This window comes from Muscardinus avellanarius (genome assembly GCF_963383645.1).
Source record: "Muscardinus avellanarius genome assembly, chromosome: 14".
NCBI classification, from domain to species: domain Eukaryota; kingdom Metazoa; phylum Chordata; class Mammalia; order Rodentia; family Gliridae; genus Muscardinus; species Muscardinus avellanarius.
In genome coordinates this window covers 69,412,610-69,484,698 of record NC_137800.1, presented here as the reverse complement: position 1 = coordinate 69,484,698, position 72,089 = coordinate 69,412,610, and positions in this window count along the sequence as shown.

Sequence of the window (72,089 nt, the reverse complement as noted above, 5' to 3'; positions counted from 1 at the left end):
AGATATCTTGGGGTTATTTCTCTAAAAGTCTGGTTACCATGACTTTCATTTTGGAAGAAAGTCCACTAGACATACTCTAAGCCAAACCACACCAGCACTCCCTGTTCACTTTCCATTTCTCAGTTACCGTAGCATGAAATTTCACAGTCAAGATTTCTGCATCAGCTTCAGAAGGCAGGAAGCCCACATTCCTCTTTCTGGTGTTATAAAACAAGTCTACTTTCATGTGTTGCTTTTCCTCCATGCACCTGCTTGCCCTTCTGCTTCCCACAATGAGCTATGGGGCCCTCGACAGATGCCTGCACCATCCTCTCAGACCTTGAAGCTTCCAGCACTGTGGGCCAACTAGCCCTCTTTCCTTTATACATTACCCAGCCTCAATAATTCTGTTGCAACAACTGCAAACAGAATGAGACAGTAGTGCAGCTCTCATTTTGCTGTTTCTTCTCTGTGAAACTCTTGCAGATTTCTAGAATCTGTTGCCGTGGTATTTTGGAATGGAATGATGTGTTGACTGTTGTTGTCCCAAAACACTTTTTCAAAACTGCCTCACCAGAGTAGACACTCCATCTCAACAATGCTTGAACATTATTGGGGGGAAAAAAGAGAATTGGGGGGATTTTGTCAACTTCATGCTCATTCAAATGTGTGTTTTCATTCAATGTAGATTTTAAAGTAAACTTTGTTTTTATTTTATTCAGTTTAGGGTTATCTTTATTTATTTTTGATATTATGGATTGAGCCCAGAGGCATTCTACTTCTGAGCTACATTCCAAGCTCTTTTAAATTTTTTTGAAACAGGGTCTCACTAAGTAGTTAAGCATCTCACTAAGTTGCTGAAGCTGGTCTCAATCCTGTAATCCTCCTTGTTTTAGCCTCCCAAATACTGGGATTACAGGCATGCATCACCTTTTTTAGTGAGTATCTTCATCTTCATCTTTACTTATTTTGCATTGGAGTTTTGAGTACTTCTGTTTCCCATTTATTTATAAATAAATGTAAAAAGTCAAATCTACACTAATATTTTGGAGATTTTAACACCATCCCCTTGGCAATTAATAAAAGAAAAATATATGAATAACACTATTGATCTTTTTACCTAATTAACATTTATGGAACACTACACAACAATTGAAGAATAAGCATCTTTTCCAAGTATACAGGTAATATAAGTATCATCGTTTTTTTCTGTTTGAATTCTTAAGGGGTTTCAAAATAGATAAGATAGAAAAGTAACACAATTAAAGGGAAATGGACAAATCCATAATGATAGATATTTTAACACCATTCTCATCTATTGATAGAATAGAAAAAAGTTCTGAATACTACTATCAACCTTCTTTATTTAAACTGACCTTTATAGGACACTACACTCAACAAGTGCAGAATAAATATTCTATTCAAGTGCATGGGTAATGTTTACCAAGACAAAACACATGATGGGCCATAAACTAGTCTCAATACACTTACAACAATTAAAATAAATATAGATTATATTTTGTAGTAACAATGAAATTAAATGATCACCCAAGAGCAGTGGTACATCTAGGGGAGATAAATTCTACATGCTTGTCAATAATCCATGTATCAAAGAAAAATCACAAAACACATTAGGAAGCACTTTGAAATTAATGGTAGCGAAAATGATAGTGAAAACCTAACATCAAATTTATGAAATAAGGCTAAAGTAGAAGAGAACTTTTTATGGCATGGGGATTGAACTCAGGGGCATTCTGCCTCTGAGGTACACCCCCAGCTGATTATATTTCTTATTTGGAAACAAGGTCTCACTAAGTTGGGAGGGCCTACCTAAATTACTGAGGCTAGCTTTGAACCTGCAATCCTCCTGTCTTAGCTTCCCAAGTACTGAGATTACAAGGGTGCACCACCATGCCCAGAGGAAAGAAAATTTTATAGCTTTAAGCTAGGGAGAAAAAGGGTATTAGGAGAGACTCTAGATGAAGGAGAAACTATAGATGAGCAAATAAGGGTACCTAACTGAGGGGATGGAGGGAGAGGAAAATTCTCTAATGTACATGATGTACATTCACAAACATATCCATCACTAAGCCAAACATGAGAAGGAGGCAGGAAGAAGGGAATGGGGTGAGGATTGAGGAAGGGCTAAATGAGTGATGTGTACCTGTATGTCTCTACCATCTTGTATTCCATTAAGATATATGACTGCAATGCACCAATAAAAGATGTTCATTTAGTAAAGAAGCAAGATATACAATCAGTAACTTGGGTTTCCACAATAAGACTTAGAGAAAGAAGAGCAAAGTAAATCTAAAGTAGAAGTAAGAAAATAAAAAAAATCAATGAAATAGAAAACAAAAGTGATAGAGAACACTTACATATATAAAAAATTTAAGGTTTTTAAAAATATAATGATAATAAACCCTACCTAGACTAATCAAGAAAAAATGAGAAAAAAATAAATATCAAGAGTAAATATATGACTATATTACAGAACCAACAGATATTGTGAACAGCTTTATGCTAACAAATTCAAAACATAGATGGAAAGGACACATTTCCTGAACAACATACCTTACCCCAAACTGTTAGAAGATGAAATGAAAAATTGGTTCGTCCTTAGCTGCAAAAGGAATTGGACTTTTTCTCAAAACCTTCCCTCAGAACTTCAGACTCAGATGGTTTCATTGGTAAAATGTGTTAGCTAGCTAGATAAGAAAAGATAACAATTCACAAATATATCAAGATCAATCATAAAACCAAACACGAGAAGGAGGGAAGGGGAAGGGAATGGGGTGGGAATTGGGGAAAGGTTAAATGAGTAATGTGTGTATGTATGCCTCTACCACTTTGTACCCTAGTAAGATGCATGACTACAATGAAACAGGGTCTCGCTAAGTTGCAGAGGGCCTCACTAAGTAGCTGAGGCTGTTCCCAAACCACAATCCTCCTGTCTCAGCCTCTCAAATGCTGGGATTACAAGCGTGCACCGCCACACCTGGCTGCATTTCAAATTTTCTATACTAAAATAACATTCAGTTTGATGTTTAATATACTCTTTAAGCAATGCTTCCTCCAGAGGATACACTTGGACGCCTGGTTGTCATCAGAGTAATATATCATACTGGGACTAAGTTCTGTCAGAAATGTCTCAGCCTCTAAAGGAACCTCGGATGTTACCACCCTCACTTCTCATGCTGGACACTTCATCCACCCGCTCTCTTTTCTCTGTCACTGTGCCGACTCCAGCTATCCCTCCTCCTCCTACTATGCGCTGATTTGTTGGCTTCCGCTTGACATCTGGAGCTGTTCTGGATCCAGGTCTTCCTTGACTCTGGTCTTACATCATCTAAATGGGAGTGGTATGCACTTGTGCTTATGAGCTTTCTTGCGCTGGCTGCTTAACTGAGCCTCATTCTCACTTAAAGGACCTTCTGTTTTGGTTTCCCGGTGTTCTTTGCTTTCACATTACTTCTCTTTTCAACTTTCTCTTCTTTTTCTTTTCTAGTTGATGGTTTTTTATTTCCTTGGCTGCTGACGCTCTGAGATCCAGTGTTCACTAATTCACCGGGTGTTGGCCAATTTGCCATATTGCTGAAACCATAGGCCTTGTTAGATGTCTTTGTCTTGAGTTTTTCTGCTTTTGTCATTTTTTGGGAACTGAGCTCTGCCTAAAAATTCCTTTTTAATGGATTTTGGCTTTTTAGTTATACTACTGCCTGTTGTTTATGTGGTTGCTATAGGGATTACAATACACATCCTTAATTTCTTACAATCACCTTAGATTTAATACTGACTGAACTGCAGAATATACAGATCTATTTACCTCTTCCTTTGTTTGTCATGTGTACTTTACCTAAAAATGTCATCAACACCACAATACAATGTGAGGATTAAAGTGAATTTTTGCATTTTTTTTCCTACTGCAGACCTACTGGAAAAAAGTTATTTTAATTTATTTTTCTGATGATGACTATTTTGCCTTTTTCCTCAAATGTTATTTTCACCATATTGAACTGAGATTTTTTCCTCCTCCTTTCTCCATTTTAGAAATACTATTCCACTGTCTTCCTGTGTCATTGTTTCTGAGAAGAAATCATTAATTTGTCTCATTACCTTTAATCTATCGCTTATCCGTAATTGCTTTCAAAAGTTCTTTTGGTAGAGTTGCAGAAGTCTGACCCTGATGCGCCTAGATGTGATTTCCTTTGTGCCCCCATGCTTGGGGGTCACTGGACTTGTTATATCTGTAAATGTATGCCTTTCACCAAACTTGGGTGAAGTTTCAACATTATTTCCTCAATTTTTTTCTCTTTCCTCCCTTTTCCTGATTCTAGAATTATCTACGTGTTAAAACATTCTCCACTGTCCCCAGAGCTCACTGAGATGCTTTCTTTTCTCACTTCTCTTTTTTTAGATTGAATGCTTTTGTTTGGACTATCTTCAATTTTATAGACTTCTGTTCACATTTCATTTTGCTGTAAAAGGCATCTTGTGAGTTTATAAATTTCAAATACTATATTGTTTCATTTTTTCAGATCTTAATTTCATTCTTTTTATATGTTTGATTCCTTCACTTATATTTTCTGTTTTCTTACTCATTATGAGCAGAAATCCCGGAGATGGTTATCATAGCTATCTAATTCCAACAATGGGGGGAAATCAGGATCATTCTCCACTTATTTCCCTTTTGAATGGAGTATAGGTAGAATTTTCCTGTTTCTTTATAAGAAATTAATTTTGGATCACTTGTACATTGTGAATGATACAGGGTAGGGATGTGAGATTTTGTTTTATCCCTCTGAAGAACATCATTCCTTTGTTTATTTGCTTTTGTTTGAAAACAGATAGTTAATTTGACTTCAATCAAACTCCAACTCTGCTTTTTCTATAGTAGAAGAGAGAACAACTCAATCAATTCTTTGAGACCTGGTTGACCTGTCTGGAGCTCTTACCTTGCATACCCAGTACAGGAATCAGAGATCCTGAGCAGATTTCTATACAGTCCTGCTCTTCCCACCCTGACCAGGGCTCTCACCTTTCCAGGGTTTCTCTCCTTATTTTTTATTGCCATGGTCTCCCATACTCTGTCCTATAGTTCTCAAAGCCTAAAAGATGATGGATTTATTTTGTGTGTGTGTGTGTGTGTGTGTGTGTGTGTGTGTGTGTGTGTGTTGAGGGTGGAACCCAGGGGCCTTCTACCTCTGGGCTATACTCCCAGACCTATTTTATACTTTATTTGGAAACAGAATCTCACTAAGTTGTTGAACGTCTCACTAAGTAGCTGAGGCTGGCTTCCAACCTGTGTGATCCTCCTATCTCAGCCTCTCAAGTGCTGAGATTACAAGCATACACCACCATGCCCGGCTAGATTATTGTCTTTTATATTTTTATTTTTTATTGAATTTATATTTGTTATATGAGTGTAGGTTGACAAAAGTCACTTCTCCATTCCTGGAAACCTGTTTGCAATAACTTATTGTTTACCAAGAATTTGGTGTAAAAAAAACACAATTGCAGCATTTACAGGAAAATGGATGGAACTGGAGGACATTATGCTAAGCGAGATTAGTTAGTCTCAAAAAGTAAGGAATCAGATGCTTTCCCTAATATGTGAAAGCTAAGGTGAAAGGGGTCATAGGAGGAACTTCAGGTGAAAAAGATCATATAGAGGAGCAAAAAAGGCAACCTAACTGTGGGGATGGGTGGGGGGAAGAAGAAAACTCTTTAAAGCGCACGATGTACTTATTCATATCTTAGTCAACTACTAAGCCAAACATGGAGGGGAGGGATGGGGAGGGAGTGGGGTGGGGACTGGGTGGGGGCTGGCTGGGTGATGTGTGCATTTATGTCTATACAAGTTTTTTACCCCATTATGATGTATAAATACAATGCACCAATAAAAATAAGAATTTGGTGCTTACTATTTTCCCAAGTAAATGGTTGCTTGATATTTATAGTAAGTAAAATTTTCCATATTCTACTACCAAAAAATGTATGTATATATCTATTTATTCACCACATATTTCTAAGAATCCTCTATGTTCTAGGCATCAGATACATAAAAAGGCACAAGAAATAGTTAATCTTTGCCCTCTCTGAGCTCAGAGTCTAGTACTACCTTGTGTATAATAGTAGTTGCTAGCCACGTGTGGCTATTTAAAATTAAAATTACATTAAGTTAAAATGGAATGTAAAACTTAGTTCCCCAGGCACACTAGCCACATTTCAAGTGCTCAGTGAACATGTGACTACTGGCTGCTCCTGGAGATCCCACACATAAAGCATTCCCATCATTCAATAAGTTCTAATGGATTGTGTTGGTTGGGGGAAGAGATAAGCATGAAAATCTATCATTAAAATATAGTATAATAACATATAAAATAGAGTAATATGCAGGGCACATAGCACCTAAACAGAAGTTACACTATTGATATTACAAAGGTCCAAAAGGGAAACTTGCTCAGTGATAATATGGGGTTAAGTAGCATGTCAATAATTTATGAAGACTTAAAATGTATTTGGGACGGCACGTGGCGGACGTGGTGGCCCACGCTTGTAATCCCCACGCTTGGGATGCAGAGACAGGAGGATCACGCAGGTTCGAAGCCAGCTGCACTGGCTTAAGAGACCCTGTTTCCAACAATAAAAAAAAGTATAAAATAGGTCTGGGAGTGTAGCCCAGAGGTAGAGGGCTTCCAGAAACCCCAGTACCACCAATTAAAAAAAAAAATGTATTAGGAACTACAACCTCTCTCCTCAACTCTCATATTTCTGTTTTTAGGCAGCTGGATGAACAGCTGAGTCATTCACTGGTTTGGGATCACAGATGGAGCAACACCTTACAGGGCAGTGATGAGTTTGGTTAGGGCCATATAGAACTTGAGATGCCTGACGGACACTTGAGGACGCTTGGTGTACAGTTTGAGCTCAGCGAAAGTTGAGCTGAAAATGCAGATTTGGTCACATAATATAATTTAGGTGGTCATAAAATGTGTTAGCTTGTTTGAGAAGCCCCAGAGAAGCAAACAGATCTAGCATATCTTAATTATTTGATGTATGCTTGTTAATTAATAAATAATTATTTATGTATGTTTGGTAAAAAATGCAACTCGTATTGCACCTCCACACTGAAGACACCTGGATTGGATTCTTGCTCTACTACTTGACTTAGCAAGTCACTCAGTTTCTCTAAACTTGAGCTTTCTCAACTTTCAAAAGGAGAATAATAGGCCTACTTCATGGGGTTTTGTGAGAATTAAATTTAAAAAGTTTGAGCGCTTAGCATTAGGTAAGTCCCCAATAAAAGCAATCTATTCAATATTATTGTTATCACTAATATTAATGCTACCTTATATAGCCTTTATAATAAACTTATGGTTCTTCATATTACTGAAAGTATTTTGACTTGCCTGAGGCTTCAAGTTGACAAATAGATGATTCAGAGGCCCCAGGTGTTCCGATTTCTTTCCAGAGCTCCTTTAATAAAGCTGCTCTGTAGTAGTTTCTTACATGAATTTAAAACGTGTACCTAGTTAATCATATTCAAAAGAATATATGTATTCTTTGTTGATGTTGTTAGTTAAATATAAACCAAGCAAATCTAGACATGACTTCAAAAGCAATTGTGCAATCAAATTTCAATACATGTAGCTTCTCCCTTTGCAAGATATCTAGCAGTGTAGACGTACTATCTGTCTGTCAACAGGTTTGATTACCTGCTGCTTTTAGACAACTGAAAATAATAAATCTCAGATGTTAAAATATCAACCAGGAACTCCAAAAGTATTCTCCATTAACTTTGGACAAGAAACCTATATTTACTTGTAAATGTCCTGTTAAAACTGAAGGTCTTAATATATAAATATAGTGGAAATAAATTTTACCACCCACAGATTTCAAAGGCCACCTGATAAGTGGTTAAAGGAGCTTTATGTTTCTGTGAAGAGTTATAGGAACATAATGATGCATTAGCATTCCAACTGCTGCCTTCTGCTTCCTTTCATGTCTTGACAGTCCTTGTCAAAATCCCCATAGCTGGTGACTTTGTAGAAGCAGTAGGCAAAACTTTGCTTTAAAAATCACACAGCTCTTTTATTTAAAACTGAAGGCAGTTTGTTTTGATGGGATTTCATTTATGCGGGTCCTGCCTCTTTAGCAAAAGATGTTATGAAATTCAGTAGTCAGATTCATGCTGCAATATCCCCTCCAAAAGCAAAAGTTAGCTATTGTATCTTAAAACCCCTATCTCAAAGAAGAAAACACGGTGCCTAGGAGGCCTCCTTGAGTTCCGGAGGCAAGTCATGCTATTTCTAAGAATATTATTCCAGGACAGAAATTTGGCAACATGCTGGCTGTCAACTTCAAATGACACCCAAAGCACAAAAGGGCTTTGTAGGATACGCAGGCCACAAAGCAAGTCTGTCACCCATGAAAGGTGAGGGGGAAGGAGGAAAGGTAATTAGGAAGAAACTCAAACCTAAATGGTACCTTACAAAAGTTTCAGCCAGTCCAAAGAAGCTCCAGAATATGAAGAACAGAAATGGTCAGGTCCTAGAACCCCCGCTGTGCTCATTCACTGATAAGAGGAGGGGCCTAGGAAAATCATGGGCTTATTGGTTGGATAACCAGAGGAAACGGAACCAAGGTTGTAACCTAATTACGCCACTCATAGTTGATCCGCAAGCTCCTCCTTGAAGGGAGATCTGAATAGATATCATATTCACCCTTTGGAAAAAATTCCTTACACTGCCACAAAGTTGGCTCCTATGCATGCCCCTGTGTGCTTGTGGCAAGGCTTATTTAACTTATGAATGCAGGAACCAACGTGAAAACAGTGATAGTTAAAAGAGGGAAGGAAGAATGACTGTACACAGTCAATGGACCGAAGAAATGCTAAAATAAGATTGCAGGTTAGATTCAAACTGGTTAGCGTGCCCGTAAGGCCTGGAGACATTTTTGACTGATACAATGAAGGGACAAAGGGGTGTGCCATAGTTTGAATTCTGAATGTCCCTAAAAGACAAATGTGTTGAAAGCTTGGTCCCCAAACTATAGCACGGTCAGGAGGTGGTAGAATCCTTATGAGGTGGAGCCTAGTAGAAGGAGGTTAGATCATTGAGAATGTACCCTGGAAGGGGACTTTAGGATCCTGGACCCACATTCTTTTGCTTCCCACAGTTATAAGGTGCACAGGCCTCCTCTGCCACATATTCCCACTGTGATGTCCTCTGCCACCACAGGCCCAAAGCAGCAGGGCAAGTTAGCCATGGGCTGAAACCATGAGCCAAGATAAAACACTCCCTTCATAAGTTGATTTTTTGTCTCAGTGACTAAACACAGGGTGCTACTGGAGCCTAATGGGTAGAAGCTAGGGGTGCTGCTAATAATTTATAACACAGAGGTAGCCACTCACAACAAAGACTTGCCCACCCCAGAATGTCAGTAATGCCAAGACTGAAGGCCTTGCATAGATGGCGCTTTAGGTACTTATTAGACGACACTCTAATATGATATTGAGAGAGCATGGGTAAAAGATTATTTAATGTCTCTTGACCTCAGTTTTGTAAATGAATATTTAGGATAGTGATAGTAGAAGCCTCCTATATATGGAGGGGAATCAGATAAAACCATTGTGGTTGATTTTATTTTTATGAAGACAGCCACACAAACATATATCCCATGCCACATCTTCCTTCCACGTCACTGGCACTTCTGGGTGGAGGGGCGGGGGTTACGTTCCCTTTTCGTGACCTTGGGTGGACCTTTGTAACTGCCTCTGTCAGTAAAACACAGCAGAAATGAAACTTCATGACGTTTGAGGCCGAGTTGCAAAGAGCAATATAGATGGCTCTTGGCTTTCTTTCTTGTCCCAAGAAAGACCGCACATTGGATGAAAGTCAGCTGGAGAAATCAGGCTTCACTGGAGAAATCTTACAGAGGGATTCATAGCAGCAAGAGGGGCTGGATGTTCCTGCCCCAGCTCATCCAGCATCACTAGCTCAGCTACCTGGCTGAGGGGGCAAACAAGACTTGGAGGTGACCCCAGGCCCTGTCTGACTGCAACCTCATGAGAAAGAAACCTCTAACCAGAACCTTCACCTGAACTGATAGAAGGCCCCAGCCCATGGGCGCCATGAGAGATAACAAATTATTATCATTTTTCTAAGCCCCTGCATTTTATAATGACTAAATAATAGCACATACAGCCCTTAGAAAAATGTTTGGCAAATACCTTCATTAGTCTCTTCTGGGGCATGGTTTTAGTAATTTTTGTATTTTGAATCAGTGTTTTAATTTAAAATTTTATCTCTTAAACTTAGTAATTTAATTGGCAGTTAGTATTCTATTAGTATTTTTACTGTGTTTAGGTGCACAAGAGAACAAACTATCCACAGAGAGCAATCCATCAACTGTACATGGAGGTGTAGTTTTCTATTGAAAACACCAGGTGGAGCCAGCCCCTAATTTATCTCTGTCCCTTTCTTGTAGAAGGCGAGCTTGACAAAAGAGAAAAGAGGCTTCAGAACTGCATGCTAGCATATATAAGGATAATGTGTCAGAAACGCTCCAATGAATTCTAAAACACAAAAGGCTTATTTTGATGAATAGCTCTGTTTTAAGCTTGGTGTGCAGACAAAAGACAAGAAAATCCTTTTTTTTTTTTAAATTTTACATGCAGCAGAGCAGGTTATGTTTTCTTTAATCCTTGAAAAGGGAGGAGGAATCTACAAGCCTATAATTTATAAACAATGCTGCACCTAATCTTTGCCCCATCTAGAAGCATGACAAGTATGGTCTGTGTTGTAGCTGGCTTCTGACAGCCAGATGATATCTCTAGATATTCATATTAGATTATATTTTTATTATGCATTATATTTACATATTACATATTATATTGAGATCGACAGGATCCCAAATAACATTTGCAGCACCACAATTTTAGCTTAGGAGTTTGTAAGTTTCCATGTTTTCTAGTTCTTTGTTTTGTATACACAGGGATCTCATGGTCCAGTGATTGTGCAAATGGGCTGTGATTCCGATTGCAGGAAATCTGGTAGCCAAGATCGCTTATAATGAATTAATTGCATGAACCAAACACATTGTAAGTCTCCTGCTTTTCTGACAAATTCAATGCAAACTTTACCCATAATCGTGCACAGGAGCCCGAGAGGGCTGGCAATCTGCACTTAGAATGACAGTCGGCCAGCTTCTATGCGACTGTTGAAGGCTGCCACTTCTGCTCTGGGATGGCTCAAGGAGAGTGGAGCCTCAACCTGCCCACATGCTCGAGAAGAAAGAAGGCTTTGTGGCCAGCTTATCTGATTGGAGGGGTACACTATGAGATCAGCACTTTTCAGCCTGGTAGGGTATAAATCAAAAGTGGGGCAGGGGCTGGGGGAGGCTGGAACTCTGAAGAGCTGATTCTTTGAGGACATCCTACAACTTGACTCTCCCCTGACCCTGGCTGACCTTCTGTCTTACTGATGAGCCACAGGGCAAACGGAGGGAGAACTTATCAGCTCAAATCCTATTCTTCCTATCCCAGTAAAACAAAACACAGCCAAGCACAAAGGTATGGTAAGTCAGTGGTTTCAGGCTCCCGTCTAACAAGTGGTTTAAGCAATGAAGTTGATCTCCAAGTTCAACTCACAGCCACGTACCATCACTTTATGCTTACGACGTTTATGTATGACATATTTTTCTATGACACGCTAGTCACAGCAAAGGCTGTCCCCTGTGGCTTGGCCACAAATTGTAGACTACGAGTGCCTTGGAACATCTCCGATCCCTCCCAGCTAGTTCTGGAAATTCCCAGGGAGTATCATATACATGCTCCTGAGAAGCCCTACTGGCTTCCAGAAATGGAGTTGGGGATTTGAAGTAGCCGTGGTAATGAGCTTTATGCTCCTTGGGGGCTTGATAACTGGGTCCCCCAGGTCACTGATAATGGCAGACAGATTTTCAGTTCACTGCTCCTCCTTCCTGCACTCCTGGTAGCCTGTCAGCACAATGACAGTATGTGGCTGAGGCAGGGGAAGCATCCTGCATCCCAGTAGCTATTACTCTACAGCCCTAAGCTTCCTTCCATGGACCCACATTTAAGGGTTCTTTCTCAAGTCTATGAGGGGCTTCTCATAAGCAGCCACTCAGACCTGCAAGGCTCTCCAAAAATGTCAGAGGACCATGAATAGAAATCTGCACTTCTTTACCCGGGGATGACTTCTTTTATCTAAGGCATTCATATCTCTGGCAAATAAGGCCATACAGTGAGCCAACCCTACTGGACTCTCCCTTCCCCTAGTCATGCCTCAACACAACCAACTACTATGACCTAGGACTTTGGCTCCTTGGTTTCATAGCTGAGTGACTTTGAACAACTACCTTTACTGTAATATTTTTTATCTGGAGCAGATTAAGACCGGATTTAGAGTCTTTAAGCAGGCTAGTGCTTTTTCAAACAGGCACATTTCCAAAGAATGAGGTTGCTGGATGGAGTCTTTCAGCCTTTGTGGTAGGAGCAGCTTGCTGAGTCCGAGCAGTATGGACAAAGCAGAAGGTCAAGGCTCTGGCTCTTTCTAAAACAAAGTAGCATATTGCAAGTCCTTCTGCTGCTACCTGCAGATGTTAGAAATCCTCAGAGGCAGGCCAAACTTATCTCTTTCTGCTCATCTAGACTTTCATTTAGTCCCTGGAGCTATGCCCTTTTCCTTTAATTTTGCAGAGAGGGGACTTGCAAAATTATTTCATCATATACAGATATCTTTTTACATGAAGAGGCTGCTAAGGAACTGGGTCAGATGTTGACCACCTGGAAGCAGACAGTTCACCCAAGAATGGCGCAATCGTCTTTTCCTTGCCAGACCCCTTCTTTCACATTCTTTTCCTCTTCACTTTAAATCCCCAAATGAACTTTGCTTCACTGTGGCTTGATAAAGTGGGGCACGTGTCAATTACTTCTTCATTAAACCTGACAGAACGGTCCTGTTCCAACTCTAATGATGTGAGGAGAGGCTCTCGTAGGGGAGTATCCATTTGGTATGTCTTCCCTGCTGTTTGGAAATTCAAATGCTCTGACAACAAGAGGGAGAGGAGGAAAAGCTAAACATGGTGGCATTTGCCAGAAGAATCTGTCCTCTGTGGTTGTAATTATGAGGAGAAACTGGAGGAGGTTTTGCTAGACCATATGTGGATGCTGACCAAGCACTAAAGTAGTCATATCAAACACAAAGAACTCAAGTGACCTTTAGAACCAGACAGGATACCTGTCTGTGTCATATGCTATTCCAAAGGAGCCATTTCTCTGTGTGTGTGTGTGTGTGTGTGTGTGTGTGTGTGTGTGTGTGTATGTTATTAGGAATTGAACACAAGGGCATTCTATCTCCAAGCTACACCCACAGCCCTATTTTTTACTTGAACCAGGGTCCCAATAGGTTGCTTAGGGCCTAAGTTGCTTGGGCCAGCCTTGTACCTGTACTGCGATTACAGGTGTGCGCCACCACACCTGGTGGCTGCATTTCTACTTCTTTATAGAACAATGGGCTAACAAAAGGAATAGAACGGAACAAAAGATTATACCCACTCCCACATCTCTTCCCACTGCCTCCTGGTAATTTATACCTTTTAATCCTTACCATCTGGAGAAAAGGTTCTTTCCTTGGTTGCAAAACAGTTGGAATTTCAGACAGGAATTCTATAGTGGTATAACAAAGGCATTTGGAAATAGAGTAGAAGTAGAGTCAAATTGTTCTAGGGAGGCCATTCTCACTCTTCCTATATTTTGTGCTACACTATTCCCAGTTTTACTTCACAATTTTGCAAGAAATATCTATTAAAAATCACGCTTCATACCCAAGCAATCTCTTTCTACATCGCCTGCCCTCTCAAACCTGGGGCCCACTCTAGTTTCCAAACCAATCTTGGATTGCTTCTGAAAACCCCAAACTCACAAGTGTGGTGTGTATCTCAGGATTTGATTAGTGAGCAAGACCCTACTGATGCTGTGTTAAGTCTCAAAGCGTCATTATTGCCATTAGACAAGGATGAGATTTCTCTGAGCTGTCCACTGAGATCCTGCATCCATAAGAACAGCTCCCATCTACTGAGCACATTGAAGGGTGATCCTTCAGTCCCTACAACAGACACTCTTATCAGTTTTATCTTAAAGATGAAGGCCTGCGGTAGGTTGTATAACTTCCCAAAGTGAGCGTCTCTCTAGAGAACTGAAAGACAGGCATTCCAGAATTACACTCTATAGACTATGATTTGGCCTCAGGGATTATGCTTGGTGCCACAATCTGGGCTTCAGTCTTGATACCTGTTTGGAGCTTCTACCTCATTAACCATATGGATCCACCTACTCCAGGCTGTGTGTGTGTGTGTGTGTGTGTGTGTGTGTGTGTATACATACATGTATGTGCACACCCCTAGACTCCTTAAAAATTTTTGAATTAAGGTCTCCCAAAATTATTGCACACTGGCCTTAAGCCTGTGGTTCTTTTATCTCAGCCTCTCAAGCACTGGGATTCCATGTGTGCTTCTGGCTCTTTGGAAACTGAATGGGCTCCGTGGCCAGAACCTTATATACCAGACTCATCTTGCCTGTGCTTCTATGCACTGTTCACTGGAGTTACTACAGATATAGCCCCTTCTGTTGGGACACCTGACTGCTTATGGGGGGGGCCCTAACCACACCCTTGGAAGATTCATTTGGATAAAGAAGAGAACATCTCATGTTATTTCTTGTTTTCTTCCTGAAACCTGAGCTGTCAGCTAGCCCTGCCCCTGACTGTGTCCTGCCCTCCTGGGGAAGTCCAGGGATAATTTCTGGCCTTGTTTTACATTATCTTTTTTGACTCTAATGATTGAGTCACAGGCTTTGATCATTTGAGAAGCTGCTGTCAAAATGTCACAATTTGGGTAGGAGTTAAACTGCAGTATAAGAAGAGGGAGGCTTGAGTCATTCTTAATTAAGTACACAGTCTGCAGAGATGACAAATGACAGTGGGAGGTCGGGCCAGATAGCATGTTTGGTAAGGACACTCTTTTGGCTACAAGGCATGTGCTTCAAGGGGTGCAATGAGGACAGCTGACATGGGAGCTCTGCTCTCTCTGCAGCTCACTGTTTGTGAGAGTCAGAAAGAGGCCACAGGCATGGGTGGCTTTTATGGTACTAGCCCTGCCATCCCCATGTCAGCATAGTGGGGTGGGCAGCTGCCCTCTGCCACACTGGGAGGGGGGATGCAACATGTACCTTTGATGACTCTCAGCAACACACACATGTACACATACATCCAGACACACCAAACATATGTGCACACACATATATACATATCAATCCATATACCATCTGTATATACCAAACACAAACATACCATGCACACATCATATGTGCAAACATATACTGTACATTTGCACACACACATACAGGTCACATACACACAATCACACATACACATGCACACACATATACATACCACTTGCACACCATACACATACATACTCTACACAACCCCATGCCACATACACAACCAAACCCATATACACCACGCTCACACACTTTCATTCTTGTTTAAAACACTGCTCCCTCACCTTCCTGTCTCATGCAGATAATTGAATAATTGTAGAAATATCAAAATATGGCTCCTCTAGGGCTACTGTAGATGCACTGTCAAGGTTAGCAGCAAGGGCAGCAGAAGATGTTCCACTGGGTGCAACCAGGGAAGCTTCTGAAGCAATCCCAGAGCTCTTGAATAGTCTCGATGAGCAATTTCATACTTGTACAATATCTGGTCTATAAGTCTGAATGTCAAAGCCCATAGAAAATTTTAGGTAGGTCTATTCAGTGATTTTTCTGTATTGACATGGAATGATTTCATGCATTCAAATCATTCGGTTCTTCTCTACTACCTAATATCCATGGGATAATGTATTGATTCATTAAACAACTATTGATTGACTTTCACTGTTAGGTCACTGAGGAAGACACACAAATGACTCAGTCCTTGGGGACCTGACTTCTGGTTTGCTGGGTGCTGGAGAAGATGCAGTTGGTGGCCTGCTTGTGGCATCCCAGCACCCCCTGCTGTACAGAAAGGCTTCTTGCTGTGAGTACCTGCAACTCTCTGCTACAGGGATTTCTTTTTTCTAGCCAAGTGTGTTTGGTCTGAATATAGGATTGAATGGAAATGTCCAAGAATTATTTTTTTTCTTGGAGCAGCCCTCAAGCAAACAATGAGAAAGACACTGGTAAGTAAATACCTAGTCTTCTTGGTCTCAGTTGGGGTACTTGCATTCAACATGGTCCCCTAGTGAGATTCCTCACAGCAGTGACAGAAGTCACAATCTGTCTGTAATTGACTTTTCCCCCTCTTACTCTTATCAACCCCCTCCTCTGTTTGGTGATTATTGGGATCACCTCTTAAATACTCACATTTAAATCCTTTCTTAGAATCAACTTCCAATGAACTTCTACCATGTTAAAGGCTAAAACAGATGCACAGATGGTTATTATTCTAGAAGCAATGTGAGAGATGGTACTAGAGTGCTTCACTTAAAGTCTTTTGAGAGTTCTCAGTAAGAATGAATTACTTTGAGTTGGAAAGTTATAAAGGATTTCATAGAGGAAAATGTGTAAGTGGGGAGTAAGATTTGAACATGCAGTGATGGTGCAAAAGCTACACTGAGTGGGGCTGGGTAAACTGAGGCACGGGCTGTGAGGTGAGTAGGTATGTCTCATGGAAGAACTACGGAAAGAAAGACATTAGCAAAGATTAGAAATTTTTATCTAGCTATCTAGGATAGTGCTGTTCAACAGAAATTTTACAACAATGGAAATTCAGTTCTAAATATGAATTGTACAAAATGGCGGCCACTGGATTACACTGACTCTGAGCCTTGAAGTACAGTTAATGCAACTAAGGGACTAAAAAAAAATATTTTTTTTGGTGGTACTGGGGTTCCTGGAAACCCTTCTATCTCTGGGCTACACTCCCAGACCCATTTTATATTTTTATTTGGAAACAGGGTCTCTTAAGCCAGCGCGGCTGGCTTTGAACCTGCACGATCCTCCTGTCTCCGCCTCCCAAGCGCGCCACCACGCCCGGCTGGGACTAAAATTTTAATTTAATTCAATTAGTCCTATGTGGAAAATGGTTACCATATTGATCAATACATTCCAGACAATAGAATATGACATGGTCAGAAACGTGCTTTAGTAGAAATAATCTGAAAATTGATTTTAAAGCATATTATAGAGATGGCACTTTGAAGATAGATAAATTATGAGGCAAAATCAATATGTGAGCTATGTTAAATGAAATGAAAATATTTTTTCTAATAAGAAAAATCTTAAAACAGATAAAAGTAGAACTGATCTTATTAAAATGAAGAGGCAGTAACGGACCCTGTGGAAAAGACATAACCACTTTGTTTTCTTCCCACCCACAGAGAGCCCTGAGGAATATCCCTGGAATTCCCAAGGACTGCTCAGAACTCAGTTTATCACTAGGCCAATGCAAAGGGAGTAAAGCATTCTTCCAGGGTAGCAGGAATAAAAAACAGAAATGAGTCTGGGAGACATTATGAAAGTAGAATCCGTTTTAGATCTTAGCATCCAATTGAGTATAAGAGCTAAGGTTTGTGTATCTGCACATCTATTCTCTCATTCATCTAAGCTCAAACCCTGGTGTTATCTGGAATTTTCCCTCATGATGCAGTCGTTCCATCCATAATAGGTGCATGAAAATAAAATGTCTTGAGCGGAACAGAATCAACATGAAAATGCTACAATGAGTGTTGGGAAGAATCAGGATTCATTTCCAAGTCCGTTGAGGTCAAGCCTTCCCCTACAGTTTGCTGACCATTCCTGCCACCCCCACCATAACACAGTCACAGAAACTAAGCTAGAGAACTTTACAAACCAAGGAGGGGTAGTCAATTGATGATTTTAAACACAGCAACAAATTCAAGGAAAGAAGACAATAGATATTAAATTTAGGGTTAATTTTAGCTAGAGTTAAGAGGAAAAAAAAAGTAGGCTCAAAGCCAGGCATGGTGGTACATGCTTGTAATCCCAGTACTTGGGAGGCTAAGACAGGAGGATTGCAGCTTCATGACCAGCCTCAGCAACTTGTGAGGCCCTCCACAACTTAGTGAGACCCTGTTTCAAAACTGAAAAAAAAATAGGGCTGAGGGTGTAGCTCAGAGGTAGAATGCACCTGGGTTTAATCCTGGGTACTGCCAAAAAATAAATAAATAAAAAAGAAGAAAGAAAGGAAGGAAGGAAGGAAGGAAGGAAGGAAGGAAGGAAGGAAGGAAAGAAGGAAGAGGCTCAGAGCTCCCAGGACCTTAGGATAAATAAGAAATGAAGGTGAAAAAGTGAAGGTCACCAATAGGAATTACTTTTTAGCTTCTTGATAAATGGAAGGAAAGAGGTGGAATCCACTGGGCATACAGTCACATGCTGCACAACATTTGTCCTTGCAAGATCATTAATATGACAGTGGGCCCCCAAATTATATCACCTCTGATCCTACTTGTGATGTTTTCATAACAACAAAATCTCCTGATAACACATTTCTCAGGACATAGTTCTATTGTTAAGCAATGTGTGACTGTACTTAGTGAGGTGCCTGATGTCCAATTTTCTGCTTCTGTGGAATCTAAGAATACTGGGAACTCTCAATGTTCTTTCATTGAAATTCCTTGGTCATCAGTCATCTTAAGTAGAATCATGTGGCCTCATCACCAGGTTGATAGGACCAGAGATAAGTGACAGAGAGAGTTAGCCATTGCCAGGCTAATCAATGACCAATGGGATGACCTGGTAGAAAGAGGTCCGTGCCATACAGTTAGTGTGTGGTAACTGCTGACTGGACACTCAACTCATCTCCATGCTAAACATGGTCAATGGGGTGACCTGCTAGAAGAGTTCTACCTCATTGAGGCATTGTGCAATGACTGCTGATTGGTCAATCCATTCATCTCCATCTCAAGGAGTTCAAACTCAAATACATCAGAAAGATCAGGTGACAGCAGGAATAGTAGAGGCATAAGAAAAAGGACAAGTCTTTTTGTCACCTGAAGTCACTTATAGCAGAGACCAGGGGATTTCTTCCTTAAAAAAAAACATGATAACCAGATCCATGGACCTTTATGATTTTTTTTATTTTTTATTTTTTTGGTGGTACTGGGGTTCCTGGAAGCCCTTCTACCTCTGGGCTACACTACCAGACCTATTTTATATATTTTTTTATTTGGAAACAGGGTCTCTTAAGCCAGTGTGGCTGGCTTTGAACCTGCATAATCCTCCTGTCTCTGCCTCCCAAGCATGGGGATTACAAGCATGTGCCTCCACGTCCAGCATATTTTGAACAGTGTTTTATTATCTTTAGGGCCTTGCTGGAGTTGGCTTAGATCCTATAATAAAGAAGCCAAATGTGATTTTATTTCTTGTAATTACAAAGCTAAGACATGGGATTCATCTTGAAGACAGAGTAAGGTGGGAATGTTGTTGTCCTTGCAAAAAAGTAATCCTAAAACGAGATCCTTAAAGGAGAGCTTCCAGTGGCCACAAATTCAATAGGTCCATCTTTAGAAAAAGTGCAGAAAAATTTTGACTCTTATGGGCTGAACTGTGCCCCTTCTAAAATTTATATGATGAAGCTCTAGACCCAGATACCTCAGAATATGATGGCACTTGAAGATAGAGTATTTGAAAAGGTAATTAACTCAAAATGAAGTCATAGAGTGGGCGCTAACACACTATGACTGGTATCTTTAGAAGAGGAGATTAGGGCATAGATACACACTGATGGAAGACCATGCAAGGACCAGGGAGAAGGTACCACTTGCAAGCCAAAGATAGAGACTCAAGAGAAAACAGCCTTGCTTCCACCTTGATCTTGGATTTCTACCTCCAGAACTGTGAGAAAATACATTTCTGTTGTTTACACCCACTAGTTGGTGGTACTTAGTTATGGTAGCCCCAGTAAGGTATATAGAACCCATCTAATCTAAGTCTTCACTTTACTCCTTAAGGATTTAAATCCAGGATCATGCAGCTTGTACCATGCTAGTCCAGTCTTCAGGGGGTCCACACTCCTGAATTTGATTTATGTGGATTTCCAGAAAGGAGAAAGAAGGCTGAAAGAAAGAGCCAAGACCCAGCATTGGACTCTAATACATCATGTAAAAGGAATGGGTGCGAAAATTATTCTCTGATCCAATAGCTTCTTGTAAAACCCTGTGACTCATGGGTTACCTTATTCTTAATGGCTTTGGTTGTTTTGGACTCTTATTTCCATCCTAGCTTGGTTCCTAACTGGGGAAAATGATTGGTTGCAGACGTTCCAAAGTGACTTCAGCATGATATTTAAATATGCAAAACCAAGTCAGACTAGTGTGCCTAATCTTAACCATGAGGTTCTTATTCATTCCTTCGGTGTTTGCATCTCTGATCTGTTGATTCTGTTCCAGATCGTCCTTTGCTTAGATAAATCCAGGAGAGCTGGAAAATTTGTGAGGGAAGTATTTATAATTATTTTACTAAAGTCAAGGTCCTTGCTTCTGCCTACACTTACTTGTTCTTAACTATTTTAGCCTTTGGTGTAAAAAAAATAAAAAAGAGCTGCTCCCATAAATACCAAAGTACTTTACTAGTATTTGTAAGTATTATTTTTGTGGTACTGGGGGTGGCCATCAGGGACTTTCTACCTCCAGGTATACTCTCAGACCTATTTTATATTTTATTTGGAAACAGGGTCTCACTAAGTTGCTGAGAGCCTCACTAAGTAGCTGCGGCTGGCTTCGAACCTGTGCGATCCTCCTATCTCAGCCTTCCAAGTGCTGGCATTCCAAGCATGTGCCACTAGACCTGGACTTATTTATAAGTATTTTATAATTAAATTTTATTTTAGTTTGAGTTCCTTATAGTTTTTTGGAGCACACGTATCTTTTAGGTTTTTCTTTTTTAAACACTAGGGCCTGAGAATTGCAAGCTAATTCTCTCAATCCCTATTAGTTTCAGATGACACGTTTATAAAAGCACAGCTCTGTTAGTTTTAGGGAGCCTTAGGACTCATTGTCTTACGGCCTTCCTGTCCCCTACTATCCTCTTGTTGTCCTAAATCTCCAATTTCCCTCTTTGAGTGGTTGTCTCCTATTTTTCTATTTGGAGATAAGGCCAAGCTTTTGCACCTGGGTGAAGGGTGGCTAATTGAGATGACTTTGTTGGAAGTATCTCTGGATAATCCTGGAGTAACAAAGGAAGGGGAAATTCCTAGAGACTATTTCAGTCTATCTGAGAAAACCCATCGTTTTCTTCACGATTCTATGGGTGAAATTCAAGCTCCTCCGCTTCACTTCTACAAATTCATGTCATTGTCACAGTGCCAGGCCTGTACTATGACCTAGACTCTGCCTGTCACAATACCAACCAATAGAAGCACAGGCCACCAGTCCAGTCCTCCCATATTATCTGTAATTATTTTGCTTGTGATTATTACAAAGCAAACTCTGGTTGCCATGAAAACTGGGCTTTACATTCACATTTAGTAAATGGAGAAAAAATATAAACAGGTCTGATTCACAAGAAGGAGTAACACAAAAGATAGTATCCACTTAAAAACAAGATCCCAAGCAAAACATTCTAGTCACTGTTTTTTTTTTTTCATTTCTCATATATTTATTATCAAGAAAAATTGGTGGCCAATCATGAAGAAGGAATCCATCCATCTATCCAGCATTAATCACACATCTGTTTTAAGCTAGATATCCTATTAGGCAATGAGAATTCAGTAATAAATAAGACTTGCAACTCCTAAAGAAATGTTTTTGTTTTGTTTTGCTTTGTGTATTTTATTCTTGTGCAATGCTGGGGATTGAACTGATGGTCCTGTGCATGAAAGACCACAGAGCTACATCCCTGGCCTAAGAAGTATTTACTTTAAGGGATAAAAAGACAAGATAATCGGGAGACCATGAAAACCTTTTAAATCACATATATGACAAGGAACTTGTATCCAGAATATATATACATATATATAATTCTAAACTTAAAACTAAGAAAACAGTTAAAAGGTCAGCAAAAGATTTGAACAGACACACTTTATTACAGGTACATGAAAGATTCAACATTAGCCACTGGAGAAATGTGAATTAACAAAGAGGTAGCACTACACACCTATTACCATAGCTAACGTAAAAATTACTGACAATATCAAGTGTTGAAGAGAACGGGAGCCACTAGAACTCGCATATGTTTCTGGTGGGAATACAAAATGCCACTATTGAGTTGTTTTTCGGCAAGAAAGGATGCATTGTAGAAGAAAATTCAAGTTTTGTTGGGCGAGTTTCTTTGGCTATTGTTTTTTTGTGGTTCTGGGGTTTGAACCCAGGGCTTCACCCATTCTAAAGGTGCATTCTGCCACTGAGCTAATCATCAGTTCCTGTTTGTTTGTTGTTAAACAATATTTCAGGCAGGTTTTAATTTAAATTCTGACCCTTGAAATTTACCTCAGTTGGATGACAACTAGCAGGTGACATGCAAATTAAATAATATTATGTCTTACAAATTAGCTACTTGATAAAAATATATTTTTTCCCAATTAGGAAGAGAAACTTTTAGTTTCTTTTATAGTGACTCTACCCAGGCACAGAAGAAGTCTTCTCCACCCAATTGTTTATTAGTCTGTGGCTTTCTGGCCAATAAAGTGAAATTATAAATTAAAGAAAGAAACTGCCTTCCTTGGATTTTATTAATTGCAGGCCTTGAGAGAAAGAAAGGCACAGTTCTTGTTGTTTCTGTTTCCAATCGCTTAAACCTCTTTTGGAGACCTTTCTTCAGTGCATGTCAACATTTTGGAACTCTGGAGAGCATTCAGAAAAGGAGAGTAGAAGTGATAAATAGTTTGGAAATGAGGATCAAAAGGAAAGCTTCAGAAGACATGAAATGTTTAGTCTAGAGAAAAGGAGAACTGGTGGAGACATACTTTTCTTGACTGTCATAAACAGGACGGAAGCAGCTCTTCTTTTCCACCAAAGGCTAAGGATGTAAGAACAAGTGAGTGTAGGCAGAAGCAAGGACCTTGACTTTAGCTAATATAATTAGGACAAAATAATGAAGAGCTTAGACACTCAACAACTTATTCTGGAGCAATTCAGGCTAATCTGGAGATGCACAATGTAGCAATATCCATCACGGAGAGCGGGAGAAATCATCTCATCCCTGGAACAAGGAATCAGGAGCACCTTCTGTTCCGGTCAGCATGCTTACAGCTATAATCTAAATACTGATCACTTAACTTAGAGGAAAGATTTACTTTCTTAAGGTTTGGGTTCAGTCCATGTGAGGCCAGGGACCTCGGATCATAGAAAATGGTGGCAGGAAGCAGAGAAGAGAGAGCACACAGGCTCTGCTCACATCAGGGAGGCCGAAAACAAGTGAGCAAGCAGGAGAAGGAGGAACCGTAACTATATATAACTATATATAACTATATATAACTATATATAACTATATATAACTATATATAACTATATATAACTATATATAACTATATATATAACTATATATAACTATATATATAACTATATATAACTATATAACTATATATATATATATATATATATATATATATAATCCCTAAGGCTGCACCCTCCCCAGGGGTCCACTTTCTCCAGCCACCACCCGGATATATCCATTATGATGAATTTATTCACTGCTAGGATTACAGCCCTCAAGTCCCAATTACATCAACTCCAATTTGTGAGCGCTTCCAGGGGCCATTCTATATCTAACCTTCTGCTGATAAGTGAAGTACCAACAATGCTTACTTCTGCCAGGAACTTAACATTCCTCACACATTGATCTAATGTCTTTATTTGTTTATGCTTTTATTGGTGCACTGCAATTACACATCACGGTGAGGTTGAAGTGATATAGATGTACATTCACATAGCACTTGGTGTGTTTCCCCCTGGGTCCACCCCCATCTACCTCTCCCAGTGCATGTTAATTAGACTGGCAGTGATACCTTTGTATCTGGGCACAGCATTATTTGAACTGTCTCCTTCATCATCACTCCTTCATCCTCTCCCAACACCCTTCCCCCGTTCCCATTCAGGTAAAGCACTGAAGTTTTTGTGATGACTAGCACAGTGTGTTCCATACGCCAGCACCTTTCTCAGTACTTTGCACACAATGGTTTATTTAATCTTCGCAACAGTAGTATAAAGTAGGTGCTATTCTTTCCCTATTTTTGCAGATCTGGAAACTGAGGGGAAAACTGTTTATTTGTTTCATGCCACACCTTGAAGTTATAAGTAAAAAAGCTGGGATTTGAACCTGTGTCCTCTAAGAAGCAAACATCAAAAGATGAACCCACATGAGATTTATTGGAAGCAATACCCACAGAGGGCATGGGGACAGAAGCAAGGGGAGAAGGCAGGAGACTGCTTCAGACTGATTTGTAGGTGTGGAATCTATGAAAGGAGAGCAGGGAGAAAAGACTGGGGAGGAAGAGCCTCAGATCTCTGCACAGATCTGCAGGGTCCTGGCCAGGATGACGGGTGGGGAGGCAGCAGATTAGGAGAAGATTTCACTGAGTGTAAGAGGGCTAGTCAAATACTCCATGTTGCTAAGTGATTGTCTAGGTACAGTCTAGGAGAAGTATGGCCAGCCATGGATGCTGCTGGGGATCTGAAGCCACACTTGGGGGTTCTGACCCCTGCACTAGCCTCATTTAAAGGGAGATTCAGGTGGAGCAAGGCAGAACCCAAAGTGTCTGGCACCAAAACCACACTCTTAATCATCCTGTTTTGCTTCTCTCCTGGGCCTCATACTTCAAGGGTGTGCAGTGAAGGATGTAAGCTGCCACAGTGAAAGTTCTGGGTAGAAAGAGGAGACGCTTCATTAGGAAGCTCTAGGGGGCTCCATTCACACAGACTCCTGTGTAAGCAGTTTCAGGCAAAGCCAGGACTCTGGTAGTGAAGAGTTCAGTAGGAATCGTCCAATCCAAACATTCTTGTTAGCGCTACTCTGGGACACCTTCATCGCATAAACCGTCATAAAACTTTTGAGCCAATATTTAAATATTTATTCAACACTTACCAAATGCAAGGCACTGTCTTAAGTGTAATGTGAAGCACCAAGATCTAAAAGCCTTGACCGTTCCGTTCAATGGTTTGCGCAGCAGGAGAGAAGCCATTGATATAAATAACCACAGATGTAAGGAGAAAAGAAAAAATGGTAAAAAGAGGCACAGGTATGGTGGCATGGGAGGTTAGGGAAGAGAGAGAAAGAGTGGGTAAGAGTTCATAAAGGAAGAAGCTAATGATATGGGTTTCCCAAATACAAATAGAGTGGATGGGAGAATCTTAATATTCACTGTAGCAGGAAGAAGAAGCAGAAGCCCGTTGTGGAGGTAGGAAGATAAACATTACATAGTAATATTATGATTCTCATTAGATATAAGAATCTTTTCATCTAAGACCCAAATGCCACAGGATCTAGAAACAAACATACCACCCTGTTTGATTATATGAAGAAACTAGAGATTTACTTCCTAGCTCTGTGCCTTTTCTATAGCTGTTGTAAAAAAAAAAAAAAAGTACCATAGATAAAGTGACCTGGAAAACAGAAACTATTGCTTATGGTTGTGTGGGGGGGGGCAGAAACCTAAGACCAAGGTATCGGCAGAGCTATGGCAATACCTAAAGCCTACAGGGAAGCTCCCTTTCCTGCCCTTCCCAGGCTCCCCTTGGCATGTAGATGTTTTCACTCCATTTTCACATGATGTTCCTGTCATATGTCTGTATCTTCACATGTCCACACTCCTTCCAGAATGCCACATACTTGGGACTTGAAAGGCGGAGACAAGAGGATCTCAGGGTTGAGGCCAGCCTCAGTTAACATAGTGAGACCCTGTTTCAAAATGAAACATAAAAAGAACTTAGGATATAGCTAGGTAATAGAATGCCTCTGGGCTCAATCCTCAGTTCAAAAAAAAAAAACAGACATAAACTATTTGGATTAAGGATCCACCTATGATGTCCTATTTCTGAATAAACTCCCAGGCTACGGTACTAAGGATTAGGACTTTAAGATGTTCTTTGGGGTTCACAGATTAACCCATAACATTATCTTTTTAACTAAGTATTATTTAGTATTATTAATAGTAGTAGTAGTAGTAGAAGTAGTAGTAGTAGTAGTAGTAGTAGTAGTAGTAGTAGTATTTAGCATTATTCTTTGCTTTCTTGTGAAATTTAGTTCTGTATAGGCAAGAATTCATTCCTCAGATTTTCTAGTTACTGGACCTATGCAAAGAAAATAAGCTTACACTCTTACATACTTATTAAGTTAATAAACATTCTACACATTAAAATATAACACTGAGACCTCTGAATAAAGTCTGTATAGGCCACCTTTCTTTCTGTTACTATAACAAAATGCTTGGAATAATCAATTCAGTAAAAAAAAAAGGCTCATGGTTTCAGTCCATGGTCACTTGGCTTCATTGCTTGTGGGCCTGGAGCAAGGCAGAGAGAAAGAGAGAGAGGGAGGGAGAGAGGAAGAAATAAGAAGGAGAAGGAGGTGGAGGGGCTGGCACACCAATATTTTCATCAAGGGCACACCCCAGTGTCTTAACTTCCCTTCACTAGGACCCCCTTTAAAGGTTCCACCACCTTCCTATAGCACCACCAGTCTGGCCACCAGGCCTTTAGCACATGAGCTTTTGGGGGACATTTATCTAAACCATAGCAAAATCCTAGAATAATTTTACACATGTATATAAATGTATATGCATATATTTCTATATATGGTTTTACATACATATATAAACACACATATATACACACACTGAACAAAAATAGGCATCTTCATTCTTGCTTCTATCTTCCAACCTCTTCTTTCCCTAACTGTATTACTCTCAGATAACAGCATTGAATATCCACTCAGGAACTCAAGGCTTGATTTACTTTTTTAATACGTTATTGAGTCTAGTGGATCACTCTTCAAAATATATTTCTAATCCATCTAATCACCCATCTCCATTGCTGTGATGCTGATATAAGTTGCCAGCATTGCTTCCTTAGATGGTAATGACTGTCTCTGTTGGTACCCCTACCCCTCAATTCATTCCCATGCAGCAGCCAGAGAGATATTTTAAAAATACAAATCAGGTCATATCATTCTCAGGCTTAAGGCTATATTGGGAGGGGGAGGGGACAGTGGAGCACTGTGATTTGTTTCTGGTTCCTTGGGAACAGCTGCTTAAGATTAGAACAGTGGCCCAGGGCAGACTCAGTATATAAGGAAAGAGAGGTAATGACAACTTTTAAGGCAGGCTTATTTTAAGATGAGGAAAAGGTAAGAGAAAATAAATTTCACCCCGGAGAGAAAGGGGCGAGGTGGACCACGTGCTAGGGGCCCAAATATACTGAGATGATTGAGCCTTTTCCTTTTGTTAGGATCCAAGAGGTGGGGCTTGCAGTGGTGGGAACCCTTGGAGTGCCAGGCAGTCCTGCTTCCTTAGGGGCAGCACTTTGGGTAGCTGTTGCCCTCCTGGAAAAAGTCATAGGCCCGTGCTGTGTTAAAACTTGAGGGCACTGACCTGTGCACTTGGGTCATTCTGTCCTTTCTTCTCTTTGTGGGAGGTCATATAATGTTCAACTGACCCTTGGAACAGCTTGTGGGTGCATGCGTGCATGACCTTGGGAACTTGATGTATGCCCATAAATCAATGGGAGGGAGCGTTGGGCCTCTTTGTGGAATGTAGAAGGGAACTGGTACTTCTGCGTCAACTCCCATTAGAACACTTTTACAATTGCTCTTCTGTCCCATTGCCCTTTCTCACATTCCTGATCATCTGTAGTTAATCGATTTATGCTAAGAAAACCAGGTTTTTCCTTTTCAAAAGTCACCAAAATAAAATGCTCCTCTTTCCCTAATTTACAAGACTCTAGTTGACCTGGCCCTTATTGAACTCCATCTTGCCTTGCACCTCTTTCTTCCTCATTCCTTGTATCCCAGCCACTCTGGCTGTTTCTCCAATATGTCACAATGCCTTCCACCTCAGGGTCCTTGCACATGGTCCCTGGTCCCTTTAGAGCAAACTTCCTTGATAACTGTTTCAAAGGGAGCCTCTCTCCACCAAGCCCAGGTCATATCCACTAAAGCTCTTACCATCAGTCGTGATTATTGACTTGTCTGGTTTTTTTTTTTTTTCATTTATTGTCATTCATTCCCAATAAAAACACGAGCTTCAAAAGAGCAGAGACTTGCTTAGTCTTGTTCATAGGTACATCGCTGCTGCTTAAAACAGTGCTGTCCAAAGTAGATGTTCAACGAATATTTACTTAATGAATGACTCAATTGAATTTTAGATTATTCCACTCATTTCTTTTCTCCTTTTTTTGCTTAATTACCTGACAATTTACTCCTTTGTAGAGTATCTAATCATTAGAGAAAAGATCATGTTTCATTCTCAACTTAGACATGTGTTCAAAGAGGATAGAATTTTAATATATTGGATGCAGATTTTTGTTTTGAAATCTTAGCTTTTCCGTGGTATGCCCCTTATGTTGGCAAATAAGTTATGAGAGCAGTCAAGACTTTCATTACAAGCATTTCCATTTCTTTTCTGCCTTCTATTATTATTAATTTTTTTTTTTTGGTGGTGGTACTGGGGTTCCTGGAAGCCATTCTCCCTCCAGGCTACACTCCCAGACCTTTTTTTATTTATTTGGAAACAGGGTCTCTTAAGCCAGCGAGGCTGACTACGAACCTGCATTCTATTATTTTTTGGTGAACTTCATTTTATCTGAATTTAGAGCTATGCAAGGTGGTATGTGCCTGTAATCCCAATATTTGGGAGGTTGAGACAGGATAATCACAGGTTCAAGGACAGCCTCAGCAAGTTAGGGAGATTACCAGTTCCCCAGTGAGACCCTGTTTCAAAAAAATAAATAAATAAAAGGCTGGGAGTGTAACTCAGAGATAGAATGCCCATGAGTTCAATCTACTCAAGTGCCAGAAAAAAAAAAAGAAGTTAGAATGTAGATGTAGTCATAACTATGGAAGCTGATTCTTGGATATAATTTTCAACTGCTGAAGTTCTAGAAACACTACAAATTTAACATTTTTGTTTATTTGAAATATGTCAGTTCCAAGTCTATGTCATGCTAACTCTTCTCATTCTCAAGAATTACAAAATGAAGATGGTGATATGGAATTCGTTGCTACAATGTCTTGGGATATGAAACTGTATCTATAAAACACTGAGGTAATGCTATGAGCTCATAATATAAATGGATATCAAATCATTTTGTGGCCCATTATATCATGAAAATATTTTTTGGTGTCATTCTGGGGGAAAAAATAAAGAAAACAATGCTGTAACTAACAGGTGTGTGGCTTCAAACATACAAGTCAGTGATCCTTGGTCCTGACTTGAGAAAATTCCTGCAAATGCTGTCAGGCTCAGACAGCACATTGTACAGTGTAGAAAATGGAAATGGAGTACTTGAAAACATCTCGGGAAAAAATAAACTAAGAATAAAGCACTGCTGATCATGATAAATGAGCCAATGTAAAACACCACTCATTTATAGGCAAAAAAAAGAAGAAAAGGAAGGAAAAAAAGGGTAAGAGAAAGGAGAAAGAATTTGTTGAAGGTGCCACACCTGGGGACGTGTAAAGAAAGTCAGTCTCTTGAGCTGTGCAGTCCAGAATGTAAGGTCAGCGTTGATAAACCATTTTTTTCTGGGTTTTCACACTCTGCAGCGGGTGAAGGGTCTAGGTCAACTGTGAAATTTGGGGGCCACTTCTTGGAGGGAGGGAGCAGACTTCAGCTAAACCTTGCTGTGCGCATAAAGGCTTTAATATAGAGAGAAATCGGCATCCAGGAAAGGGCTGGGAGAGAGCATGTACCCAAGCCAAAAGAAGTCATAAAAATAAATTCAACATCCTCACCTCTGGAGGAAAGAGGTCTAAAAGGATAGGTGCCCTGATTGAAAAGCATATATGTCACTATCGACGTGATTTGTATCATTGATTTGTATCATTGATTTGTATCAATTGATTTGTATCATTGATGTGAGACGATAATTCACCCATAGAAGTATATTCATTTTTTTAAATGAAATGGAACACTTAGGATAGTCACAGAAGTTAAATGCAGTGAACGTGTGGTGGGGCTTGCCCTGCAGGCAACAGTGTGGGAAGGTAGTAGAAGCAACTGGAAATCTGAAACAAGAACAGCATGCAGGGGAGGTGTTTTAGGAAGGGAAACGCTAGCTGGAATCAGTACTATAGCAAGAGGGTAAGCTTGAATACTATACCTGGGATCTTGAATGAGTCCCAAAGTGCACGTGTTGAATGCTTAGTTACCAGCCTGTGGTGCTATGGGGAGCTGGTGGCACTTGGAAGAAGAGGAGCCTAGTGGAAGGAAGTTAGGTCAAATAACCCTTTTCTTCTTTTCTTTCCTTTTTTTTTTTTTTGTGGGTCTGGGGATGGAACCCAGGGTCATTAGACCTCCAAGCTACACCCCCTGCCCTATTTTGTATTCTTTATTTTGAAACAGGGTCTCACTGAGTTGTAGAGGGCCTCACTAAGTACCTGAGGCTGTCCACGAACCACTATCCTCCTGTCTCAGCCTCTCAAATGCTGGGATTACAAGCATGCACCACCATGCCTGACACTCTTTTTTTAATTAGTCATTTATCTCAGGTATTTTGTCACAGTAACAGAAAGCCGACTAATACGTTAGAGTAATTCTATAGTTTCACAAGGTATAGAAACATAAATCTTCAAATATTGTAAATTTCTTGCTTTACATATATTATTTTTACATAATTCTCATAACTCTTTCAAAAGGCATTATTGTTCTTATGTTATGTTTCAGTGACTTAGTTAATAAGGTCAAGCAATGGGAACCAAGGCTAGGAATTAATAGATGGAATGGGTGGTGGATTAAGGAGAATCAAATTGTTCTCATTTCTACATTTTGCAAAGCTGTTTTTGTATTTTGTTGTATTTTTTCTCCTAAATCTAGAAATCTACACTCGATCTTAACCAAAAGGCTGATAAGTGATGCCTAAATCTAGAAATCTAATATTTATCTGTGATGTTTCTTTGTCAAAGACAAGTGTTGAGTGAGTAATGCCTTAAGCACAAAGTGGCCAGTTTAATTTTAAGTTTTCATCTTTATAACTACCTGGTTTTAAATACTTAAATACAGCCGGGCGTGGTGGCGCACACTTGTAATCCCCGCTTGGGAGGCGGAGAAAGGAGGATAGCGCAGGTTCGAAGCCAGCCGCGCTGGCGTAAGAGACCCTGTTTCAAAAATATAAAATAGGTCTGGGAGTGTAGCCCGGAGGTAGAAGGGCTTCCAGGAACCCCAGTACCACAAAAAATAAAATAAAATAAATAAGTACTTAAATACTTTTACTACTTCAAACACTTTGAAAGATGAGTGGCAATGCCAGGCGTGGTGGCGCACGCTTGTAATGCCCATGCTTGGGAGGCAGAGACAGGAGGCTCATACAGGTTCGAAGCCAGCCTCGCTGGCTTAAGAGACCCTGTTTCCAAATAAAAAAATATAAAAATAGGTCTGGGAGTGTAGCCCGGAGGTAGAAAGGTTTCCAGGAACCCCAGTACCATTAAAAAAAAAAAAAAAAAAAAAAAGCTGTATATACCAAAGAGCAGTCTAGAAAGGCTGATAATGAGTGATGGCCAGCTATTAAGACAAGCATCTTTTGCTAAGTGGTCCCTCAATGTGCGCTGTGGGTAGCTATGACCCTAAACTAGAGAGTTCTCCAGGGTAGGAGGATTGGCCCACGGAGCTCTCTCCTTGAGATCCTGGGGCCCCCCACTTGGGCAATTTAGAAGCAACAGAGAATAAACTCACAGCACCAGCGTTAGAGAGCAAAGATGAGCTGAGAATCCGAAATAGAGCTCAAGTTTTAGATTTGGATTTTTAAAACTGGGAATCTCTCTTTCTAAAGAAAAACTGAAACTTGCAGCCTGGTTTCATTACCATCCGGTGCCTTTGAGCCATGAACTTTCCCCCACTTTGGAAAACTTCTCTGGAAAATTCATTTCATGCTTGTCTACTCCAGTAACACCCTTGACTGAACTGTTACAAAACAGGAGACTTGGCTGAGGGGATGTGAGAACTCACGTGATTCGCTGAGCCAGCCGGCACCCTGGAGACCGTGTGCCCTGACCTGCAGTTTACCTGTAATCTGGGGCCCTGACCTTCTCCCAGCAGAGAGGACATTCTGATTATTCCTGTGCTGGGTGACTGGGAAGCAGACACTACATGCGTGTCACATTCCTTGACACACTAAGGAATGTCTGTGAGGCTGCGGGAGGGCCATGGATGCCTGGGCGCTGCCTCCTCTGTGTCTGAGGGTACCTGTTGATAACTAATCTCTTTAAAAGCCTTCATTTGGACACTCCCTTAAAAGGCCAGGTTTTCATCAATTTCCTTATAGCTGCTCATGATGTTCTTAGCCCAATGTGATAAAACATCGTGTCTCCTCGATGGTTGATTTTTACTCAACAACCTTCTTACGGACCACTGGGCAGCCACCTTCCTGGTTTTTGTTTGTTAGTTTTTCTTTTCTTTTTTTTTTTTGCAGTACTGGAGATGGAACCTAGAGGCATTCTACCTCTGAGCTGCACCTCCAGCCCTATTTTTTATTCTTTATTTTGAAACTGGGTCTCACTGAGTTGCGGACGGCCTCACTAAGTAGCTGAGGCTGTTTGCAAACCACGATCCTCTGGTCTCAGCCTCCTAAATGCTGAGATTACAAGGGCACGCCACCATGCCCAGCTGTTTATTTGTTTTTTTCTTTTTTAATTTTTAATTTTTATTTTTTATTGGTGCAATGTATTCATATATCATAATGATATAAAGAAAATACTTTTGTAGACATACATGCACACATCGCCCAGTTGGCCCCTACCCAATCCCCACCCTGTTCCCTCCCCATCACTCCTTCCCATGCTTGGCTTAGTGGTTGACATCTAGTTTTATAGCAATTTATCCAATATTAACGATGATACTCTCACAAAACAGTTTCGTTTGTCTGATACCAAGCTTTTGATGACTAAAAGATAACAGTTCAATATTTCTTTTTGCTTTCTTTCTTACCAGAGAATATTTTTTTCTTTTCTTTTTTTTTAGGTGAAGCTATCATACATTTATTTATTTATTTTTCAGAAAAAAATCTATCCTGATATGGAATATGGGCTCTAGATACCCAAAACAATCTCAAAGAAGAACAAAGCTAGAAGATGTATATTTTCTGATTTCAAACCATATAAAGCTACAATAATTGAAACAGTGTAGTACTGTTCTAAAGGCAGATATATAAACCATTGGAGTTAAATAAAAGCCTAGAGCTAAATTCTTCCATATATTGTCAAGTTATTTTTGACAAGGTTTCCACAAATATTTGGTGGAAGAAATAATAATCTTTTAACTAAATATTGTTGAAAAATAATAATTACATGGAAAAGAATAAAATTGGACCCTTACCTAATCCCATACAAATATTAACTCAAAATAGATAAAAGACCTAAATATAAATCTTAAGACTATAAACTTTTAGAAGAAAATCTGGGTCATAAAACCTCACAACATTGAAATTGGCAGTGATTTCTTGGATATGATTTCAATGGCACAGGCAACAGAAGAGTATACAAACTCCCTAAAAAAAAATATTGTATATCCAATGACAATGTAAACAGAGTTAAAAGTTACTGATAGAATGGGATAAAATATTTCCAAATGCTATATCTGAACGTATATTAATATTCCAACTAGAAATCCTAAAAATTAGCAACAATAAAAGCAAACAATACAATTTAGAGATAGGTAAAAGACTAACATAAATAATGAATCTCCACAGATAACCAATCTTAGTTGTCTGTTGGATGGAAAATCTTATTTCTCTGGTTCTGGTGTGTGTTACCTATTTCTTCTTTGTAGTTAATCTCTTTGAGTATTTTCTCTAGCGCTGGTTTTGAAGACATAAATTCCTTCAGTTTCTGTTTGTCGTGGAAGCTTCTTATTTCCCCATCTAATTTGGTAGAAAGTTTTGCTGGGTAGGAAATTTTTGGCTGGAAGTTGTTTTCTTTCAGAGTTTGGAATATGTTACTCCAAGCCCTTCTGGCTCTCATGACTTGGTTTGGGAAGTCTGGAGTGATTCTAATTGGTTTGCCTCTGAATGTCACTTGGTCTTTTGTTTTTGTTGCCTTTAAGATTCTCTGCTTGGCTTCCAGATTGGTCATTTTGACAATTATGTGGCGTGGGGATCCTCTTCTCCAATCCTGTCTAAAGGGAGTTCTATAAGTTTCCTGGACCTGTGTATCAACCACTTGCTCTATGTTTGGAAATTTTTCTATTACTTCCTTGAAGAGATTGTTGATCCCTTTGGTTTCGCTCTCTTAAAATGGGCCCATATTTCTTCAATATCAGATTCCTGCTGTCGGATTTTTTTTTCTAGATTAGAAACTATGCATTCATTTTTGGACTGATCATCTTCTAAGAGCGAGATTCTGTTCTCCATGTGTTCTAAAAATAGCTCTGTATTACATTTTTTTCATTCATCCATCAATACATACTCATGTTGCATCTACACTTTAGCTCTTATGAATAATACAGCTACGAATGTGAGTGTACAAATATCTCTTCAAGACCATGCTTTTAATTTTTTTTTAGGTATACTATATCCAGAACTGAAATTGTTGGATCATATGATAATTCTGTGTTAATATTTTGAGGAACAGTTAGTGTTCTAATTGTTCTATATCCTCACTAGCATTTGTTTTTCACTGTGGTTTTTGTGTAGTAGCCGTCCTAATGGGTATAAGGCATTAATAATTGCTTAAATCAGATCCCAGGTACTTAGAATTTGATAAGTTCCAATAGCGATTCATGGCGCACTGTGATCACTGATCACTCATGTCTCTTTTTAAATTGAATCTTATCATAGAACAATTACTTGTGAAGCCACCAACTGACTTAAGATCCAGAATATTATAATCAGAGTCATAGCTACGTGACCGTCATCTACTGCACCTATGTGTCTCTGCCAGAGACAATCACTTTACCCTGAAATTTTTGTCTTCATTTAAACTATTTTATTATCTGTAAACATATAACTACTAAATCATGTATTATTATTATTATTTATTACTTATTGTTGTTGTTGTTGAACATTATAAGAGGCACCTGTCTTTCCAGGTATCGGTGCTTTTTCAAGGCTCGAGACGAACCCTATGCCCAGCAGGGCAGAGCCACCGTTGGAGCGCTTCCTACAGAGTGAGCCGTCCCCTTGGTCTCCTCTGTGGGCCATCTGACTGGCCTTCCTTTGGCTCTGGCTTTAGGAGTCCCGTCTCTCCTTGAACTTTGGCTTGGGTTTTCTGGAGATGCTTTTCCAGCCCTGGCCGCTCATATGTTCCCTTGGGGTATTCTCTTCTCATCTTTCCCTGGATCTTTCTATTAAGCTCTTCGCCCAGTCCTCAGTGTTGGTTCTTCCATCCTCTGTTCTGCCTCTGTTTCCTTTTTCGAGTGCTCTTATGCCCCCAACCCACTCTTAAAAGTATTTTTCTGCCGGGCGTGGTGGCGCACACTTGTAATCCCCACGCTTGGGAGGCAGAGACAGGAGGATGGCGCATGTTCGAAGCCAGCCGCGCGCGCTGGCTTAGGAGACCCTGTTTCCAAATAAAAATGTAAAAATAGGTCTGGGAGTGGAGCCCGGAGGTAGAAGGGCTTCCAGGAACCCCAGTACCACCAAAAAATAAAATAAAATAAAATAAAAGCATTTTTCTTCCTTTACCTCCTTTTCCTTGGTATTGGGGATTGAATTCAGGATCACAAGTGTGTGCCACCACACCCAGCTAGCATTTATTCTTAATAACAGCAAAGGAGATCAAGTGATATTGTAAAGTTCAGTATATAATAAATTATGTAAACAGAAGAAGAAAAGAAAACAAAATTTTCCTGGTATCTTTAGCTCCACTGGCTGGGAAAAAAAAAAAAAGAACTGGGGTTTAGTAAAGACACACTGGCATAGAAATAGAAACTCAAGTTACTCTGACTCAGGTGGGCCAAAAAAATGTCCCACACTGGGATGAAATTGTCCCCTATTTCTGAGTACATGTCATTTGTTTTCCCCTTTGCTACCTCGGTTAATGATCACAATCTGTGTGCTGCAAAGTATGTTAAGTTTCATTTCTTTAAAAAAGATGAAGTCAGCTGTAATCCCAGTTTAGGAGGCTGAGACAAGAGGATTGCAGGTTTATGGCCAGCCCCAGCAATTTAGTAGAGCCCTCAGCAACTTAGTGAGACCCTGTTTCAAAAAATAAATAAATAAACAGGGATAGAGGTGTAGCTCAGAGGTAGAATGCCCTGGGAATCGATTCCCAGGACCAAAAAGAAGGTTGCCAAGGCTGCACTGAGAGCATGGCTCACATTATTCCGGGTCAGCCTGGTTCTAGGACATGGAATTACCTGTGTATTTGGTTCCATCATCTCTGGGGTTTCTTTCTATGCTCCAGAAAAAGAGAGGCTCTTTGAAAGAGCAAAGATGACAATAAAAAAGAAACATTTTCTATTCATATCTTGGAGGAATTACACAGGTAGGTTGGAGTCAAGTTGGGATATCTCTTCTTACTGAAATTGGCTATCAAATTAAACGTCTTCCATCAAGTCTATGTGTCAGGGCAATTCTACCAAGACTAGCTACCAACTGGCACATAGAAAAAACTAGATGAGTTGAAATGAGGTGTTCTCTATGCCAAATACATTGAGATTCACAGGTGAAATCTGCTGAATAAATAAATAAAAGATGGCATTATACTTGTATTGGGAAACTCTTAGTACTTTTCCTAGTGGAAAACTACTAGTACTCTTTGCGGTTCAAATGGAAAATACTGTAACAACTTATATTTTGTTTCAGGAAATAAAAAAGGATCTCATTTGAGAACCACTCTAGCAAAAGTGTTCTACTATTACTAGAGACCATAAGTCGGAGAGTTAATGAAATCTTCTCAGAGATTTATATAATATTTAAATGCCATTTTCTGGACATTTTAAATTTATAAAATTTTTTTTCTCGTGTCTCCCAGTCCACCTGCCCACCTGATCCCTGGGGTTCTGAGGCCATAGAGTACTTTTGTATTTTGTAAGTTGGGTGGCACCAAAGCTCTTTGCTTCTCCCTCATACGCGTGACCTTTGCAGTGGTGCACAGCTGGCCTGGCCTGCACAGCTGGCCACACAGCCGTAGCCTGGCTCTCACACAGGCCCTGGCTTTTAAAATTGATGTTTTCTTTTAAATCATGATCTTAATATTGAACCCGAAGCTCAAACAAACATGACGTCAGGGAGAGGCACAGCAAGGCGGTTCGAGAGGATTAGATGTCTTTAAATTACAAAAACAGTGAGAGTAAGAGGCCTTAAAGTCAACATTTAATAATCTGAGTCATGCTCATGGTTTTGCTCCTGTGCTTAGAAAAACAACATCCTCAGAATTTCTGTAAATCCTCCCCAGCAGCGCTCAGTATACAGTGGGAGGGAAGGAAGCTCACAAACACCAGGTAGTTTCCAAGAAGGGTCCTCCTGCCCCGTGGACCAGGCTAAGGCTGGATGTTTTGAGACTCTGGAGAACAATCTTCATCTTCTTCACACATCGAAAAATATCTAAATAGGGAGCAATATGTCAAATGATATTTTTATTCAATGGTTTAAGAATCATTGTTCTATACAACAACAAAAAATGAGGATAAATAAATAAGATCGGCGCCAAATCCCTAGCAGCAAAATTGCCTCTTAAACTTAGCTCTTTGAAGTTTCATGCAGCCATCCCCCCAATCGCAGATCCAGGACCAACAGCACCAGCATTTCTCCAGGCCTGTCGGAAGTTCAAGTCCTCAGGCCCAACTCCAGACTCGCTGCCATATCAGGAACTCTGAGGGTGAGATTAGAAGCAGATGCTGAGCAAGCGCTGCGGGCCATCCTGGTGCAGGTTCAAGCTTGAAGACCACTCACTTATTTCATGCTGTTCGCTATGAAAAAGATCATCAGGGTCTGAATATAAGCCAGCCTGTTGCTGATGCTTCCTAATGAGGTAGAACAGCCAACAGGATCTCTGGAGCACCTGAACCACATTTCTAGAAGTTTCCTCATACAGCTGGGCGTGGTGGCTCACGCTTGTAATCCCCGCACTTGGGAGGCTGAGACGGGAGGATGGCGCAGGTTCGAAGCCAGCCTCAGCTACTTAGTGAGACCCTGTTTCCAAATAAAATATAAAATAGGTCTGGGAGTATAACCTGGAGATAGAAAACCCCTGGGTTCCACCCTCAGTACCAAAAACAACAACAACAAAATTTTCTCATACCTATGAAAAGAGAGCAATGTAGAGATAAATAAGGTTTTTTTTTGTTTTTTTTTTTTCAGCCAAGGGACATTGATGTGAAAGGCATAAAATCAAGTGTTAAAGATAAGAAAAATAGGCCGGGCGTGGTGGCACACGCTTGTAATCCCCGTGCTTGGGAGGCAGAGACAGGAGGATTGCGCAGGCTTGAAGCCAGCCGCGCTGGCTTAGGAGACCCTGTTTCCAAAAATAAAATAGGTCTGGGAGTGTAGCCCGGAGATAGAGAGGCTTCCAAGAACCCCAGTACCACCAAAAAAAAAAAAAAAAGATAAGAAAAATATATAAATATATAACCAACCAAGCAAACAACAACAACAACAAAACCCCACTTAGATGGTCATTTTGTTCTTTACAATAAAAAATATAGCATATTTAGTTCTCTGGCTTTTTCAGTTAGCTGTAAGGAACACAAAACAAAGCCAGGAAAAAGAACACCATTTTCTGTTATAACACACGTCTCTATGGAGGAGGAGTTTATTTCTTAAAGGGTAAAGACTTTCACTATTAATATTTTATACCTAGTACTTTACTTAGTCAGAAGCAGGCTCCAATAAGTGCCTATTGAAATTAAGGTAGCCGGGCGTGGTGGCGCACGCTTGTAATCCCCGTGCTTGGGAGGCAGAGACAGGAGGATCGCGCAGGTTCGAAGCCAGCCGTGCTGGCGTAAGAGACCCTGTTTCAAAAATATAAAATAGGACTGGGAGTGTAGCCCAGAGAAAGAAGGGCTTCCAGGAACCCCAGTACCACCAAAAAAAATTAAAAAAAAAAGAAATTAAGGTAACAGGTACATACAGGCCATGGAAAGACATAAAAAAGAGAAAAATGGAAAAACAGCACAGGAAGAAATACAAACATGAGAGGCAGAGTAAAAGATGGAAGCACACAGTTGGCCCTCCCTATATGCCGGTTCAGCATCCATGATTCAACAAACCATGGATGGAAAATAGGTTTATTAATTATTATTATTATTTATTATTATTATTATTATTATTATTATTATTATTATTATTATTTTGGTGGTACTGGGGATGGAACCCAGGGGTATTCTATCTCCAAGGGAAACCCCCAGCCTTATGTATTTTTTATTCTCTATATTTTGAAACAGGGTCTCACTGAGTTACAAAGGCCTCGCTAAGTCAGCTGGGACTGTATTCAAACCATGATCCCCCTGTCTCAGCCTCCCTAATGCTGGGATTACAAGCATGCACCACCATGCCTGGCCGAAAATAGGTTTATTTTTAAAAGTGTATCTGTAGCAAACATGTACAGACTTTTTTCTTGTCATTATTCCCTAAGCTTTTTACCTAGTACTAGGTATTACAAGTAAGCTAGCAATGATTTAAAGTATACAAGAGTATGTAGTATGTAGTATGTATTATGTAGGTTACATGTATGTAGTATGTAGTATGTAGTATGTAGGTTACATGTATACACTATGCCATTTTAATAGAAAACTTGAGTATCCAAGGAATTTGGTATCTCTGTCTATTGTGTGTGTTACTGGGAATGGAACCTAGGGGTGGTTTGCCTCCGAGCCCAACCTCAAGCCCTATTTTTTTATTCTTTGTTGTTTTTTTTTATTTTTTATGTTTATTGGTGCATTGTAATCATATATCACATTGGAATACAAGACTTGAGAGGATATACAAGCACACATCATCCAATTAGCCCTCATCCAGTCCCATCCCATTCCCTCCCCCTCCCTCCATCCCATGCTTGTTTGGTGATTAACTTTGATACATTTGTTTATGTACCTCCTGCATTTTAAAGAGGCTCCAACCTCCCCTATTTCATACCCTCTGATTGGTCACCTTAGTTGCTTCACTATAGGGCCCTTTCTATAGCTCGACCTCTTCCTGTTGTCCCTTTCCTCCTAGTTTTTGCTGATTAGGGGAAGCATCTGATTTTTATTTTCTGCGATATTTCTTTGTGCATGCCACGTTGCAAGTACCGATCCCACTCTTGGCGTCCCCAATAGTGGCCTGGCTACCTGGTGGACTGATCCAGACCTCGCTGGCTAAAGCAGCGGCCTTGCCTCATAGGAGGTCCCGATTCTGGTCTCGCTGGCCCCGACACCAGCCTAACCCCTCAGCTGGCTCCGATCCCGGCATCGGAGGCCCCAGTAGCGGCCTTGCCTCATGGTAGACTCCGATGCCAGCCATTGGCCCCGGAACCGGCCTAACCCCTCGGCAGGCTCTGATTCGGCCTCGGAGGCCTCAGTAGCGGCCTTGCCTCAAGGAAGGCTCTGATGCCGGCCATTGGCCCCGGCACCAGCCTAACCCCTTGGAAGGCTTCGGTCGCTGCATCAAAGGCCCCAGCACTGGCCTTGCCTCACGGCAGGCTCCGATCCTGGCCTAGCTGGCCCCGGCACTGGCCTAAGCCCTCAGCAGGCTCTGATCCTGGCCTCGGGGTTCCAGCACCGGCCTTGCCTCAAGGCAGGCTTCAATCCCAGCTTTGCTGTGTCCGTCGCCGGCTTCACCCCTCAGCAGGCTCCAATCCGAGCACCCTCTTCACCCAACCAATTGTCCCATATTCTCGAGGGTGCATGGTTTTAGCATTCTGCCTCTGGGGATATTATTTCAAAGGTTCCAGGTATAATGCATCAGTTCTCTGCCTCCCCTGAGTACTGGCCACTGCCATTGCCACTGCCTCCACCATTTCAAATCTTTCCCAAGCTCTTTTTCCACTCTGAATGTTGTCCAGTGTTCTTAAGCATGCGTGACAGTAGCATTCGACATTTGGTGTAATTTCTCCAAAAAAATAAGGTTGGTAGGATCCGATTTCTGCTTCTCTTGAATACAAGTCTCCACCGCCATTGCGGAGACTGCTTTCAACACTGCCTTTCTCCTTGGTCTCCGCTAAACTCTCTCCTTACAGGTAATGTCCAAGATTCTTAACAATATAGAGAAACAGCAGTTCTCCTTCACGGGGAATTTTTCCATAAGTTCCAGTGCATTTGGATAAGTTTTGTCTGCATCTCCAGTATCCTGGCATCCACCACGGCCTTCTTAGCCCCTCTCTGATATTTTTCTTCTTTTTCTTTTCCTTTTTTTTTCAATAATAGAAGACAGTAAATGTGGTTTGAGTAGGTAGTGGGATCAGGCACTCAGTAGCACTGTGACCCAGCCCGGTTTCCCCATGGGTCCAGCCTGCTCCACATTACTCCGCCCGGGCCCAGAGTCCCGTGACCCAGTTCCCGGCTGGCGTGCCCAGCGTGACCCCTGCCTGGGACCCAGGGTCTTGCTGGGCCCGGTTTTTCCAGGGGTCTGGCGTGCTACGCGCAGTCCAGCCCGGGCTCCGGCTGGCGTGTCCTGTGCGACCCCTGCCCAGGACCCAGGGTCTTACTGCGCCCGGTTTCTCCAGAGGTCTATTCTTTGTTTTGAAAAAGGGTCTCACTGAGTTGCAAAGGACCCCACTAAGCAGCTGAGGCTGTCTCTGAACCAACCACGATTCTCCTGTTTCAGCCTCCTGAATGCTGGGATTATAAACCTGTGCCACCCACCACTCCCAGTTTAGGAATTTGGTAACTTCAGGGAGCCCTGGACCCAAATTTCATGAATACTGAAGGACGACTATACATAGGGAAGGAGGATACCAAGAGGAAAACAGAACAGAGATAAAAATGTAAAAGAATGATGTCTGAGACACAACGTACTAATTTATAAATCATAGCAGTAAAACTCATGAACTAGTATCATGACCTAGCTACTAAGGAATGAAACATTTACCTCTTAAAATTTTTTATGAAGATCTTTGCCCTCATATGCTGGCCAAGTGTCAAGAACCAAGAAGTAGATTCTAAGGAAGGCAGAATTCTCCCTAGTGGAAGAGATAGGCCCCCTCTCTCTGTCTCTGTCTCTGTCTCTGTCTCTGTCTCTGTCTCTATCTCTGTATCTTTCTCTCTCTTGTATCTCTCTCTCTCTCTCTCTCTCTCTCTCTCTCTCTCTCTCTCTCTCTTTCTCTTGTGTGCATGGTGTGTGGCACTAGGAATTGAACCCAGAAACATTCTACCTCTGAGCTATACCCCTAGTCCTTTTTTATGTTTTATTTTGAAACAGGGTCCCACTAAGTTGCTGAGACTGGCTTTGAACCTGCAATCCTGCTGACTCAGCCTCCCAAGTATTGGAATTATAGGCAAGTGCCACTATGCCCAGCTGGTACTCAAGTAGAGATATTTGGATTTGTGATAAGCTGATTGTGAGGTAGTAGTTCCTTGTCTCAGGGGGCCCAAGCCAAGGACGATGGGCAGATGTCAGGAAAGGGGTCATATTTTGTTTTGAGAGATGAGAAGAAAAATAAGATTTGGGTTCTTAGAAAATTTTTACTTTGCTGAGAGTATTTTTCAGTTTCAATTCAGAGCAGCTGCTTCACAGATATAGGAAACACAGTTCAATGGAGCAAGGTCTGTGAGTTCTTACCTTGTATCACAATGAACTGTTCACCTCTCAACCGGTACCCTGTCTTATACTTACTTTCATCTCTGAAGTAGGAATACAGCCTACGAGTGTATAGTGCAGAACAACCATGAAAAGTGGTCCTGAGAATTTGGAAATGCAAAAACCTATTGACTACATTGTATAATTCATAAATAGTGTTGTATAGCAGTAACCTAATAATTCAAGGGCAATTGTAGGCAGGGTCTTAGTCCAAGAGAAAAACATGATCAAACACAAATGTTGTCAGGAGACATTTACCACCACCCCTGAGGAGGGACGTGCTTATTCAAGAAAAGACATCAGAGAACATGAACCACCTTGACACACGAGAAGAGAGTTACTGATCTCCAGGTAAGGCCAGCTTTCTCCACTTCACACTTCCACCCAGAAGCCTGTGGGCCTGACATGTATCCTTCCCAGAGGCTGGACATTCCCTTGTCTTCTCGGGCAATAAACAAGAGAGACATTCCTCTTTTCAGACTCCATCAACTGTCTTTGTCTATCTGTAGGCTGATAATATGGATGGCAAGATACTTAGTGCACAGGCGGGAAAATGGAGACCATCGTACAGACAGTTCTGAAACTTCTTAGGTTCTTTGCACTTGCCGTTCTGTTTTTTTTTTTTTTTTTTTTCTGGCAGTGGAGATTGAACTCAGGGACATTCTACCTCTGAACTATACCTCCACATCTTTTTATTTGGAAACAAGTTCTTGCTACCTTTTTTAGGGTCTCACTAAATTGCTAAGACTAACCTTGAACTTGTGGTGGTCCTGTTTCAGCCTCTCAAGTACTAGGATTATAGGCATGCACCACCACGCTTGGCTTTGACATTCATTTAATAGGCGATTTAATGGCAATCATTCACTAAGGATACACACAGAAAACAAATTGAGGTGAACTTCTTGTTCAAAGAAAATGTTATAAAGGAAAAGAAAAGATGGTGGTGAGAAGCCACAAGAGAAATGCTTGTTTTTTTTTTTTGTGGATGTATACAGAGATGCAAGTATATCCACATAGACATATTATCCTATAGTCTCTGGGAACAACCAACACAATCCATTAGAACTTATTGGATGATGGGAATGCTTTATGTGTGGGGTGCCCAGGAGTAGCCAATAGTCACATGTTCACTGAGCACTTGAAATGTGGCTAGTGTGACTGGGGAACTAAGTTTTAAGTTCCATTTTAACTTAATGTAATTTTAATTTTAAATAGCCACACGTGGCTAGCAACTACTATTATACACAAGGTAGTACTAGACTCTGAGCTTAGATTCAGGTGTCTCTCTCATTGGTTCATTTGGTGCCTTCCTGTACACACCGTCAAAACAAAAAGTACTGGGGCAGTAAGGAGACTCTTTTCCTTCATTGAAACTAGCCCACCAAGTGTGACCATTTTGAATCAATTGAGCCAATAAGAATTACTCTTAAATCCAAGCAGCTAAATGGACAAACAGTGTCTAGGCTTCCATACAATTATTGTTTTATCAATGAAATATTGGATTTAGAGCATTTTAATTAATCAAAGTATCACTAAAAAATAAAATCAAGGTATGAAGAAGACCTTATGTGGCTGTCAACCCATCATTACATAGTGATAGCCTTGGGTCAAGACGGACAGGGATCTTCCTGGGCTGATAGGTCCTAAAACACATGGTATTCTGGAGCTAAAACAAGGGGGTCCAGGAAGAGCCTAGTGAAAGCATGCCTGAGCCTGACATTTGGAGCTCTTTTTCCACTTGAAGTAAATACAAGGTTTATCTCACCAGTATCTGCTATTTGGTTTCCAAAATAGCATGTCTCTTGTATTTATGAATACATTCTGGAAGAATGCAAAAGAAAGAGGAGGCCATCTAATTCCTAAGTACCTTTGTACACATGAAAAATTGCAGCAACAACTATGTTTATGTATTTAATGCCTTTATGAAAACACATTTTTCTTTCCTGAGGTCACATTCTTCTCTTGCTTGGTAAGTCAAGAGTTCTGACATTTATTGAGTATTCACCATGAGTTTAGTATTTTATAGATGTTATTTCTTTAGCTTTTCATGACTAGATCAAAAGATACTACTATTTGCCCCATTTTTAGATTAAGAAACAAAAGCCAAAATAATAAAAAAAAATCAGTGTGCCAGTGGCAGAGTAGGGATTTAAACATATGTACAATTACACCAGAATAATACTTCCTATTATATGTTGTTGCTTCATTTTCTGGCAGTATCAATTTCTAATATGTCTTCTCTTTTTGTTGATTGTCCAAAAAATGATAGCTATACCTCCTCCCTACACACACACACACACACACACACACACACACACACACATACACACACACCTGTCCATAACTTAGTAGCGCAGGGCATAAACTCCACAGTGAAATCCCTGCCTTGAGATATCAGCTCCAACTGTGCACAGTGGACAAGATGTCTAGCCACCCTGACTCAGTTTCCTTTCTGTGAAACAATTATAGTGTTCATAGCTTATGAATATTGTCTGGAGGAACACTTATCCTACTTTATGAAGTGAAATGTTACCCAAGTCTAGAATTGAAGACAAAGCAAATTAAAATCCTTAAATTATACTATTGTCTTTGACATTAGAATAGAATTTGCTAAGATTAGTTAACAGGTTTTTTAATGGTGTTGGAAACATTGTAAACATTATGCAAATATTAGTCCTGATTGTTATATCAATTAGGATAGAATTTTTAAGTAATATTACTCATTTATTATACTTTGTAACAGTTAAGCAATGAGAACTTAGTGCTAAGAAGGCTAACATAAAAATTTAGGTCAACATATATACCAGATAGCTTTATATCTGCTCCATACCCATAGATTCCCCAGTCCTTTTCAGCTATATATAGAGTATCATTGCCATATAAGTTCCCTGAATTACAACAATTCTGTGCTGTATAAACTGCATAACTTACTGAGAATCAGTAAACATTTTAGTCACAAAATGGACTATGATCCTTTTATCATTGTAATTGGAAATACTAATTTTATACTCCCATGTTTTCTGGCAGCCTTATTCACAAGAGCCAGAAGGGAAGAGCAATCTAAAAATCCATCAAGAGATGAATGGATAAACAAAATGTATCACATATATATAATTTAATATTATTAATTATTAAAAAGAAGGAAATTCTGACACATGCTACAACATGGATGAACCCTGAGGGCATTACATTCAGTGAACTATACCAGTCACAAAGAAAAAAAATACAGTATATGAGGTACCAAGACTAGTTAAATTCAGAGAAACAGTAAAGACAATAGCAATTGCCAAGGTTTGGGGAGTTGTTAAATGGGTACAAAATTTCAATTTTTAAAGATGAAAAAGATATGGGGATTGGTTACACAACAGTGTGAATGTACTCAACATTGACAAATTGTACAGAAAATGGCCAAGATGGCAAATTTTGTGTTACATGTACTTTATACTACAATTAAATATATTAATATTAAATTATTATATAATATTAATATAATATTATATAATTAATATAATATAGTATAATATAATAATATTATATGATATTAATATTAAATATTAAATATAATATATATATGTACTGATTTCAACCAAAAAAACTGTGGCTACCAGTTGGTGGGGGAGTGTTCTGTTGCTACTGATCTGGAAGATCAGAGGAAACTATTGATGCTTTTCCCTGTCAGCAGCCCGTCCCAGAGATGTACTGCAGCGTGACCAGTGCTCCCAAGTCCAGAGTCTGGGCCACTCACTCTTGGCCTTTGATTTCTTCTTGGGAAGCTACAGACATGATTCTCGAGTGAAGGGTGATGCATAGAGAACATGCCTCTGAGCACCGCAGGGGGCTGCCTTGTTAGACCCTCTACATATGGGAGGTAAGGTAGCGGTGCCAAAACCTTCCATACCAGGCAGTAGTGTTAATTCTCACGTAGTATTTCTATTTCTGAGGACATTGTTGGTGTTCTAGGAATTATCCCAGCTTGTCAATATTTGCACCCATGTTTTTGCTTGCTGTGTGAACGTCAAGTTTACAGTTTATAACTTGGCCCGATCCTCCAAGGCAGGAAATAATTGATCCTTTTTATTAATAGGACTTACTTCGATTTCTGGTTTCCATCTTTCAGGTTAAAATGGCTGCCTATTAATTCTTTTAAAGCATATTTGAAGTTAACAAGTATGTGGATTGAATATCCTTTATTTTTCTTAGGTTGGAGCAAGGAGAAGACAAACATGTTGTATTTCAACACAGACGAGAGCCACCTTCAAACCTAGCATATTAGTTAATTAAAAAATGACAGCCCTTCAAAATAGCAATAGAGTGCAAGTAGGAACCTATTTACTTTACCAATAGCTATTCCTTTATCGTAAATTTCTTCTTCTCTCTGTGACCACCTATACATTTCCACCCACATGCACATGTTGAAGTGTGTGTGAGAGAGTATGTATAGTACATCTTTTAGATGATGCAGTGCACACCATTGAAAGGAGAGATTTTGCATCTGACACCAACGACATCTACCATCATGGCATTTTTCTCCTTCCAAACAACACAACTTTAAAGTAGTTCAGAGTTGGCTCTATAGAAATCAAAATGCAAAGTGACAGTTTTCACCCTGGATGTCTCAGGATTGAAATATTAAAAAGCAGAGGCCAGTCTGAAGCCACCTGTTACTGGAATAGGGCCAAGTGATCTCTGACTGACTGTCACAGGGGAGTGCTGGTCACATCTGCGCTTTCTATCAGCATCTACTGTCTTCTGTGAAGAGCCGGTTAAAGTGAGGAAGTTGCTTTCAAAAGACGGAGATGAAAGGACCGCCGGAACGAAACGGCTTGGTGCAGTGACGGATTCTCCTCTGCACCGTCCTGAGAGATGACCTGTCATTGGTCTTTTAAAATGTTGCTTCCAGAATGTCAGCCTGTCAAGGGACGAGAGAAAAGCCACAGCAGGTGAGACTACCAGACACGACCAGTGGGTCTGGATGGCAAAAACAAAGAGACTTCAGCCCAGTTTCACAGCTACAGGACACTGAGAGGACCTGAGGGCGGGTTCTCAGGCAAGTGGACTGAAGAAACCACAAGCACCCGTGGCAGGAACTGTCTTTGTTTTCATAAGAAGGGGAAACAGGAGCTTCACATCAAGTTTCCCTTTTCTGTTCTCCCATGAACAGGTGTTTGCTTTATTCAAGGAAAGATTTCATAGAGGTGATTTCATGCATAGCTAAGACCAGTAATAGAGGAATTGACCATTTTTTTTCTGTTCAAGATGAGGTTGATTTGCAAAATCGGGTCATTATCACTCCAGTAGCCAGACCAAGATAATTCTCTGGTCCTCTGGGTATAGTAATAGAATCACTTTAATAGAATCACTTTATATACAACCTCTATTATGGTTCGTATCTCCTGTAGGCCAGGTACTAAAGGCTTGGTCACCAGTGTGTGGCACTGTTGGGAAATGGTGCAACCTTGAGGAGATGAGGTCATGCCTTAAAGGAGATCTTGAAACCCTGGCCTCCACCCTGTCTCTAGTTTTGCTTCCCAGCTGCCATGTGCTGAGCCATTTCTTCCACCATGTGCTGCCCATCATGATGTTCTGCCTCACCCCAGGCCCAAAGTCATGAAACCAACTGATCATGAACTGCACTCTCTGAGACTAGGAGCCAAAAATAAACCTTTTCTCTTTTCAAGTTTATTTTCTCGGGTATTTTGTCATACCCATGGAAAGCTGACCAACACAAAATATCTAATTTAATTATATGAGAATCCCATGTTATGTAAGCATTATGCCTATCAAGGAAGTGGGAAGACTGATACTTGACATGTTAATAACATGTTAAGGTAACATGATGACGAAGTGGCAGAGGTGAATTTGAATTGAGGGATTCCAGAGTTTTGCTTTCAATCATGCTCCCACAAGATAATTGTACAGGATACAATGTACAAGATACAGTGTACAAGTTACAAAAAGTCACCCAAAAAATCCTGAATAACCATCTGCAAAGCTCATTTATTAATTTTTCTCTTCTCTACGAGACTAGTCCACAAACCAGGCAAGGGTGACATTCCCTGCCCTAATTTGTCTGGTGTCCTTCAGAGTATGTTGATTTCTGCCCTTTTCAAGATTAACATTTGACCTTCTCATAGCACCATTGGCCAATGCTCTCAACCATGTACCCTGAATAATAGAGTGAGGCTTAAGGTCCTTGCCCACCTTTCTCAGTAGAATGGCCATCCCTCTAGAGACTTCCTTTTTTTTATTGGTATTGGAGATTAAACCCAGGAGTGTTCTACCTCCTAAACACACCTCTATCCTTATTTTATTTTTTGCTTTGGAATAGAATCTAAGTTGTTGAGAGACTCACCTAGTTGCTGAGGCTGGCCTTGAACCTATAATCCTCCTGTCTCATTCTTCTAAGTACTGGTATTACAAGCATGTGCCATCACAGCTGGATCTCTAAAAATTTCTGAGAAAACCTTATTTTTTTTTTTTTGCAGTCATAGCAATTTTATCTCTTCTTTAGCTAGAAGTCCACAATATCAAATCCCTTAAACAGTTCCATAAAGAGGAAAAAAAGTCAGCTTTTGCTGGTCATCATCAACTTTGCTTTTCAACCCATTTCTGGATGGCTTTATCTTTTCTCTTCCAGCTCTTCAATTCAGTAGATTCTTTAAGAGGCTGCATTATATTGTTTTGGTAGAAATAAATAGATAGATGATAAATAGATAAATGATAGATAGATGATAGATGTTCTTGGTTTAGGTTTCTCCAGAAGCACACGGTGATAAGAATATCAATGTTTATAGCGGCATAATTCACAGGAGCCAAGCTATGGAACCAGCTTAGGTGTCCATCAATGAATGAGTAGATTATAAAAATATGGTATATGCAATATACACACGTTGGAATTTTATCCAGCCATAAAAAGAGCACAATTATGTTATTTGAAGGAAAATGGGTAGAACTTGAGAATATTATGCTAAGATTAGCTGCTCACAGAAAAAGCAAGGATCATGTTTTACTCATATGTGGGAGTTAAAACGAAAGTAGAAAACCTAAGAGGACTCAGATAAATGAGAGGAGATACTAGTAGAATAGCGACGAGGCTTTAGGGAGGGAGTTGGGGAGGTAAAAGGGGAGATCCGGTGATAGAAATAGTTCAAATAATTGTTCATATACGAAGCTCTCGATATCAATGTTAATATTTCCGATGGGAAGGGGAGACAGTGGAGGAAATAGACAACAAATGTTATGCGCATGTATGTTTCTGTTACTCTGAACTTCCCTAAAATGTGTGCTTACAAGGCACCAATAAAATAAAATATAATTCACATACAAGTAGAAAACTGGTAGAGGAATTGAAAAGTGAGAAAAAGGGGAAGTGAATATGACCAGATGAAGGAGAAAAATCACCCAGCTTACACCGAGGGCAAGTGGAGCTCAGTTCCCCTGGAACATTGTGGAAGATGGTTTAGTACTTAAAGTAAAGCATCATCGTCATCCTCATCTCAGTTCTACTAAATCACAATGTAAATCCTTCACAGGACTCTCAAATGATAAAGTCTGTAAAATGATGGGGTAGAATATGTCATAAAGTCAGTAAGATGAAAGGACAAGAACACTGTAACGTTCTGCCTCCAGCCCCCCTTTGACATCGACTGTGAACCATTTCTGAGGGGTCTGACTCTCTGACGTGGCTCATGTGGGCAGAGCATTCCATGCTCCAAGTTCCCAGGCAGAAAATCAAAGACATTAGCAGAAAGCAGTCCTCAGCATGGAGAGCCGTTATAGGTCCGGCTACTGCACAATTAGATCCAAATATGACATGAAAGCTAAGGTAAAAGTGCCATAATAATAACCACAACTTTAATATTGATCCAATACTAAAGACACATCAAATAGATTAAAGTGAGCATGTTTTCATCTTGGCTTTTATTCTAAATAAGTAGTTTCCTTACCTGCTCATTATCACATTCAACTTCAGAAGCATTAAAATAAGTCTGACATCATTTCTTACCCATGGTTAGTTCAGGCGCTCTCAGGGAGACCGTGAGTGAGGTCAGGAAATAGGTGTTCATGTTATTTCCCTATGATGAGTCCTAATGCCAACCCTCAGGAGGGGTAGGGGGTACATGACCAGTGCACTTTGTAGCAATGACAAACGGTGCACTACAATTATTCTGTAGTGCATTCAACAGCTGAAAGTAGAGTAGAAAAAAGAGATTTGATGCCTATTATAATGTTAAACACTGCTAAAGACATTTGGATAGCATCCAGAAAAAAAAGTCTATGAATGCTCCTAGACATAATAAAGTAATTAGACAAGAAAGGCAGATTCTACAAAGAAGTAATTTCTTTACTCGATACTTTTATCTTACTAAAGTATTAGAGTATTCTATAATACACAAAGAAAATGTATATATTAAAAAGAATTTAAGCTGAGTGAGGTGGTGCATACTTGTAACCCCAGTACATTGAAGGTTGAGACAGGAGGACAGAAGGTTCAAGACCAACCTTGGCAATTTAGAGAGATTCTCAGCAACCCAGCAAGACCCTGTTTCAAAACAAACAATAAAAAAGAGCTGGAGGTGTAACTCAGAGGCAGAATACCTCTAGGTTCAATCCCCAGGAACACACACACACACACACACACACACACACACACACACACACTCCAAACTGTATCTAAAGTTTCTAAATCAGCTTAGAAAAACTAACAGAATAAATAGTAACTTCTCAGAAACATTAAGTTAAATCCTAGTGATTAGCACTAAAAAAAAAAAAAAAAAGTGTGAGCCGGGCATGGTGGCATACACTTGTAATCCCAGTACTTGGGAGGCTGAGACAGGAAGATCACAGGTCTATGGCCAGCCTCAGCTACTTAGGCTCTCCACAACTTAGTGAGATGCTGTTTCAAAATAAAAAGATTTTTAAAAATAGGGCTGGGAGTGTACCTTGGAGGTAGAATGCCCTTAAGTTCTACCCTTAGTACCACACAAAAAAAGTGTGACTCCCAAATGTGTAGACATGATAGTATATATTACTTTTTAATTATAAAGTTTGAATTTCATTACATATAACGAAAAATAAATTAGCCATATATCTTTCTATACATTTTTGCTCATGTAACATGAAATGAATTTTAAGATATTAAAATATTAGAGAATTACATCCCTTTTTACATAATAACAACTACCAAAATTGAAAACCCTTCATTTAGAAAATGAAAAGTTAATGCATATCATATGTTTTAGTATATCTTTAATAAAATCCTACAAAATCTATTCTTATACCTCTGGGCTCTCCCTTTATCTCTCCTATGTCTTTTCTCTGCCTTTTTGCTACTTGTGTGCGTTTGAGGAGAAGTTGGTCCTTGGATTGAATCCAGGGGCATTCTACCTCTGAGCTACACTCACAGTCCTATTTATTTATTTTTTTTAATTCTGAAACAGTCTCATTAAATTTCTGAGTGTTTCACTCAACTGCTGAGGTGATCCTCCTGTCTCAGCCTCCCAAGTACTGGGATTATAAGTATGTGCCACCAGGCCAAGTTAACAAAAAAACATTTTACTTCCATTAAATAAGTCTCTTATGTGCTCTCCAAACAAAGCTAAGATTTTTCTGTGTATTTCTTCACATTAAAAATTTGCTGTCCAGTTGGGCGTGGTGGCATGCGCTTGTTATCCCCATGCTTGGGAGGTAGACACAAGGAGGATTGCGCAGGTTCGAAGTCAGCCTCGCTGGCTTAAGAGACCCTGTTTCCAAATAAAATATAAAATAGGTATGGGAGTGTAGCCTGGAGGTAGAACAGTTCCATCCCCAGTACTACCAAAAATAAAATAAAATAAAATAAAATAAAATAAAATAAAATAAAATTTGCTGTCTTATTATGAATAAATATCTAATTTGAAATCTTGATTTGCTGACATTATTTCTCTTATTTCATAAGTATTTCTGCTCTTCCCAAAGCATTCAGGAAGACAGTAGAATTGTAGGTGACTTATTTATTTATAGTGTGATTAATAGACTCAATGATATTATTAAGAAAAGCCTCGCCAAATTTGATAATTAATTTCTTACTTTGTTCTAAATTTTAATTTAAAAGAAGTTGAGAGCATCAATTTGCTTGGGGGAAAGAGCTCTTTTCCTCAATGGTGTTGTGGCAAGAATGCTGGGGTGGGAGGAGGGGGCGGGTGAGTAGGCTAAGATCACTTAGTGTGGATGACTTGCTTTGAAAATCAAAGTTAGAGGTATGTAAATGTCCCGAGTCTTGGGGTGATAATACCAAGTCTACTTTGGATCAAAAACTAAACTGGGTTCTATACCAGTGTTTTCTTATAAAAATGTGACATGAGCCAGGAAAAGCAAACCGCATATGCAATTTTCAATGATCTAGTAGTCCCAGGAAACAAGTAAAAAGACACAGGTAAAAGCAATTTTAATGTTAAAGTATTTAACCCAATATGTATAAAATGTTATCATTATTAATATACAGCATTCTTTTTTCCATACTAAGTCTTCAAAATCGTGTGAATTTTATATTTATGGCTCATTTTAGAGGCCCCCAAGCCACCATTGCTGGTCAGCTTAGGTCTAGACAATCTATTAAATGAGCCAGATTGCCTTTAAAATATTTGCAGGGTCTTTAATAGCCAGATCAAAAGCGCTAGCTGAACTCATGAAGCCAAAACCTTATTTTTATTAAAATGAGGTCTTATTTCTTTCTAAGAGCTCGAGCCACCTAACAGTTTTCTCTAAGGATTATTTTATCATCCAATTCAATTTCCCACAATCTCATTCATCTGAACACATGTTAGTAGGATTACTCTCCCACCCCCCCGCCACACACACATTCTCACTTCCTCCAGAGGTCTACCCTTGACCCCTAAAAGTTGTGTTGGGAATTGGGAAAACCCTTTAATTATGATTTGGTTTTCAGTACAAAAAGCAGTGTCTATTTGATCTTTTTGGAAATGTGATCTGCCTAGGGTACAGAAAAACTCTATATCAAAAAGCTCCATCTAGGTCTTTGTGTGGCCAGAGAAAGGTTACCAAAGAACTAATGGTTATGTTATTAGAAAATGTTGTATGTCAAGACTGGTTTTTTATGTGCTGTGGGTCTTGGGTCAAGTTTTGGAATTAGAAAGAAGACAAAGTACATCCTGACTGCCTCTATAGAAAATTCAGTGTAATCCTAAAGAAAGCTACCAGAACCGATAAATCAGTTTAGCAAGTTTGCAAGATGTAAGATCAACGCACAAAACAACCAATTCTCTGTGAGTTAGCAATGAACCATTAAAAACTGAAAGTTAAGAAATTAGCAACAAAAAATTAGGACAAAAATATGAAATGCATGGGAATAAATATGGCAAAGATGATATACTAAACACTAGGAAATTTTGCTGAGAGAAGTTAGAAATTAGAAGATCAAAATAGAGCAATAAACTTTGTTCTTGGGTCAAACTGTTAACAATTATTAATTTTTAAAAAATTTTTCTATAATATCAATGCAATTATAACCAAATCTCAGTTGTCTTAGAGGCATGGATAGAAAATAACAGCTGATTCTAAATTTCATATGGAAATCAAATAGCCTAGAAGATTTAAAGCAAATGTGGAAAAGAAAAACAAAATGAAAACCAATTATTTGATTTTGAGATGTCTGTCAAACATTACAAGTGGGAATGAGAATAGGAAAAGAAGTCTTAACAATAAGTTTCCCTAAAATGTCTTTAAATTAAAAAGTGGAAATCATTTCTATGTTGGTATATAACAAAAGTCAAAATAGATTGATATGGTATCACATAGACTGGGAAATACTGAATTGACTAGGCCTCCTAAGTATTTGCTAGGTGTAGTCAAAATCAATTGGGCAGTGAAGGGCATTGAGTCTTAAGGGCATGTTAGAAGTAAGTTGCTTTTAACCTGGTGTGGTGGCATAATCCCTGTACTTGGGAGGCTGAGACAGGAGGTTACAGATTTGAGAGTCCAGTCTTGGCAACTTAGCTAGACCCTCAGCAAACCTTGTGAGACCCTGTTTCAAAATAAAAACTGTAGTTTCAAAGTAGCCTGGGCTGGGGGTATAGCTCTGAACCAGGCTGGGGTGTAACTTCAAAGAAGAATACCCCTGAGTTCAAGAGTTCAATCCCAGAGAGAGAGAAAGAAAGAGAGAGAGAGAGAGAGAGAGAGAGAGAGAGAGAGAGAGAGAGAGAGAGAGCTTTCAAACTTCATAAATTCAATTTTATTCGTTTAATGTATTGTTTTTCTCCCACCCACCACTTGAAGTAACTGATAATGAGCTACAAAAACAACCAAAGAGTAGCTGCCTTCTCTTGCAAAGTTCCCCAATTCTCCTTTGGTTAGAGAGAAGTACTGAGTGACTTCTATTCTACACTACTAAATAATGGGGGGGGAAACCAAGGGGCTCATATATGTTTTCCACTGTCTAGACTTCTTGCTTATTTTAGATCGATCTAATGCATAAAGTACAGTGGGACATTTTCCAAGAACAAGAAGAGTAACATGTAACTGGAGCTGTCGTCAGAGCCCTGCTTATGTTCAGAAATTTCCCATCATTGTTCCAAGAAGGCAAACACTTGGGAACCACACCACGGGAAATGAATGGTTTCATCTAAATGGCCATTTGCCACGTAGACCACAGTGTCGTAAAATGTCTTAAACGGTGGCATCTCCGACTCAGCTTCTTCCCTTCCTGAGGAAAGTCTCCTTTCTGGAGAAGAAATTGGTGACTGTGAACTCACTCACATTTTCTTTTTCTTTCTTTCTTTCTTTCTTTCTTTCTTTCTTCCTTCCTTCCTTCCTTTTTTTTTTTTTTTTTTTTGGTGGTACTGGGGGTGGAACCCAGGGGTTTTTTACCTCTGGGCTATACTCCCAGACCTATTTTATATTTGGAAACAGGGTCTCACTAAGTTGCTGAGAGCCTCACTAAGTAGCTGAGGCTGGTTTCGAACCTGTGTGATCCTCCTGTCTCCGCCTCCCAAGTGCTGGGAGTACAAGCGTGCGCCACCACGCCTGGCTTGAACTCACATTTTCTCTAGGACAGATTTGTCTCCAGGTTTATGAAGAATAATGGTAGCAATAAGTGAAATTTAACATAAAACCTTAGGTTGCTATTTCAGACTTGCTACTGCTTTTGATAGGAATCGGAAAAAATATATGTGTAAAACTTACACATTGAGTAGTGGAAGGAAATTTAACAATGTCTGAGTCTATAAGCCTAGAGTATACTTCTTTGGGATAATAAAAGAGGACTTTACATTTATAAAATAATAACCAAGGGGAGAGACAAGCACTATGCCTTTTGTTTCTTCCCTTGCCAAGGTAAGCATCATCACCTTTTTCAGAATTTGAATTTTGGAACCTTAAGGGCTGACTGTACTTGAATTCTTACTCACGTTTTATGACGGCTATCACATCCTTTCTAATTATAGATGACATTTTCCTTTATGCTTCTCACTTTTTTTTTTTTCAAATTCCCTACTGCATTTCACCAGGACCTTCATGGTCTGGCCCTTGTTTACTGACACATTTCTTTACCCTCCAGAACACACACACACACACACACACACACACACACACACACACACACACATACACAGACCCCACATTGTATTTTCCTCTAATTTAGTCTCGAGTTTCCCTCTCTGGAAAATGTCTTTAAACTCTCACTCAGCCCTGATGGGACTCCAGGAAAATTGGTCATGGATGTTTACAATTTGACTTTCATGGGGTACTTCTTTATCCTGGCAGATGGCCTAAAGCCTAAGTCTCCAACCAAACCCAGGTGTCCTTTCACACAGAAATGTGTTTATATTGGCAGACATCTTTGTGACTCTTTTTTACCTGTGTTCAGTTTACTTCTATCAAGACAGCCACTCCCTAGGGGAGTTCTGACTGGGAAAGAAGTTGGGTGTAGGTGTGTTGGTCAGGTGAGACACAGAGGCAGCTTCACAAAACACAGTAAATTCCAGAAACCATTTATTCAGAGCATGCCTGCTTAACCAGCAGATGGAGAGAAAAAGAGAGGAAGGATCCTATGGGTCAAAACCTTTACTGGGGTCCAGGGTGTTAGCCAAGCATATTTCCCAGAGAAAGTTCTAATTGATGGGCTTAAAGCAAGTTGACAAGTGTTCTCAGTGGCCACGCTATCACTGAGGGGTGACCACTGCACCCTATCTGCATGGTCCACATGGGGTGTTAGGGCTTAGTAGGCAATCATTTAGGCTCTATCTAGTTGTCAGATGTCCTAGGGAGATGGTCACCAGAAGGCAACAGATTAAAGTGGATACCTAGGGAAACAGGATAAGAAATAGAGAACTGAAAATGGATGAGGATGATGAACCCCTTTTCCTGGTACAGAAAGTCCAACTTTATTTAAAACGGATGCAGAAGCAAACTAAAATTATAAGAATCTGCTGCAACATGCTAACGTTCCTCCCACCAACACTCTTGCACTCCCCAACTTGGTGCCACACTCACACCCTACATGACAGCCATATGGAAACAATTTGAGTTCTCTATACATGCAAGGCTTCCAAAAGACTCTGGGCCTTTGCTATATTCCGTTTGCTTAAAATGCCATTTCACACGCAGTCTTTGTTTGGCTGAATTCCATCAATCCTCAGCTCAGTGACCACTTTCTTTGAAAAATTCCTGATCAGTAGTGCCAATAAGGATTAAATCTCCTCCTATGCTCCCCTCTGCAGTACTTCCCTTCCTCAACACTTATTTTGCTACTGTTTTGGAAGATCATATTTTCTAACGATGTATCTCCATAGCTGTATCTCCTATCTCCCATATTCCTACCTTGTCTCTCCCTCATCAAGAGTTGGAGGCCCAGATTGGAGGTTTCTTGTTCTTCTCCCCTGGGGTCTAGACTGGCCTTTGCTAGCCAAGAGACCACAGTGGGAGCAATGGCCCATGACTTCCAGGCTGGGGACAGAAAAAGGCAGGCTGATCTCTGTTTCTAATTGAGCTGTTGGCTCTGGTAGAAGCCAGTTATTCCATCAGAAAGTCCAATTGCCCTATGACTTGAGAGGATACTTGCTGTAGATGTTCCTAGAAACAGTTAAAAGGGCTCCCATGTGACAGCCTGCAAGAACTCAACCTGGTGAATGAAGACATCTCCAGATCATCCCAGTCCCCGGCAATCAAGTGACCTCCAGCTGCCGAGCCTCCCAGTGGAACCCCAGACATCTAGAATCCTGTTACTTATTCAAATACCCAAGATGCAGAGCCATGAGCATAATATCAATGGCTGGTTCAAGCTGCTAAGTTTGGGGCTAATTTGTTACACAGGACCAGTAACACATATTAGATAAACAGATGCATAATCATCTGGGTCATAAGAACCCAACGTATAAAAGAACAAGGTCTGGGGCTCTGTCTGGTTTACTTACCATTATGACCTCAGCATTGAGCCCTTTGCCCATCACATAATAGAAATTGAGTAAAAACATCTTAGTGAAATGACAAGATGAATGAATGATGGACACTTTCTTCGCTTACCTTTACAACTTATTTATTTTTCTTTTTTACAGCTTAAGTTTGGTAACCTAGATACAGAGAGTTGGTGTGCCCGGTATATTGGTCTTATCATTAATATCATTTAATCATGTATATCATTAATCCCTCCTGTTTTCCCTTGATAATTTCTTGCCCCAGAGAAATAGCCAAGAGAAAGGCTTTGCATCATGTGGGACTCAGAAAATCCATCTGGTATAGCGATTGGGATAGGGCAGCAGGGGACTGGAGTGGAATAAGGATGGCTAATGCAGCCTCCTTGGAAGCCCTGAACTTGACAGTGGTTGCTATGGCTGGAGTATTATATGCCCCCAAATACCTGTGAGTGAAAGGCATAGTTCTCAATATGATACTATTGGGAGGCAGTGGAACCTTCAGGAGGTGAAGTCTAGGGGAAGTCCTTGAAGCAGGGCCTCAAAGGGCAGTGTGGGACCCTGGTTTATCTTTCTCTGCTTCTGGTTTGAGATGCAATCGCTGGCTTGCTTCCACACACACAGCTGCACAGCCATCCATGTCATGAGGTCATGAGGTGATATAGTCAAGGAGCAGCTACTCGGTCTATACTATACTAATTTAACTTTCAGTATCCCAAACTCTAAGTGAAAGAAACCTTTTTGTTAAATAGAGTTAGCTGCCTCAGTTATTTCACTGTAGTAACAAGGGTACAGAACCATTCACTGGAAAGATGCTTTTCTCCACATACCCTCCAGGATAAAGAAATTAAAGATCCTGGAGAGAGACCACAATAATACCCAACAGCACATCATCAACTTCACCCTCAAGGAGTGTAAGTGGCGGGAGCCGGAAAGTGTCAGTAAGAAGGGGGATTCAGGTGCTATGCTGCATAAGATAATATTTCTGCCTTTGAAAGTCTATGCTATTTCCTTCTCCACCTCCAAACCTTTTCCAGCCTTTATATATGTTCTTGTGTGCACATATATGTACACACATGGCCCAAAGGAAGCCTAGTCAGTGCCTTAATCATACCTGTTCTTATGCAGTATGTATGTACCTTCCATGTTGGAGTTATAGCCCCAGTTATAGACAGAATAAGAAAAAGAATAGCAATAGAAATAAGAACAAATACAAGAGTAAAGGAGGAAAAGCTATCTATTATTTGGCGTTTGCTCGATGCTATTAGTTATAAGTACTTTTTTGCATCATCCCATTGCATCCAAAATAATAAATCACAACAACTGAATAATTTCCAAATCAGAGATGAGGAAACTAATGCTCAAAGAATTTATGTAGCTCACTCAAGATCACAATGTTAGTAAATATTGGAGTCAGAATTTTTAGACAGGTCTTACTGCTTCTAAATTCAATGCTTTCTCCATTCAACTACTATGGATAGAGGGCGTTATGTTATCACCTAGAAGTGTCCAAATAGCCTAAAGGGAGAAATGTTCAAACAGGACCATGGCCTGGGGATCACTTGGATCCTGAGACATTGCAGAATTGACCCCTCTGTTACATTATCTAATTGAATCTGACTTTCTCACATTCTCTTCCATAGATGCCTAAGCCTAGGCAGGATCTAAATCCAATGTCCTGGCCATACCTTGGACCTGGATTCCAGTGTCCTGAATTCATAGCAAGAATTCAGACTATGATATTCCAACACAGTGCACTGTACCACAGAAGAGATGGCACAGTAATAAAATTGATGGCTCTCAGCCATACAATTGCTTCATGCCCAGGAATGCATTTGTCTTTGACAAAAGATAGGAACTTCCTAAGATCCAGTCTGGTTGGCCACTGTGAATTAAGTTGGTTTTGTTAACCTCCCATGACAACACAGTGTATACACAAGCTCTGTTTGCTAAGGCAACAGAGAGCCAGCGATCTCTTCAGTGTTTACAGTAAGTGATAAGAAAACGAAGGACCAGAATCAAGTGCCTCGGCTCTTGATCTAGTTACTCTAAGGTTACAAGAAACTCTCAGAGGCATTTCACAGCTTCGGGAGTATGCTTTCTTGAAATAAGGCTTGGGCTTCTGAGAACACAAACAAGGTTCTATAATTGATTGCCACATTCCAGAACTTAAAACAAAGAATGACTTTCCAGCAATTCCTTCTAATTGCTTCTGTCTTATTTTTCCATTTCAGCAAGTGTTCCTGATCATCTGCTACTGGGGAGTCCTATTTAGCCACTTGGCCTTATTGAGGGTACCTAGAAGGAGAAAACATGATCACTACCTTTATAATATTATAGTTAGTTGGGCTGGGTGTGATGGCAACACCTGTAATCCCATACTTGGGAGGTTGAGATAGGAGAATACAGATTCATGGCCAGCCTCATCAATTTAGCAAGATTCTGTTTCAAAATAAAAAATACTGTTTCAAAATAAAAAACAGCTGGGGATGTAGTTCAGCATTAGAACGACCCTGCATTCAATCCATAGTACTAATGTATACAGTTAGTTGTACAAAAAGAAGCTCAATTAACACAGATGTCAGAAAGAGAGATTAGCTATGTCCTAAGGATGTCCCTAAAATATGAGGGAGCACCCAGAAGGTAGAATTTCATTCTAACAGGCAGTTACATATTAAATTTTTATCATGGGTTACTCCTATGGTTGGGCTCAAAGGTTAATCAACCTTTGAAGCCTTGCTGTGACCTCAATATTAAACTACAGAGCAGATATCATTGGCCCCATATCCTGAATTTAACTAGCTTATGATGCCTAGTGATTATAGAAAAGTTGCATATTTCAACAGCTCGCTTTGTCATTTACTACTCTTAGATGGGTTGGAACATAATTGTTCATAACATATGTGTGCTGAGTTTTAGTTCTCAGAGTCAGAATATATAGTTGAGTGTGTAATTATAATAGATGAGAACTTACATACAATTTACTGTGCCAATAAGTGGTACTTAAACCTTTGGGTTTTAATACACTTCACATGGGCATTCCCTTCACATTGGGGGAAAAAAAAACCAGTGAAGCTTCTCTTTTAAAAATATTCACATTTTAGAATATGATGTAAGAAGTCAAACAGTACTCTGAGACTTGCTCAGCTAAGCAGCAGAACTCAGGATGGAAAATTCCACACTGCTCATTGGCGATAGTTTCTTTCACTCCAAAAGAGGAAAGGGGAAGCTGGGTCAAATAAGAAATAAACTAAGAAAACTAAGTCATCAGCTCCAGGGGAAAGACAGAAGACATTAAGAAATTGAGAAAAAAGAGAAAAGGAAAAAAGAAAGATAGATCAACTACTGAAAAATAAAAGAGAAAAACTGAGCAGTCTGATTTACTATAATCCATCATGTCTTTGCTGACATACCCCAAAATAGATTTGATTCTGTTCCCAGCAAATGACACTAGACACCAAAAGCAAGGAGTGACTCATAACCTAGCAAATAACTTGAATGAGCTCTCAGAGTGGATCCAAGTTTATATTCAGCCCTAATAGAGCTTTGTCTGCTAACCATAGATCATAATGTACAATGACATTCCCCAGGGCCTAAAAAGTATATTTAAAAATATAACGAATTCTATTTTAATGTGGTACTCTTCTCCTTTGTTTTTTTTTTTTCCTAGTGAAGTACAGAGAGCGTTACAAAAGCACTTCAAATGCTATCAAATCATGATGCTTGAGAAAGAGCAATGAGGTTTAATTGTGGCCTGATAGTAGAAGAAATTACAGGACCAGCCAGGGCAGTGTACCTGGTATTAACGATTGTGCACCTCATGTTAGTACCATAGTACTTTTCTGATCTTCCAGAGTTCATTATCAGCACTAACCATTGTGGGTCTACTATAGTGGTGGTCACATTTTAATGGGCTTTATTAAATTTGTACTTCATTTCTCTACCCATGCCTTTCTCAATTGACTTTCAGCTTGCAGTCATTTACCGCATAGAAATACCAGAATTAATGAGTGATTGGATGAAAAAATGCAGAATAATAACTATGTACTATGTAATGTGCCATAAATGTGGAGTACACATATATTGTGGCAAAACCTTAGTAATTGCCTGTCTGGTTTAATTTTCAGCTGAGTAAAGGGGAAAATTCTGAGGTTGTGCTATCTTTTCCCTTTATTATTATTATTATTACAAATATCTGTGTTGGTTAGGGAACCACATAAACCCATCACTCCAATTTGAGAGTTTGTAGAATGTCTGGAATTGGAAGCGAACCTAAGGTAAACGCTTACCCAAGCTCGGCTTTCCAGAGTTTTCTCACTTTTTTCATCATAAATGAGTTTCACAGTTAACCCTTAGATAATAAGAAAGTCTCCTACAAAATTATGGGGTACCCAAACTCCAGGGTAGAAAGTGATGCGACCCAGCATATTCTCAACCATCCCATTAGCAGATGACTTCACACACAAATGGCTTTCTTGGATCTTGGAGTTTTGCTAGGGCCTCCTTATCCAGAAGAGAAGAAGATGTTATAATTTTATGTATGTGTAGGCATGGATAAAAAAAATGCCTCGGGAAATCTATCTATCTCTCTATCTCTCTATCTCTATCTCTCTCTATATATACCAACACCAGCTTCCCATTTTTCTACCCACTCTAGCTCCTGCCCCCACTGGAAGTCAGAGGGGCATGCTAACATGATATGTACATCCTCAGACTTCCACAAATATCTATTATGTCAGATGCTGGAGATTCCAGGGTAAATAATCCCGTGACCCAGTTTACACGTGATCTAGAGTCTAGTGGAGGAGTTTGTATTACTTTTCTCAAACTACCATAATAAAGTACCACAAACTCAGTGGCTTGAATAACAGAAATGTATTGGTATAAAGGTCTGGAGACTAAAATTTCAAAAAAAAGATATGAGCAGGACCAGTTCATTGTGAGGACTGTAAGAGATTCCTTTTTAGCTTCCGGTGGCTTCTGGCGTTCCTGGGCACGCAGATGAAATTCTGCTGTATCTTCATATCCTTTTCTCTCTCTACATGACTTCATTTTGATTTGATCATTTGCAAAAACACTATTGCTAAATAAAGATGTGTTCACAGATAGCAGGAGTTAGAACTTCAATCACTTCTGTTAGGGCCATAACAGACCATATCTGAGTTGTTCAATTGGAGAAATATGCTAAAGTCTTTGACCTTCCACATGGAACTTCATCTCCTTCCTGCCTCCTTTTGCCACTCTCTGAACAACTCTGCCAATCACTGCTTTTGTCTCAATCACTGCAGTATCTGGGGTCCCGTTTTGGCTTGAAAGTTTATACTGAACAGGCCCTTGCCAGGCACTCCTCCCCACCCTACTCCTTTCCTGCACAGGGGCAGCCCTCTGTGTCAGTGACCTGAGCTTTCTATTCCAAGGGCATCACTGACACACCGTGTTCATCCAGTAAACATTTTGTGTACCTACTGCTCTACGTTCTACTCTTGGAGCTCAGCACACATCTTTGCTTGCAGTGAGACACTAGTCTTACGAGGTATGGTGAAGGCAGAGGAAGAGAGTTGTTGGGGAAGTTCATGCAGGTGCCATTGGGGTATGCAGAATCAATTCCAAATCCACACTTGGGCTGAGAGGGGAAGGGCAGGCAAGGCTTCATGTAGGAGGAGACATCTGAGCCGAGTCTTGGTAGACATGTACTAAGATTTAGCCAGGCAATGATATAAAAGTATAGACAGTGGGCAAGGGACTAGAAGAGGATACTGAGACTGAAAGAAAAGATAAAAGGAAAATGCATAAAGTGATGCCAGTTGAAGTGGATGTGGTCGCACACACTTGTAATCCCAGGTATGGGATTGGGAGGCTGAGCCAGGAGGATCACAGGTTCAAGACCAGCCTCAGCAACTTTGCAAGACCCTGTTTCAAAACAAAAATTAAAAAGGCTAGGGCTGTAGCTTGGAGATAGAATACCCTTGAATCAACCCCCAGTATGAGAGAGAGAGAGAGTTATTAAATATTAGAAATATTAGAAAGTCTACGGAAATAAAACAAGAAGAGAGGATTGAGTACTACTTTTCTTTCTTTCTTTTTTTTTTTTTTTGGTGGTACTAAGATGGAACTCAGGGGCTTTTATACCACCAGGCTATATACTCCTAGACCTATTTTATACTTTATTTGGAAACAGGGTCTTGCTAAGTTGCTGAGAGCCTCGCTAAGTAGCTGAGGCTGGCTTCAAACCTGTGCGATCCTCCTGTCTCAGCCTCCCGAGCACTGGGATTGCAAGCGTGCGCCACCACGCCCAGCTACATGACTACTTACTTTTCCACAGGTACAGTCAGTTTAGGCTGCTATAAAAAAATACCAGAGTCTGGGCAGGTCAAGCAACAGGAATTCATTTATCATACTTGTTTGTTTGTTTTGTTTTGCAGTACTTGGGATGGAACCCAGGGGCATTCTACCTCCAAACTACACCCCCAGTACTATTTTTTGGTTCTTTATTTTGAAACAGAGTCTCACTGAGTTTCAAAGGGCCTCACTAAGTGGCTGAAGCTGCCCATGAAACGTGATCCTCCTGTTTCAGCCTCTTAAAGGCTGGGATTACAAGCATGTGCCACCACGCCTGGCTCATTTCTCACACTTTTGGAGCCTGGAAAGTGTAAGATCAAGGTTCCTGGTGGTGAGGGCTCACTCCCTGGTTTGTCTTCTCATTGTTCCCTCCCAGGGCAGGGAGAGTAAAAGCTCTGCTTGCTTTCTCTTTCTAAAAAAGCCCCAATCTGTCTCCATGGAAGCGCCACTCACACAACTTCATTCAATTACCCGCTAAGGGACCTGCCTCTAAGCAGTATCACATTGGTGATTGGGGTTTCAATATATAAATTTTTTTTTTTGGGGGGGAATACAAACATTCACTATATGAATGGGGGTTACAAACATTCAGTCCACAGCACAGCTTTCATTTATTAAGAAAAGAAATGAACGCATGGTGGAGAAGAACCGTGTGTTGAATTCCTCCCTGATGCCTATGGGCTGGCTCAGTGTAAATCACAAGACTGCTCTTACTCACTCAAACCTGTGATCACTTAGCAGGACTTTAATAATGGTTCATCAAGCAATGTAAGTGTAAGCATATCTAAGGCAAAATTTTATTACTCAGTCATGCACACAGAGGCTTCTCTAGAAATTCTCAGTCCGCCCAGCTCAGGGCGCTTCCCCGGTGTGGCTATTAACAGTCACAGCTAGACTTTGAGAGAATTGTTGGATTTCTTTCCTGCTGCTACGTGATTCATGGACTGCTATTGCTTCATCTCTCTGGTCACCTGATGTCATGAGGCCCCCCCAGAAGACTATGATGTGATGCTATTTTAAGACAGGAAACCTTTCCCACCACCGCCCACCTCCATGTTGCCTCCTTTATTCAGAAGAGAAATCTTCATTCCTTGATGCCTTAAAACGCACATCTGCCCTTCAAGTGAGTATACAGATTTCAAGGGCTAAAATTTTTAAGAGTTGGCACTACACAAAATACTGTGGAAATATAGATCTCATTGGTTACATAAGCATCAGTGTATTTTTATAAATGAAACCTCGGTGTTCCTCTAAAATAGTTCGGTCATTAAGAAGGAAGTTATTGATGTCATTTGTTTTTCTCTTAAGTCATCAAGAGCCCGGACCCTGTCTTAAACCATAATAAAATACCAGTTTTGTGGGCCATTTGCTGTCTTTTAACATAATCCCTGTTGGTGGGAAGGAGAAGACTGGTTAGAAAAAGAAAAAGACACAGTGTACAAGCACAAATATCTGTAGAGAACAAAGTCGATTTTGAAGTGATGTGGTTAACCATCATTTGGCTTATAGGATGGACATTTTGGACCATTGAGCAATTGTGCTTCCTTTGCCCCAAGTCTATCTTTCTTGTTTTCAACCCCTTGGCTAGTGGTTTGTGGGCTGAGCTAACCACTACTCCAGCACTAAGCATCACCAGGGTCTAAACACACCAATGCACTTGGGACTTGTCTTCCATAAGGGGAGCTAGTCTTTCACAGATTGGCCTCTGGAATTCAGCAGGAAGAGGTTTGTAACTCTTGTCTGGTTTGGGGTCTGGGGTGTTCCTCTGAGATATGTTTGGTAAAACTGGAATTCTAAATTTGATACAGAAAACAATCACTTGATACTTAAAATAAGAACTAAACATTTCCCTCTTCGTTGTACAGGCAGCCTTAATTACTTATAGAGGTCATTTACAGTTTTGATTCAAATTCTGCATGGAAAATAAAAATAAAAACAACGAACAAATCACTCATTCATTAGTCAACCAGACCAGTAAATTTTACTAAGATTTAGTATCTTTTGGGGGTTACAAAGAACTGTTCTAGTCCTCGCCTGCAAAGAACCTGTGACCAAGCCATAGGTCAGAGAGGTAATTCAGGGTGTTTCTTTCATCACTGTATCTCCCAAACCTAACACAGAGTTTATTTAGAAAATCCTAGGTGTTCAACAAATGTTTGCCAAATCCGTTAATGATATCAGCATCCTATGAGAACAGCAAGTCCTTTCCAAGCTGAAAAGAGACACTCTTGGCAGAGGTGAGAAGAAAAGGCTTCCTAAAGGAGATGAAATGTTAGCAATATTTTAAAAGAGTAGGACTCAATGCAGCTGCTGGTTGCAGGGGAAAGGGCAACTTCTTCAGGTAAAAGGACATGGGTGAGTCCAGCCAGGAGACTGGGAGACCCAGAGCATTTTCAGGAAATAGAATGGCTAGAGTATAAGAGACCAGGAAGGGGGAAAAACGGCCAAGGGAGTCTGACTGGAGTCAGACTGGCCAGGAGAGAGTGTGCTGGCTGAAGAGAGCATCAGAAACCACCCCCAAATTGACCTCACCAGGTAGCAGAGAAAAGAGAACCCTGGGCAACTCAAAGGGCATGACCAGGGAGAAAAACGCAGAAAATCAGGCAGGGTAGAGGAGACCCATGTGGATCTAGCACAGAGAAGCTGGGCCCAGCACAGAGCTGCTCTGCTCCATCCTGCTTTAACTTCAACCTTTAGAAAAATGAAAAAAATGTAATAAACACCTTACTGACTATGTACTCTTCCTAGTGAGTCATAGGATTATCATGTCCACAGCCAATCTTGATGTGAAGATATGAATAAGAACATATTCTAGAAGCCCCAAAAGGCTGTTATTGGCATGCACACACACAGACACGCACATATTCTCTTGGAAACAGCATCCCATTTGCCTTCATGGGCATGTCATGAGACAGACTGGTACAGAGCCTAATAGGTAGAGAGCTTTTTGAGATTTGTGTTGTAGGGCCATATGGCACAAGAGTTCAAGAAAGTGTGTGTGTGTGTGTGTGTGTGTGTGTGTGTGTGTATGTATGTGTGTGTGTGTATGTGTGTGTGTGTGTGTGTGTGTGTGTGTGTGTGGTGTGTACACTAAAAGAGTTTGAGGATGAGTATTGGAGTTCAGAAAATGACACCCCCAAACATGCCCTCTTGAACTTCAAACTCAGAAGACTGGAGAATCGCAAACACAAGAGGACAGACTTTCCCTGAAATTCCTCTATCTTTCTAAGACCCAAACACCAGCAATGGCCTTTGGCCTTTGCTCCTCTTACAGAAATTTCATTATCCTAGGACGAGATTGAAACTCAAAATTGTGCGTGGAGCCCTGAAGATCTTGTCCCAGGTCACCATCTGTCCTTCAGCTTCATTCATTCTCTTAGAAGTCCTCTACTCTTCTTCTAAAATACCTAGACCCTAGCGGGGCGTGGTGGCACACGCTTATAATCCCAGCGCTTGGGAGGCAGAGACAGGAGGATTACGCTGGTTCGGAGCCATCCTCACTGGCTTAAGAGACTCTGTTTCCAAATAAAAAATATAAAATAGGTCTGGGAGTGTAGCTCAGAGGTAGAAGGGCTTTCAGGAACACCAGTACCACCAAAAAAAAATTAGATAAATAAAATACTTCGACCCATCCCTTCCCTGTCCTCATGAAGAAGGGCTATTTAGCTTCTGAGTCTTGTGGGGTTATTGGATACTTAACCTCCTGAGATGCTCCATGCGTGTAATTAACTTGTAAACTTACTTTTCCTGTTAATCTGTCTTCTGCTAGTTTATTTCTCAAAATTTCCACTGGGAGAAAAGGGAAGGTTCTCTGACCCCCATCAGAGCAAAGTAATACAGGGCCTGGACTGTGCCGTGTTTCTCCCCAGCAGGCTTAGAGAGCTGAGTTTTCTCTTTCTATCTCTGGGGAATGATGTGCCCTTCAGCTAAGTGTGACAATCACAAAAGTAGCTAAAAAAAAAAAAAGAAGAAGAAAGAAAGAAACCCTCATAGGACTAGATTTCTCAAGAAGATAGTTAAATGAAATTGTTTATATGACAGGCAAGAAGGAATTTTTTTCTGTAATTAACCTTCCCATCAATGCTGCAATCCTCTTATTCATCCTCATTGGAATGAGCAGCCCTTCCCCCCTGCACCGTGAATCCCACGTCTTACCAGTTGTCTTTGCCTTATGCAAGCTGTGACCATCAAGAGGACAGGAACTGGCTACATTACTTGACATTGCATGTATGTGCATGCATACACACACACACACACACACACACACACACACACACAAACACACACACACCTTCCCAAAAGACAGCTATTACTTTTTTAAATCCTGTGATATATTATAGCATCAAGGAATAAGTATTTTTAAAAAAAAATACAGCACAATTTATGACATAGTAATACAGTGTGATTCTCTTCTTTAGAATTTGTGCCTTCCATCAACGCATTGCCGGGGGCGAGGGGCGGTGAGCAGAGCAGAGTGGAGGGCTTGGGTTTATTCCATTCTTCTGGTTACAGCAAGGAATTCAATTATAAAAACAAGATAGCGCAAACAAGTTACAGAGTTTGGAGAAAATGGACTGTAGGTGACTGTAAGATGCTTTGAGAAGGATTCTCCTGGCCTTAGTATTGGAGCCCAGAAAACTGAGAGGATATGGGTAGATGGGAGGGCAGGAAGGGAAAGACAGGTATTTCTAGCATTTCTGAGTGAGTACCAGCAAGGACCAGAGCTGGGAAAGCAGCTGGTGGGGTCAGGGCTCCCATATGATCACTGCTCAGGAAGCCAGGAAGGAGTTAGGACACAAGAGCCTTGCAAGGGTAGAATTTGTGTGCATGTGTATATATCCACGTGTACAAGTATGCTTATGCATGCACACACGTTTTAATAGAAACCTTTATTTGCATGCCCCAACTCTGAATTCCTTTTACCCCTTTCCTTAATCTGAAAAAAATAGAAGCTAAGTATTAATAATGATAACATCCCACCTGTTTAAAAGTGCAAACAACTTAAAAGAGGCGATCATATCTGCATCTCATTTACGACATTACGTCATTAACTCATAAGGAGCGCTCTACACTCTACACTCCTTGAGATGTGAGGAATGCTTATCACTTTCATATTGCATTTTTGAAATGCCATTGACTTACAATAATTGCTAAACATTCCTCGTGTGCTCTAAGAAACTGATAAGACTTCACACTTAGCACGCGCTTGCTCTCAGAAGTCTCCTTTTCTCCAAAATGCTCAGGGAGAAGTAAGAATGGCCTGTACCTCTTTTTCAGAAGTCCTTGGACCAGGCTGGGTCAATCAGCTGTTTCTACTCTAAATCTGCTATTTTAACACTAATGGTGGGAAAAAGCTGGTAACCAGGGGTCTAGGAATGCAACCACCCCGTCCAACGTCCCACCCTGTCCAAATAAGGGGAAAGCGCCATTCAGCAAAGCCAACTTGACAACCCCCAGCTAGAGGGGGCTGAACCAAGTCTTTTCCCTTCTGGTTGTCGAAAGCCACACGGTGTGAGATATCAGGAGCACGCCCAGCTTCCTCAGAACCGGTACCCAGCGGGCCGTGATAGGAAGCAGGCCCCGTGGGGAGCCAGTTATTCTGGAAAACTGTGTAGATTTGTTGGAAACCTGCTAAGCATATTCCTGCTGCCCATGAAACCCTGGAGCGCATGCCCACACCCGTGTGCAGGTCTTTGCCCCTGACTATTGAAGGAATGTAACTTAGCCCTCGGGTAGAAAGAGGGTTCTAACTTTTCAGGAGAGGAACTACTGGAGTAATATTTTACTTTTCAAATATTCTGTAGTGTTGGGGATGGGGCCCAGAACCTTGAACATGCTATGGCCCTGCTCTGCCACTCCGATACACAGCCATCCCCTCGTATACTCTTTTGTGATTGCTTAATGTAAGCCAGGTCTTGTGCTTTACTTAGCATTGATATCATCTAACCCTCAGTCACATGCAAAGTGTACATTATTACTCTATTTCACAGTCAAGAACCAGGAAAACCAGAGAAGCTGGGCAACTTGCTCAGATCCTACAGCTAATAACCCACCACGCTGTCATTTTCATCTAGATTTCTCTAGCTGCACTTAACAATTTGAAAGAAAATTGTTATGTAAATTAATTCTCTCAATCAAAAAAAAAAAATTACTTGGCTCCTATTAAGCGGTTGGGGCTGAAAACACTCCTGTGTATAAAAAAAAAAAAAAAAAAAGCTTTCATGGAGATTACATGCTGGTGAACAGAGAAAGAAAATTCATAAATATATAGCATGTTACGTGGGGATACGTGTTAGATTAGTCTGCAGTTTCTCGCTGTAACAAAGGAATTGAGCTAATTGACTTACAAAGGGAAACGTTTTATTTTGTCTCATGGTTTTAGAGTTCCAAACCATGATCAGGTCAACTCGATGCTTTTAGGCCTCTGGTGGTGATGACAGAAGGCAATTTCAGGAAGTATGTGGCAGAGCAGTCTTCTGACCTAGTGGCCAGGAAGCAAAAGAGGAAGGGGCAGGGGTCCCACAATCTCTTCAAGGCCATGAGCCCAATCTCCTAAGGGCCTCCCACTAGGCCCCACCTCCTCACGGTTCCACCCCCCCCCCAATAGTGCCACCCTAGGGACCAAGCCTTTAAAACATGGGCTTCTGGGAAACACTCAGCATCCAAACCACAGCAAGTATCATAGGAAGAAATAAACCATGAACCAGATGAAGTGGTGTGTTTCTGTGATCCCACTACTTGGGAGGCTGAGACAGGAGGATCACAGGTTCATGGCCAGCCTCAGCTACTTGTGAGGCCCTCTGTAACTTAGTGAGACCCTCTTTCAAAAATAAAGATTAAAAAATAGGGTTGGGGATATAGCTCGGAGGTAGCATGCCCCTAGGTTCTATCTCCAGTACTGAAAAAAAAAAAAAAAGAATAAAATAGGTCTGGGGATGTAAAGCAGAGGTAGAATGCCCTTAGGTTCCCTCCAGAGTAACACACACACACACACACACACACACACACACACACACATACACACACGCATGCACACGTGAAAATAAAAAGGGCTATGGGTGTAGCTCAGCTAGGGGTATAGCTCAGAGGTAGAATGCCCCTCGGTTCCATCCTTTGTAACAAACAAACAAACAAACAAACAAATAAACAAACCATAAAACCAGATCCTAGGAGCTGGGGCGGGGAAGCAGTATTTACAAGAAAATGATGCATTTCTGACGACAGGACATAAAAATGCTTCCCATCGTGTCAAGAAAATTCCTAGACTCCTGGAGCCTGTTATAGGAGATGATGGCTCCCACAGACACATAAGAGGAGCCCCTGCCAGAGAGGTATAGTCCAGCCAGTCAGAATGGAAATATCACAGCACAGATGGGCCAATGACATGGGATAATGACTTGATCCTGTGAACCTTAATTCCTCCTACTTTGACTGGAAACGAATTCTCTCCCCTTCTTTCTTCACAAGGAGGTTTTGCAACGAACC